Source organism: Phoca vitulina, unplaced genomic scaffold (assembly GCF_004348235.1).
Source record: "Phoca vitulina isolate PV1807 unplaced genomic scaffold, GSC_HSeal_1.0 scaffold67, whole genome shotgun sequence".
NCBI classification, from domain to species: domain Eukaryota; kingdom Metazoa; phylum Chordata; class Mammalia; order Carnivora; family Phocidae; genus Phoca; species Phoca vitulina.
In genome coordinates, this window is record NW_022589770.1 from 1,550,627 (window position 1) to 1,621,822 (window position 71,196).

The following is a 71,196-nucleotide window of genomic DNA, read 5'->3' on the forward strand; positions in this document are numbered from 1 at the left end:
CTGAGATTGTGTGCCCCCCCCCCCTTGCCCCCAGGCCTTTCCCCCTCCACATGCTCCTAGGCTCCCCCCTCCACATGCTCCTAGGCTTCCCCCTCCACATGCTCCTAGGCTTCCCCCACCCCCTGCACCTGCCTTAAAGGAAAAGAACCTCTGTGAGGTCCTGTGGCCAGTGGGGACAGGGCATCCACAGGCATCCTAGGTGGGGACTGTAGAAAACTGCAGGCTTAATCATCAGATGGGTACAAGTACCATAGCCACCTCCGGTTGTGATGAGGACTTGATAAACCGGCTAGAAAAAGACTAAAAAGGCAACCATGTCTGGATGCTTGGTGCACGCACACACGGATATTTGCTATTGCTAAGGAAACGATCTGATCTGACCATATAAAACTTTGAAACGTTTGTGTGTTAAAGAATAGCAGTAACCATTATATTCCAAGGGCTCACTTCCTTGCTCAGAGCCTTCTCAATAAGAAAAACACTGAAGAAACTGGAGAAAGTTAGTTGCTGACCTAGTCTCTGAATGTTTGTGGATTACCTCCTCCCACCCTCACGTAACCGGACCGAGTATATGCTGACTTGCCCCATTGATGAACAGTGACCACAGCGACAGGCTGGAGAGGTTTGCGTTCTACAGCAGCATGTTCATTTCCTGCAGTCTAGAGCCCAATTTTCAAGTGAAGGATTTAGGTCTTGGCCCCCATTTCTTGATCTGTGGCATAACTCCTTCACCTGTGGCTTAAGTGGGTAGAAAGGGCTGACCTTTTCCATCCTGCAGCCCCAGCAACATGAAATTTCACATGTTCCCGTTTTTGATAACACTGACCAAGTTCTGGCTCATCCGATGTAACATGTAGCCTAGAACTGCAAAGGGGAAATCTTCCTGGGGTGACCTGGTGATGAATTCATGTGCTTTCCTGCATCGGCTGCAGCATCAGCACATCTAAAGCCAGAGTCCTCAGGGAACCCAGGACCAGGAGGGGCGTGCCATTCCCCTTTCCCCCGATGATGGCGCATTCTAGAGAGCCTAGAATGAGCTCCGCATCTTAGGGTCACACTGCTGCTCCCAGACACAACCTGGGGAATCCATCGGTTCTGTGTTGGTCAAATAGTGTTCCTAGATACCTCAGGACTGCCCCCCCCCCCCGCACTCCCAGGACAGTTCAGGGCCAGAACCGAAAGAATTGGGTGGATTACAAGTTCCACTGTTTTCATATATTGGTTCCCATCTGCAGCTGAGAACAGACTGAAAATTCTAGTGCTAGTCCAGCTTTTCTTCATGGAAGAAAATTAAATGGAGCTCGAGAGAGAAGAGCTGAAAATATGACCTTGGTGCTCTTTGTCCACCATCCTTGTGATGGCATGTGGTTGACCACTCTGACCCCACCTTTGGAAAAACTCACCACTGTGCTGAGCACCGGCTGCCTACCAGGTATTTGCTGAGGTGTAATGAGGTAAACCTTCAGTTTGGTTACATGAGCCAGAAAACCTAAATAACAGTTACCCAAATAAAAAGTTGATTTCTGTATCACAACGCAGTCCAGGATTGGTCTGGCAGCTCCACAAAACTTCTCAAACCCCAGGGTTCTGTCCTCTCAAGGGTGTGCTGCTTTATTCCTGTTTCAAGATGGCAACCAGAGCTCCAGCCACCACCTCCACATTCTAGGAAGAATAAAGGAAGGGCAACCAAGAAAAAGAATAAGTGGAGATACAAGTTGCTTTTAAGGGGAGTGTACTAGTAAGAGTTCTCCAGAGAAATAGGAAAAAAATATGATAGAGATTTATGAGGGCCTCACTCCTGCAATCATCTGCCATCTACAAGATGGAGGCCAAGGAATGCCAATGATGTAATTCCAGTCTAAGCCTGGAGACCTGCAAACCAGGGGAGCCAAGCGTGTAAGTCCCAGTCCAAATCTGAAAGCCAGAGAACAGAACATCAATGTTCAAGTGTTCCTTGTCGTACCTTTTTGTTCTGGAGTGGCCCTCCATGGATAGGATGAGGTTTACCCACCCTGGTAAGGGATCATCTTCACTCACTCTGATTCAAATGCTAATCTCTGAAACAGCCTCACAGACACATGCAGAAATGTTTTACCAGCTCTTGGGTCGTCTCCGAACCAGTCAAGTTGACAAATAAAATTAACCCTCAGTGGCAGATTCCTGAAAGCTACCACTATACCATTTCTACTTTACTTCAAAGAGAAGTGATGGGGGGGTGGGGGGTTTGCAGAAATGCAGACTTCTATTCTGGATGGCCACCTTCACAGCTAAAAATTGGAACTTCTATTACAAAGAAAAGGGGAACTGATCTTCAGGTAGGCAATGAACAGTCTCTGCCACTCAAAGATTATTTCATTAATCCTCCCAACAAACTTACGAAGTAACCTCTATCATTTTACAGATGAGGAAACTAAGGCTTAGAATTCTTGACAAGATCTCTTATTCAAAATTCCTGGCCATCATCTGACTGAAACTCCTAAGCACTGCTCAGCCAGAACTGCCCAGCCAAGCCACTCCTTAATTCCTGACCTCAGACACTGAGGCAGTAAATGTTTACTCTTGCTTGAAGCCACTTGCTTTTGGGGTAACTTGGTACGCAATCACTCCTATAGGTTATGGTGTAGGTCTTCCAAGAACACTGCATTTTCCCGGGGGACTCTTGGGGGCACCTGGCTCAGTAGAGAGCGTGTGACTCTTGATCTTGGGGTTGTAAGTTCAAGTCCCTTGTTGGGTGTACAGATTACTTTAAAAAAAATCCCGGGGCGCCTGGGTGGCTCAGTCCGTTAAGCGTCTGCCTTTGGCTCAGGTCATAATCCCAGGGTCGTGGGATTGAGCCCCGCATCGGGCTCCCTGCCCAGCGGGAGTCTGCTTCTCCCTCTGCCCGCCATTTCCCCTGCTTTTGCACTCTCTGACAAATAAAATCTTAAAAAAAAAAAAAAAAAATCGGAGACTCTTGGAGAGATTCCCTATATAGCAGGAAAAAAGTCCTGGGCTCAAAGTCCGAAGACCTGGATGTGGTCCTTCTTCTACCTCATAACCATGCAACTCTGGAAGGGGCCCTTCCAGGCCCTGGACCCCAGAATTCTCGTAAGCACTTCTTTAAAGGGAAGGGGCAGGTGTTGGGCTACATGGCCTCTCCAGCCCCTTCCAGCTTTTACTGTTGTCCCTGCCGGAGGACTGAGGCCTATGGGAGGGGAGTGTGGCTCCTCAGGCCAGGTCAGCAGCTGCTTTTTCCACAGCTCTTGGGGCTGTAGCCTGTGGCCCCTCACCAGGCTCTCCACCTCCTGTGTCCAGCCTACTGAGCCCCCCTGCCCCTGCCTGGGACCAGGGCTTTAACTGAACTCATGGAAGGTGTGGAACCTCCAACCTCTGTAGGTGGAAATTTCTAGAAAGAGGGCCTAGAAGGGACCAACATTCAGCCTCTCTGGAAAAGACTTGAGGCTCAACCATGACACATACTGGAAAAGGAACGCTGAAATTGTCTGGCCTCCTGGCCAGTGAAATATCTCCAAGTGGGTGGTTTTCAATGAGGGGCAATTTTATCCCCCTGGGGGACATTTGACAATGTCTGGAGACACTGGGTTGTCACAGCTAGGGAGGGAGGGGTGTCACTTAGGTGGGTGGAGGTCAGGGATGCTGCTGCAGAGCCTATAATTTACAGGACAATCCCCCACAAGGAGACTTCTCCTAATGGGAATACCAGTAGAGCTGAGGATTGAGAACCTCTAAATGAGGGTATCCGAGACCGCAAAGAACAGAGGCCCGCAACATTAAGGATTTCCTCCAAAAATGTCACCGAGCAGAGGGGACTAAGGGGTGAGCATTCTGGAACTAGATTTGGGGTTAGGCTACACGGATGAGCGTGCGCCCTTCTCCCCCGCCCCCCCCCCCCCCCCAGACCTCAGCCTCTGGCTCTGCTCTGAGCATGCACTTGAGCTGGTTGCCAGGCGGCTGCTGGTGCATCTTCTGAGTTGGGACTGAGATCCTCAAGGAAGGAACCACCCAGAGGCAGAGCCTGAGTTTGTGCCGCCTGAAACTTTATATACCTTGGGGGTATCACTTTTAAAAATTCACGAGGCGTTTGGGTGGACCCCTGCAAGCGAGGAGCCCTGAAGCATGTGATCAGCTTTGGGGTGAATCCACTCCAGAAGCCCAGGTGTGAGGATTCCCCCCCACAGAACCCAAACCTTGCCCCTTGAGGCGCGTGCCTGCAGCCGGGAGTCAGCCACCGCATCTCGACTGCAAACCTCCCAACGGAGGGGAGCAGCACGCACAGGAGAACCTCCCCTGCCCGCAAGGGAAGCCAGTTCCCTGGGTGCCTGGCACCTGCCTGCTGGGCGCCCCGCGCACCAGCCCCAAGCGAAGCAGCACGTCGTGCCCCGCTGCACTGCCCCCTGGTGGACGTCTGCCCGGGCGCGGGCCAATGGCTCCGGAGCCGGTGCTCACCCCGCTCCCCCACCCTCCCACCGCACCCCCACGCCAGCTCAGCACCCAGGCTCAAGTGCATCCCTGCCTTAGTCCAGTCCCCACCGGCAGGCGGCCTCTCTCCAACGTGACCGAGAAGCACAATCACAACGGGTCTTGCAGGTCCTAGTCCCTGCTTCTGATATTTTTAACTCCCAGGCGTAGCTCCTGCTGATCTGTCTGATGGCTGGCAACCACTAGAAGCCAGGCGAGCATCGTGGAACCAATTCTCCCTCCAAGCCCCCAGGAGGAACCAACCCTGCGAACACCTTGATTTCCAGACTTCGGGCCTCCTGAACTGCAACAGCTACATTCCTCTTGTTTTAAGCTACCTGGTTTATGGTAGTTTGCTACTGTAACCACAGGAAACTCCAATCTGAAAGACGTACGCACACCCACATACACATAGTGGGTGTGAGAGCAGAAGTTGCGATTTCCAGACCCTGTCTCTGTCACTCACCAGCTCCGCGTCCTCAGGCAGGTGATGGTGCCTCTGTGCAATCATGTTTCCATGTCAGGATGCTAGCTTCCAAGGCCTTGTGACCAATGACCTGGAACAGAAGAAGGACTCGGCACACCTAGAAGGTGCCCAGTACCTACTAATTACGGCCCACTCACCCTTCACTCTCCCCCTTCAGCCAAGTGGCCACAGTCCCTCCTTGTCTGATGCCAAACAAAGGAAAGCACCCAGGTTTGGGGGTGAGGGAGAGTTGAGCTACTTTCCAGCTCTGTGATCTTGGACTCCAGAGTCAGCTCTGTGGGGCCTCAGGACTTCATCCAGAAAACAAAGAATAAAAACCTCCCTCATGTAGTTTGTTAGGGACTCTGTTGCCCAAAATTCACCTGTTGAAGCCCTAACCCCCAATAGGATGGTATTTGGAGCTGGGGCCTTTAGGAGGGAATTCAGTTTAGAGGAGGTCATGAGGGTAGAACCTCATGATAAGATTAGGGAGAAGGACTAGATCTCCGAGCACTCTGCCTCCCCACCATGGGAGGAGGCGGCCATCTGTAAGCCGGAGGCCAGCCGCACCAGGAACCGGATATGTGGGCACCTTGGTCCTGGGCTTCACAGCCTCCAGAAGTGGGAGAAGTCAATGCCCATTGATTAAACTTTCCTCCTATGGTATTCTGTTATGGAAGCCTGAGCAAAGACACAGTGAATTGTCCACTCATTCAACAAATGTTGACTGAGCTCCTACAGTACATCAGGTTCTAGTTGCCCAGTAGACAGCTAGGCCAAGTCCCCGCCCTCCTGGAGCTCCCACTGGTGGGAAAGACCACAAAGATATACTACCCTGTCCACTACTAGTGTAGAAGGACAAAGTTGTGGGATAAAATGAACCTGTATAGTAAAGTATGGGACATACAACAAGCATTCACTAAGACTGCACTATCTTCTCATAATTTCCTCTTCTGACATCTCCGGTTTGACTCCTGGCACCATTATTCTCCCACCACACAAACTTGACACATGGGGACAGGCTGGGTATGTTAGGTTACAAGGCAAAAGGGAATTAAGGTTGCAGATGGAATTGCGGTTTCTAATAACCGACCTTGAGCTGGGAGGTTCTCCTGAATTACCTGGGTAGGCCCTGGGTCATCACAAGGTCCTTATAAGTAAAGGAGGGGGCGGGGCAGAAAAGAACCGGAAAGATGGTGGCCCGAGAAGGACCTGGGCCAGCAATGCAAGTGGTGCAGATTGAAGAGGCCCATGAACCACGAACGGTAGGCAGTCTCTAAAAGCTGAGAGAGGAAGGGCACCAAAGTCTCCTCTAGAGCCTCCAGAATGCAGCCCTGAGGACACCTTGATTTTAACCCAGTGAAACCCATTTGGGACGTCTGACCTCCAGAACTACAAGATGATGTTTGGATTGTTCTGAGCCACTAAGCTGTTGCAGAAATAGCAAACACAAGCTGGGGTCATTCTGGACTATTCTCCCATGCCCTCCACTCTGACTCACTGGAAAAGTGGCTGGTTCTGCCCTCATCAAGTCTTCAGCAATCCCTCCTCACCGCACAACCAGTGCCCCACTTTAGTCCTCGGTTCCCTGAATCGAGTTCCGCAAGTTTCTACTTTGTGCCAGATTTTGAAGGCAATGGACATTTTTAAAGACCTAACCCCTGCCCTTATTACATCACAGTGTGAAAAGTGCTGCAATAAAAGGGGGGGGAGGAGCCAAAGGAGGGAAGTAATAGGAAAAGCTTCCTGAAAGGAAGCGAAGTCTTGTGAGGTGAGGAGCATGTGCTATGGGGCATTCTAGCAGAGGGAATCTTTTCTGCAAAGGCCCTATGTTTACCAGCCTCCAGGATGGCCCCCAGTGATCCCTAACTCATGGTACCTTTGTGTAGTCCCTTCCCACACTGAACAGGGTTGACTTACATAACAGGATGTTACGGAAATGACTGTGGTTCCTGAGGCTGGGTCATAAAAGATCTTGTAGCTTCCCATCTGTTCTGTCGAGTCACTCAGTCTAGAAGTCATCTGCCCTATTGTGGAGGAGCCCTACGGAGCCCTCTACCCAGCGAGGAGCTGAGGCCTTCAGCCAGCAGCCCTGTGAGTGAGCTACCTGGGAGGTGAATCCTACCTCTCTAGTCAAGCCTTCAGATGACTACAGCCCCAGCTGATCAGTTCTTCATGAGTTGGTGGTCAAGCTGAGGCAGAACCACCTAGCTAAGCTGCTCCCAAATTTATGACCTAAGGGAGTAAATCTGTTGCTGCAAGCCCACTGAGTTTGGAGTGACTTGTCATACAGCACTGTGTAACTAAGGCCCGCAGGCCATGTGAAAGACCATGTAGAGCTACGCCAATGTCTTCACTCAAGTGAAGGGTCCAAGAGGAGAGCAGCTCAGAACAAGGCTGGAAAAGAAGGCAAGGACCAGATGGTGAAGGACATTCTGTATCATGTTAAGGCCCTCAAAGAAAGTATGCTTTGGGGCACACCTGGGTAGCTCAGTCAGTGTCCAACTCTTGATTTTGGCTCAGGTCACGATCTCAGGGTTGTGGGGTCAAGCCCCACATCAGGCTCTGCACTCAGCGCAGAGTCTGCTTGGGTTTCTCTCTCTCTCCCTCTCCCTCCCTCTGCCCCCCCCCCCCAAATTTTTTTAAAGATTAAGTTTGCTTTGCTTTCAGAGTGATGGAGAAGAATTGGTGGGCTTTGAGCAGTGAATTGACCTGGTCAGATTTTTCTTCAGAAAGATGACTGGGGTGGGGAGAGGGGGGCCTGGGTGGTACATTTGGTTAAGTGGCCAACTCTTGGCTTTGGCTCAGATCATGATCTCAGGGTCTTAAGATCGAGCCCTGCATCGGGCTCAGCACTCAGCGAACTGTCTCCTAGAGATTCACTCCCCTTCTCTCTGCCCCTTCCTCCACTCGTCTCCCCTGCCCCCCCCCCCCCCCTCTTAAAAAAAAAAAAAAAAAAAGGCTGTGGCTCCAGATGGAGGATGGATTGGCGAGAGATAGTAGCTGCTTCACTGGGATGGAGAGAAATGGATGGATTTTAAGACACTGGGGAAGTGGAATGCAGAGGCTTCTCTTACTGTTAGGTTAGATATGGACAACAGTGGGAAGGCAGGGATTTCCCTGGCAAATGAATGGAAAGTACATGGCGTACTGAGAAAGTGTGCAAGGCACAAGTTTGAGAGGCATGAGTTAAGGCAAATGTGAAGTGCCTAGTGGATGTCCAGAGATGGCCAGGAAAGACTTGGATTTGCAGATCTGTCACTATGGAAAGAGACAGCTTGGACTGTGGAACCAGGATTAGGAGGATTCCCATGTGTACACATTCCCATGTGTCACCCCTGCGAAGTGTGGGGGATGGGGTGCAGCTCTTCACTATGGCCTCACTGACTTCCATGACTGTCTGGTGGGAGGTCATCTTACCAGCTGCCACTCACTAAGCACCTCCTCTCTGCCCCCTGCTACTTTGTATTTTATCTAATCCTGTGGATTAACAGGACAGTTTTGAACCTGATATTCCCAACTTGGTGCCCACCCATATGAAAATCTTTGACCTCTTTTGCCATTTTGAAAATAAATCCTTTGTAGTTGAAAGACCTAAATGTGAGACAGGAATCCATCAAAATCCTTGAGGAGAACACAGGCAGCAACCTCTTGGACCTCAGCCACAGCAACTTCTGGCTAGACACGTCTCCAAAGGCAAGGGACACAAAGGCAACATGAACTACTGGGATTTTATCACGATAAAAAGGTTTTGCACAGCAAAGGAAACAGTCAACAAAACCGACAGAATGGGAAAAGATATTTGCAAATGACATTACCAGATAAAGGGCTGGTATCCAAAGTCTATAAAGAACTTATCAAACTCAACACCCAAAGAACAAATAATCCAATCAAGAAATGGGCAGAAGACATGACAGACATTTCTCCAAAGACATACAAATGGTCAACAGACACATGAAAATATGTTCAACACCACTCAGCATCAGGGAAATATAAATCAAAACCACAATGAGATACCACCTCACACCAGTCAGAATGGCTAAAATTAACAAGTCAGGAAACGACAGATGTTGGCAAGGATGCAGAGAAAGGGGAACCCTCCTACACTGTTGGTGGGAACGCAAGCTGGTGCAGCCACTCTGGAAAACAGTATGGAGGTTCCTCAAGACATTAAAAATAGAGCTACCCTAAGACCCAGCAATTGCACTACTGGGTAGATACAAAGGTAGGGATCCGAAGGGGCACCTGCACCCCAGTGTTTATAGCAGCAGTGTCCACAATAGCCAAACTATGGAAAGAGCCCAGATGTCCATCGATAGATGAAAGGATAAAGAAGATGTGATGTATATATACAATGGAATACTACGCAGCCATTTAAAAAAATGAAATCTTGCCATTTGCAATGACGTGGATGGAACTATTCTAAGAAAATAATCAGAGAAAGACAATTATATGATCTCACTGATATGTGTAATTTAAGAAACAAAACAGGATCATAGGGGAAGAGAGGAAAAAATAAAACAAGATGAAATCAGAGCAGGAGACAAACCATAAGAGACTCTTATCAAAGGAAACAAATTGAGGGTTGTTGGAGGGGAGGGAGGTGGGGGGCTGGGGTAACTGCGTGATGGACATTAAGGAGGGCATGTGATGTAATGAGCACTGGGTGTTATATAGGACTGATGAATCCCTGAACTCTACCTCTGAAACTAATAATACATTGTATGTTAATCAATTGAATTTAAAAATAATAAAAATTTTAAAATCCTTTGTAGAAACAGAAGAGTTGAAAGTCTTGCGTCTAAATCTTGACTCTGCCACCTAATGGCTGTGATCAAAATACCTTTCTGAGCCTCGGTTTTATCGTCATCAAACCTGGAATAATAGTAATACTGGCTTCACAAAAAGTCGTGAGGACTAAACAAGACCATTTTGTGTGAAAGCTAACTTACATGCTGAGCTCTCAAATAGGGTTTACTTTAAGAAAACACTACTCCTAGGCAATATACACATTCTTTCATTGGTCTGAGATTATATATTATTAAATATGGCTCACGGTCCATCAGTTAAAGCTTAGAAGTCAAAGCAACGCCCCACGGGTCCGATGTTACCACTCCTGCCTGCCTTCCCAGCACTGTTGATGCGGCTTGCATGCGTGGATTTCAGCAATTGGTGGTTTCTCCCCTCCTGCACAAGGCACATTGCGTTGTTCATCATAGAGCCCTCTCCAGCTAGCACGTGTAATACAAAGCCGGCATTTATTTGCCAAGTTGGTTCAAACTGGATTCAGTCTTAAAGATTTTTGGGGTTGTACTGGCATTTGACTTGTGTAAACGGAACGATTAATTCCAAAATTTAAACTTCAGTGGATTAAAAAAAACTTCCTCTAGATCACAACTATGTTAACTCAGTTTTATGTGCAGGAAAACATTTGCTTTATGGTATCCGGCCGATTTTTAGAATTCTGAGATCAAACACCTAGAGGGTGAAGAAGGAGTTGCTGGGGGAAGCGAGGAGGGGGGGAAAAAGCAGAGTGATGCTTGGGGGCAAAAAAGCAGGAACACCTACTTGGACACAGAAGTTGTGTGACTTGTGGGAGTTTTGAGATAATTATATTGAGTTCTGTAGTGATTTGCAATTGGGAACGTCTCCAAGTGCACCACTGAGAGGAATACCTGAAAGGGCCACAAGATGGCGATATCACTCCATGAGTCGCTCCCGGTCCTTCCCACCCAGTAGCTATGGCTTTCTTTGTTCAGACCTCCTTCCCTAGCAAATGTCACCAATACCACCGTCCATTTTGTGTCTCTTCATGCTCCTGGCCTTCCCATAAGCCACTTTCTTGTGACTAGCCTTAATGCAAAAACTACTGATTTTTATTGCTATTTGTTTATTTTTATTTTTATTTTTTTGCTATTTGTTAAATTTTTAAGATAGTGATATGGTCTCCACTCTGTTGTAAAAGCAGCTGAATCAAATGTTTTGTTTTAATAAGAAATATAAAATAAACCAACCAAAAACACTTCAGGTTGATCTTTCCCTTTTTGTGAGTTACCATCCAGAAAGACTTCCCAGGTAAGTGGGGTGTCACCCACCAGGGCTGGAGATAGAAACGAAAGTGCTCACTTAAGGCTAAGACAAATCCTTAGCTGGGGAGAGGCTGCCAGTGCCCTTAAGTTGGGGCAGGAAGGAGGCTGAGCCCCACCCCAGAGAATGAAGGACAAAAACCCCAAATGTTCTACCTCTTCAATTTTTTATTATGGAAAAATTCAGTACAAAAGCTAGAATAATAGGACAGACCCTGATACAATCATATGGAGGGTCTGATACTATAAACCAGGAAAGAGGCTTAAGGCAAATGTAAGCTCCCAGTTTGTTGAGGACACTTAAATTTTGCATTCCCAGCATCCTGGGTCTCCCCCTCCAGCCCCTCATAATGGGAAGTCCTGACTTAGAGGAGGGGCAGACCAAAGTTTTAGAGGCCAGTTGGGAAAGCAGACCTGTGGAGGTGACCAATTTCAGCCCCAAGGAGGATTTGAATCCTGGTCTAGTGACCTGTCCTGCAGGAGCTCTTTATTTGGGTGGCTTCTAGGGACACCTGAATTCCCAGAAAATTATAGGGTTAGTCATTTTCCTAGGAAGAAGACTCCTATTCCCAGCAGATTGTCAAAAGTCTATGTGGCCACTCCTTATCCCCTTATCCCTTCACCCAGGCCAGAAAAAAAATCTAAAAAACCCACTGTAATGATGCTGATAATGCTGACCCAGTCTCTCTTCTGATGGTCACACTGTTCTTTTAAATATGGCCCATGAAATCTTTCATAATAAAAAAATGGTGATAGGGAATTAAAAACAGGTACATACAGAATTTTCCTGCTAAAGAAATTCACTATGCATTTGGGCACTTCACACCGGAAATACTAGGCATGTTAATTTCAAAGCTCTGAGAAGAAACAACTACGCTAATCCAAAGTACGTTTAGTAATAACGATACCCAAATTCATTAACTAATTTGGGAAAATGTGCTTTGCTTGACAATCCATTAACTGCATTTTTCATTTTCAGATATTTCAGAAATCATTTTGGAAATAAACACAAACATTACATATTCACAGAAAATGCCACTTACGGCTTTAATATCGAATATAACCGTCATAGCTCACAAAAATAGCATAAAGTGCAAAAGCTCCATTTCAAAAGGCTTCAAATCACTCCCAAAGCAATGGAGACTAAATGCTACCACAACCAGTGGGCACAACACCCTTATACCGCACAACTCTATAAAGTACAAAACAAGAGATATATCTGAAAATATTATATATGCTCTGATTACATACTGTGATTATAAAATAGTCTTCAATCTGGTTTAACAGAGAAAGAAACCATTCAAACAATGTCCTTTTTTTTTTAATCTGTAGGAGAATGTCCTTAAAATCCATTGAGAACCCCAATCTGGCCTGCCAATTCTCTTTAGCCAGCTGGAATGGTAGCACCCAGGCAAAGAGCTGGCAATGAAAGGTTCCAAGCTCATTTGGGGAAAAGGAGCTAGGAGAGGGGGGCTCATTGGACAAGCTTCAGCCCTCCCCCGCCCCCCAGAGATGGTTGCGTGTCAGCCCCCAGGGATGAAGAGCCAAGGAGCCTCCATCCCATTCTCAGAGCCTCCAACATTGCGCCGGCTCACATAAGCGTGACGAACTGGTGAGAAGTTTTAAAACACCTGAGAAATCCAATAAAAAGAACAAGTTACAGTATTTTTCAGAAAGTCTTTGCTTGATGACCATCAAGCTTAGATCCCCCAACGGGACATCTTGGGTCCAGAAATAACATTTTAGGCACTCATCCGAGGGACAGGTCTAGTTTCCCCCAAAATGTAGCCTGTTACCAAATAGAGTCAGTTATCTTTTCCCCATACACCTTAAATATATTCACTGAAGTGCTAACAATATAATCATAATCATAAAGAGAAAAGATTTTTTTCTAAAAATCAAGATTCAATCAAACACTGTAAAATAAGAATCACTGACTTAAATGATTGCTTGGTAACTAGGATAATAATGTTTAATATCTTAGATCCAATTCCTGCCGATTCTCGATCTTGCAAATTCTATCTAAGCAGAACAAAACTGTGATAGGTCATGGCAGCCACTCACTGTGACTAACTCCCAAACATCAAATCTCCATGTCCCTGCATTATTAGGGGGAAAAACAAAAAGATTCTTGATTGCACATCAACTAATAAGCTATTCACTTTTTTAAAATCTGAAAACCTGTGGAGACCTATTTTTAACAGCGGTTTCCCGTGACCTGTCAATCCAAGAGCAGAGGCCTCTCGAAAAGTAGAATTCAGTTCATTATTTCTTAGGACCCATTCATGTCAGGCTCAATTTAAAAAGAAGACTCAGCAGTGAAGTCAGAATCCAGTGATGAGCTCTCAAGTGTATAGCTAACCGGTGTGTATCCCAAAAGCTGCTCCTCATGAAAAATACACAACTGACATTTAAATTCCATTCAAGCTATTGGATGAACTGTCCACTCTAAAAGACAGGTATTTACAACTCTACAGTGGGAGAAACGGGGAAGATGAGAAGGAAATACACCAAAATACCAAAATATTAACAATGATCGTCCTTGGACAATAGAAATACAGACTTTTTTTGTCTTCAACTTTCCTGTAGTTTTCCAATTTTCTTTCAAGAGTGTTTAGTGCTAGAAAAGCATCATAAATATAAATGTAAATATAAATATGCTATAAGTCTAACTTCAAATAAGACTGTTCAACTCCTACTTTCTCGATTTACCATCTTCACGCTATCAAGCTAGAGTGATTTTTGTTCAAGAGTTCTGTTTTTGTCCTCAAATATACCCATTCCATACTTCTTTATCAGCCCTCAGCTCATTAAAACCAATCTCTAGAAGGGCCTTCTGTTTTTGGGGGGGGTTTGTTTTTTGGGTTTTTTTTTAACAGCAAAAACATCCCTTCTGACATCTGAACTAAGTCATTTGTCTTGTAGAAAATGGATGGAAACAGCTGAGTTGGGGCACTGATTTCCTTATTTCCAGCAGTCATGTTGTATCCCGATTTCCAAAGGACACTCAGAAACTTCCAGAAGAGCAAGGTCAGAGAGTTGAGAGCTGGAGGTGATATTCCTCAGGGACCCACCCCTTTACCTGATAGGGAGACACAGTCCCTCCTTAACTGTAATGTTCCCATCACTGAGGAACTCTCAAGACAGAAGTTAAACCTCACATATAACACAAACACTTCCCACACCCCTGCCTCTCCTCATCCACGCTTCCACACTAAGACAGCTGGGCCTGAAGTACATCAAAGCTTCCCCCTACTTTGGAGCATTTTTATACTGCAGAATGGATGAGCCCAGAATCCATGCCTGGTAAAACTAATCTGAAGCGAGGACTGCTATTTCCCTTTAAAAAATTCTAGAGACCACAGTTTTAAAACTCTCGGATGGAACCACCTAGGTCTCAGAAGTGTGTCAGAACCCCACAAATACATAAATACCTTCTTTCAAAGTATATTTTTAAACCATAATAAACAGGTACACTTCTTCAACACCAAATTTTTTACCATGGAAACCACAATTTACCTTGCATTTTCACTGCATGATATTAGCGAAATAGGTAAGTTTAACCTTCAAATAAACGGATAGAACACATTTCTCACATTTGGGTTCCATCAAGATTTCTTAGTGTAAATAGGGTTCTGCTAAAAATAACTTGAAAACCACAGAAGGAGAACAATGTCATTCATTTTTAAACTCTTGGTTCATTGCTCCTTATTGGACTTTTCACCTTAGATCCTGTACAAAATTCTAATTAAAGCAAGAGTTCCCAGACATGCCAGGGACTGGTACTGCCCAACTCCTCGGTCCTTGGTGACACGACTCCTGTCCTCACAAGGACACCTCCGTCCTGCTCTCTTTCACAATGGAATGCTCCAAGGCAGGAGATGTCGGAGCTTCAGTGAGTATCCCTGAGGCCCTGTATTCCCCCACACACACCGTGGACCATTCTGGAGTCTTCATTCAGCCTAGTGAAGAGGTTAGTGGTAGCCAGTGTCATGTGAGCTGAGGAAGAACTCCGAAGGCAACAGACTTGCCCGCTGCACCAGCAACCCCAAGAGCCAGCATGTAGTCCCCTCGGTCCTCGAAAGAAGCAGTCGTTAGATGCTCGGACAAACTGCAGGAAGCACCTTGTACTGTGAGACTACAGAGTACGACTCCCGCAGGAAATACTGGACTTCCAGAATAGAAGGCTTCCCATCAGCAGAAGTTTCCAGAACTTCGTGTTGGCTCCAGATGTTAAGCTAGGATCCCCACCGTGACCATCCCAAGGCCTTGACCTTACAGAGCTCAGCAGTAAGGAGCAGGGGTCTGTGTGCAGAGGGCTCAGCCACACCTATTCTTCTCGGTGTGTTGGAGGCCACTGGGCTGGGGGGGGGGGGGCAACAATGTCAACACTTAGGAATTGTGCTCATCTTCAAGAATGGCTTAAAGTGGAGTGTAGCTTTTGGCACAGAGGGTTTTTCCGTCAGCTTCACCCTCCTCTGAAGTCCCCGTCTCTCAGCAGAGGTAGTAGAGAAAGGATTCACAAGCACATGTAAAATCCAGTTACTGAGAGTCTCCGAGTGGACCAGCAGCCTCCTCAGCCACAAGCCCTGTGTGGGTTTCACTGGCTTGCTTTTATTTTAGGACTGTTTTCCCAAATGAAAATCCCTGGCATCTTCCATCAGTCAGCCTGTCTTGCCTGTCAGAGTCTGTCTGTCAGCAGGAGCGTCCGCTCTGAGAGCCCATGGGAACGGTGGGGTGTGCAGCAAACTCCTGGGAAATGAGGCTCCCCCAAGGGACTGCTCTGCCATCCCAAAGGACACAGCCCAACCAGTCACTGCATCTGGAAGGGACACTGAGAAGATCCACCTGGTGGCCCTCAGCTCTGCACTTTCCATCTTCGGGAACGGGGCAGACCCTCCTCCTCACGCACGCTGGAGTCCTGGTGGGCCACAGACACGCTAGTCAGAGCTCAAGGGAACAGAATACTAAGAAGACAGACCCTACCCCCAACTCTACAAACCACCGGCTGTCTCTGCCGGCAAGCGAAGCCCGGTGCAGGAGGGAAAACAAGCAGAGAACCAGCCACTGCCTTGCCATCACGTGATCTTGACCGGCGATTTCTTGCTGGCACACAGGAGGGACACGTAGGGGACGCCGATGAAGGCCCATTTCTCGCTGGGCCAGAACTTGATGACAGGGCCCTGCTCGGGGATCTCGGAGGCAGCATCAAAGTAGGCAAAGCACACACAGCCCAGGTAGGCAGCAAGGCAGATGAGGATGTGCCTGCAGAAGGACACAGGAGGTGAGCACGCAGCAGGGGCAAACAAAGATGGCCGCCTTCCGGCGAGCCTGCCCCTCCCCCCTCCCCACTCACGCCCCGCCCCTCCCCACTCACGCCCCGCCCCGCGCTCCCTGAAGGGAAGGACTGCACAGCGCCCCTTCCAACCAGGAAGGGGCAAGGTAACCAACAAGCCCCGGAATAGCAGGAGAACGATAAATCTGGAGCAAACACGGCCTGTTTTAGAAAGTTCTGAAATATTCCACGTGGTAACAGGAGCAAACATGCAAATGCCTTTGGGGCTCAACCCTGAAGACCGAGGCCCAAGGATTTAAAATAGGTGCTAAGAAGATGGAACCAACTGAGAACATCTGATAAGATCCGCCTTCTTCCTCCAACAGTTTTTATACATAGCTTATGCCTTTTATTATGAATCCTTTTATACTGACTAAATTGCTTTTACAGTTTAGTAGGGAAACTTTTTTACTTTACCGTATCTGTAAAAAGTTTTAACATGAATTTTTTATCAAGCAAGGGACCATTTTAAAGCAGGTAACCCTTCCCTCTACTCTAGACTGAAACTGAATTCCAGATAAGCTAAAGATCAAAAACCTATTTTTAAAATATTTTCTTTGACTATATTTTTATGAACTGTGGTGGGGGAGGCCTTTCTGATACTGAAAAGTCCAGAAACCCTTTAGGAAGAGACTGACAATGGGAGAACATGACTGTTGAAAACCAATAGGGCACAAAAATACCATCATATACTGAAAGACAAATGGGAAACGGGGTGGGGGGGTGAGATATTTGTACCATATGACCAAAGAGTTAAAATCCCTATATTCTGGGGCACCTGGGTGGCTCAGTCCGTTAAGCAGCCAACTCTTGATTTCGGCTCAGGTCATGATCTGAGGATCCTGAGATCCAGCCCTTTGTTGGGCTCTGCACTGAGCATGGACCCCGCTTAGGATTCTCTCTCTCTCTCTCTCTGCCCACCCCCCTCACACACATGTGCTCTCTCTCAAAAAAATAAAATAAAATAAAATCCCTACATTCCAGAGAACTCTCAAAAACGAATCATTTCACGGAATGCCCTTTAAAACAATCAGGGTGGGGGCAGGCCGTGGGTAAAGATGGCATGACTGACATTGGCCTCAGGCTGATAAATACTGAAGCTGGATGTTGCCTCCATGAGGGCTCAATGTAGTATTCTCCATACTCTTGAAAATGATGCAAATTTGCATAATACATACAGTTATTGGACAGTAATGACTGGTTACTCTGTGCCAGACACCAGGTGCTAGATATAAATTTTTAAAAATGGAAACACTGCACAGGGAAGACAAATGAAAAGGAACCTTTCAACCGAAGAAATGTGCACAGTGAACTTACACTGGAAAAGATGCTCAACAATACTAATTTTTTACAAAAACATAAAAATATTTTTAATCAGGTTAACAAGATTTAAGAGTTAATATCTAGTATATATGAAAGTATGGGTAAAAGGCATCTTACAGACTTTAATAAAAAGTGTGCATTAATACTTTGGAGATATAGATCGATATATGTACCTGTATCTATAGATACAGCTATACTCTATAGATATATAAAATTTAACCTAAGGAAATGTTCAGGCATGGGAACAAATAACCTAATTATCTATTAATAGAGAGGTTGGCTAAATGAATTCTAAAGCATCCATAATGTGAAATATTAACTGGACACAAAAAAATGGAAGATAATATGTATGCATTGGTAAGGAAAGTGGTCCACAATCTAGTATTCCCTATATTAAGAAAAAGCAAAACAAAACACATTGTATCACATATAGAATGATGCTATGTTTGTTTTTAAAAAGTAGCATTAGAGAAATAGACATGAAAAATCTGGAAGGTGGGGTGCATGGGTGGAGTAGTCAGTTAGGCGGCCAACTCTTGTTTTTGGCTCAGGTCATGATCTCAGGGTTGTGAGATTGAGCCCCATGTTGGGCTCTGCACTGAGCGTGGAGTCAGCTTAAGTTTCTCTCTCCCTCTCCCTCTGCCCTCCCCTCCCATGCTCACTCACCCGTGCTCGCTTGTGCATCTCTAATAATCTTTTTTAAAAAATCTGGAAGGAGGGGCACCTGGCTGGCTGAGTCAGTGGAATGTGTGACTCTTGATCTCGGGGTTGTGAGTTCAAACACCACGTTAGGTACAGTAATTACTTAAAAATCTTAAAATCCGGAAGGATTAACCTCAGGCTGTTAACAATTGTTATCACTCTTTGGCGGACAGAATTATGAGAGCCCCTCTATACTTCTGTTTAAATTTGTTCTTAAAATGCCATAACTGGGACAAAAATACGGTTCAACTTTGAAAAAGCAGGAAGTATACCAAACCTAGAAACAAATTCAAGTCTGAGCCAAAGTTATTACAATCTAATTTTTGAATTTTGCTTAAATAGCTAACGTTACCAAGATACTTGGATTGATAAAAAGATGTACTTTACCTTGAATGAGGTCATATTTACACATGTGTATACATTTATCAAAACTCATCAGTGTACACTTAAAATCTGCATTTTATTATCTCCATTATAACTCAAATTTACAGTGCATAAATCCACTAGTGTGAGTCGAGGTTGAACCTAAAAAAATACCAGGAAAAGGACCCTCAGACTGGAATCTCCAGTTTGTGTTTTTCTTTGTTCTGTCTTTTGCAAACAGTCTTGGGGAGGAGTCCCCAGGCCTTAAACTGAGAGCAAGTCGGGTCTCATGCGAGACCTATACAAGTTCCCATGTTCAAGGAAATTCACACGAGTTCTTTCAAACCCTAGAGTTTTAGGCATCTCCTGATAGAAGTCAAACTTCTGAATCTTGGATCTAATAAAGTTTTCCCAGCTCCTTACCACTAGAATTCTCCCTGGGGGCTCTCAATTTACAAGGGACATTCTAAAGCAGACTTCCCTAGGTCCCTGTTCTCTTTTGCAATCAGAAGTTCTGGGGGACAGGGAAACAGGGCTCTGGGTTGGGTGCTGAAGCAGTTCATAGGAAAAAACCACTCGACTTCCTCCTCAGCGTTCTGACTATAGGAGTCGGCATGCTGTTTAATAAACTGCTGCTTTTTTTTTTCTTTAACCGCGTATCCTGAGCATGCCAACGCATAGCTGCTCCAGTTCCCAATGACTCAACTCCCAGGGGAGTGATCCTGAACAATGAATTCCCTTCTCTGGGCATCTGTCCCTACCTGTAAAGTGAATGGGTGAGACTGTCCCCAGTTGGCCTGTGACGCCTTCACCTGGTCACTTGGGCATCCCAGTCCCCACATCACCTCTGTCCCAAGCTTTCCCCACCCCCACCCGACCCCGGGCGATCTAGCTAGAGCTCAGGTTACGGACTCGGTTTTCAAACTCCTTTATGCTTTAGTAATGGAGCTAGAGGTAAGAGACCGCAGACTCGAGGCACACACAACGGGTCTTTTTGTTCCGGCTGAGCCTGCTCCCTGGAGCCTATGCTGTGTTGGACAGTACCCTCCGTTGCTTCCGGAAGGTCTGACCATCTCTGTGAGGAGAGAGGTGCACCCAGGCCGTGCCCCGTCCTCTTGCACACCCGCCGCACCGCGCAGGGAGGAGAACGGCGGGTGCGGACCCCTGTCCGGTGGCCGGGCCTTACCATACACAGTGCAGGTAGGGAAAGTGGAAGGACGAAAGCAGCTCACAGAAGGCTCGGTCACTGATCCAGCAGAAGAGCGCCAGGGTCCACCAGAGGCCCGAGAAGAGGCCCAGCTTGAAGACACGCACGTTGTCACATCTGCACAGGGATCCAGAAAGCAGGTCACCCTCAGTCTGGGTGGTCACCCACCGTGCTGGCCCCTTTCTTCTGGCTCCTCACACCGCCCCACCCCAGCCCCTCGGCCCTGGAGGTCCCACCCAACATCCTGTCACCCCACAAGCCTGTGGATGTAGATACCATACGTACACACACAGATGACCCCCAAAGCCGTGTTCTCACCCAGGCCTCTCCCGACTCGAGACTCACATACGCAGCTACCTTCTGGACATGTCCACCCATGTGTAACACAGACCTAAACTTAACATGTCCATAATGAACTCCTGTTCTCCGACGGACTCTGCCCCTCGCTGCCTCTGCTCATCAACTCCCCGCCCCCCAAGGATCCCTGCGCTCCTCAAACAGCCCCATCAAGTTCCCCAGACCTTAGCACTGGCTATTCCTGCCACCTGGAATGCTCTTCCTCACATAACCACCTGGTTCACTGACTCCCGAGTCTCTGCTCAAATGTCCCTCAGTAAACCCTTTCCTGACCACTGTTAACAATTGCACCATGGGTCTCCACCCCCTAAGTGACGCTCCCCCCACCATTTCCTTCTTCTCTGCTCTAATTTCTCTGTAGGGATTATAACCCCTCTAGCATCCTCCATGTTTTCCTTGTTGATGGTTGGTCTTCCCCTGGAGCAGCAGGGGACATACAGAAGGCTCCCACTACGTGCTGAATGAAAGAAAGAGCTCCCACATATGCCGGGACAAAATGTTTTTCAGTTAACAGCCCAGAGAAATTTCCATTGCCATCTCCTTTCCTTGTTCCTGAATCATTCATAAAGGGGGGAGGGGGTGACTTCCAGTCCTGGGGGGGGAAGGCCCAGAGGCAGCTGGTGGCTGAGGGTCCTTCCCGGCCCTCCCTCAGGGTCTCCTTCCCTCCACGGACCGCTCCCAGGTCAGTCAAGCTCTCTCTCGGGACCCAGAGTCCAACGTAACATCTGCCCCCGAGAAGGGGCCACAGCTATTTGTTCATATTTGTTGTACAAGTGTCAGAAACCTGACTGGTTGGTACCTTTCCCAGCCGCCTGAGGAAGCATCAGCAAAACCAGGATGGGCAGAAGGTTCAGAAAGGCCTACTCAAAAAAACAAATACCCTTTTGGAGGAGAGCTAAATGTATTCCTTGAAAAAAATTTTTTGAAACAACAGAGGCCCAGGACTGGAGACACTAAATTCCTACTTAGCTCTGTTGAACGGCTCGCCCTCACAGAGGCTCCTCCTCTCTCTCGGCTCAGCTTTCTCTGCCTCCTCAGGTCTCAGCTTCCGGGGCGCCTTCTCAAATAGACTTTCTCTGACAGCCCCCACCCCTACTACGTCGTCCGCACCGTGAGTGCCTGCCATTTTCCTTCATAACACTCAACACAAACTGACACTGTCTTCACTGGTGTAATTATTTGTTGAAGGTCTAATATCCGAGTAGACGGTAAGCTCAGCGAGAGTAAGAACTCTACCTGCTTTTCACCAAGTATATACAGTGTATGACCCAGAAGAGGCATGAAATAAATGCTAGCTGAATGAATAACAAGGAAGTAAAGGAAAATGTCAACTGGATGCCAGTGATCTAAGGAGCACATTTTTTCCCAGATTTTTTTTTTTTAAAAAAACAGTACCCACGTTGATTGGGTACCAAATTCTCTGAATGCATGCTAGGCACTGTGAAAGGCAAAATGAAAAGGGCTCTTGCCTTGCTATTTTAAAAGATAAAATGAAAACAGACAAAAACAAGTGTCAACAACTATAGACAATTTGGTACAAGAGAACCCATGTACACTCAATCCAATTAAACCTAGAAACCTTGGCTTAAGGAACACCCCAGAACACAGCATGCTGGGGAGGCAGAGCCTGTGTCGAGCGACAGTCTGTCTCTCCTGCCAGGGATGAGTCACGTGGGGGGAAAGCCCTGCAAAGTCAGGGTCTCAGGGTGGCCTGGTACTGTCCCTCCTCTGTTGCTAGAGGGACAGGGCCTGCTACCTGCTGCTGACCAGGCCCGTCTGCACTTGGGTCTTGCCCATACCTGGGCTCCTTTGGGTTTTATTCACACTTTTTAGGGCTCCTACCAAAATATCAACGTGAGATTAAATGAAAAAAGCAGATCAAAAGTGATCTATACAACAGGACCCTATTATAGGATAAAAAAAATCTGAGCTGCTATCTGTTCTCCTCTTCTTAACCCTTTGTTGTATTCTCAAAGTTGTCCTTAACAGACTCACTCCTATAATCGGGGAAAAAAAAAAAAAGCACCTACTTTAAAATATATTAAATGCAGCTGAGTCACTTCATAAGATGACAACACAAATTTCAGTAAATGTCCGCTCATAACCCCAAATAAAATGTTGTTGCCACATGGTCTGAGAGAAAGTTCAGAAAGGACAATGAAAATAAAAAACTAGAAACAAGCTCTAGCAACAAGGCTAATGAGAAACAGAAAGCTTCCCTAGCTCCTTTGAGCAGAGGGAGGATGGACGAGAAATATTTAGCTGCTACATTACAGATTATCGCTAATGTCAGCAGGGAAGGTCCTGGAAGGAAATGCAAAGAGCAGTAAGGGCATCCCCTGTCTGGGAACTTTATCAAGGCAGGCCAACAACCATCTTCTCTCTCCTTGTTGGGACTCGGGGGGAACTGGGACACAGCAGTGAACATAGGGGCCTTGTTCCTGTCCATGGAGTCTACATCAAGAAAAGGGACAGACACTAAACAAAAAACCAGCACGAATAATTTTTTAATTACATTTGGGAAGGGTGCCAGAAAGAAGTTGGTGGTGCTATGAGCAATTGAGCCAAACAGGTGAGTCAACAATGAGCCAGAAGTAAGCCAAGCAGGAGAGTCAGAGGAAGGGAAAGCATGAACAAGGACCTGGGGGATAGGGAAGGTCAGAACAGCTAGAGGACAGAATGTAAGGGGGGAGCTTCGTGCAGGCCAGATCAGTAGGTGGGGGCCATGTTAGGATTTTGAACTTCATCCTAATTGCAAGGTCAGCTAGAAAAAGAGACTATTAGAGCCACATAGGGGCCATATTGAGGATATTGAACTTGATGTCAATTTTAATGTCAACTAATGGAAAAATGAAAGTGATGAGATGGGATGTTCAGGGAAGAAAGAGGGAGCAGGCTTCTGCTTTGAGCAAACGGGTAAATGGTGCTCCCATTTGCTGGAAATACTAAGAGAACCAGAACTGGAAAAGTCAGATCAGGAATCTTGTTGAATTCGAGACGGCTGTGACAGGTGGAGTCAGAGGCTAGATGCACCGTGATGGAGGTAGAAGGAAGGACAGAGTCACACACACACCTGGGAGTCATTTGCACGTGTTCAGTAACGAACGCCACAGCTGTTGATGAGATCTTCCGGGGCCAAGTGTAGAGGGAGGAAAGCCGAAGTGAGAGGTCCCCCTTAAGGGACTCTTACATGCAAAGGTGCGTAGCAAACAAGGAGCTCACGTGAGAGACTGAAGAGAAGCTGCCGCAGAGTGAGCGGAATCCCGGGCGGGTGTGGCGTCCTGGGAGGCATGGGGAAGAACGTGTCAAGGATGAGGGGGGGTGAACTGTGCAAGCAGCTGAGAGAAGAGCACATAAGATACAGGAAGAACCGTCACTGGGCATACAACCCAGGAGGGCTTAGGTATCGAAGTGGGGCAGAAGCTAGATGGGAGTGGGCTGAAGAAGACAGGAGAGCTGAGGGACGAAGACAACTTTTACAGACGCTGGGCTGTGGTGCCTGGCTGGCTCAGCTGGTAGAGCGTGCGGCTCTTGATCTTGGGGTCTTGAGTTTGAGCCCCATGTTGGGCATAGAGATCACTTACATATAACAGTAGGCACTTCTAAGACGTTGGGCTATGAGAGATGAGAGAGAGAAAGCTGGTGGTTGGAGACAGACCTGGACTGAGCCCAGGCGGAGAGCTAGGTAAGATGGGAGAGGCTCAAGTGTTTTTACAAGCCAATGGGAAGGACGGTTTAAGGAGGGGTGAGGACCCAGTAGACTAGTTACAGGAAGGAGTAAAGTATGTATAGGAGAATGGAGGGAATGATCCATAGGCAGAAAGACAGACCCCGGCAGGAAGGAGGGATACTTCCCATGATGCTGCCACTTGTAAATGTAATGATGGAGACCAATGAGCTGCAGTGGGGGCTAGCTTTTCAGGGACAAAGATTTTTTTTTTTTAAGATTTTATTTATTTATTTGACAGAGAGACACAGCGAGAGAGGGAACACAAGCTGGGGGAGTGGGAGAGGGAGAAGCAGGCTTCCCGCCGAGCAGGGAGCCCGATGCGGGGCTCGATCCCAGGACCCTGGGATCATGACCCGAGCCGAAGGCAGACGCTTAACGGCTGAGCCACCCAGGTGCCCCAGGGGCAAAGATTTTTAAGTATGAAACATGATTTCCTTTGTAATCATGTACAAAGATCAAGAGTATTAAAGGAAAATGTGGGTGCCTGGCTGGCTCAGTCAGTTAAGCATCTGCCTTCGGCTCAGGTCATGATCCCAGGGTGCTGGGCTCAAGTCCTGCACTGGGCTCCCAGCTCAGTGGGGAGTCTGCTTCTCCCTCTGCCCCTCCCCGCTGCTTGTGTGCTTTCGCTCTCTTAAATAAATAAAATCTTAAAAAATAAAAAAAAAAAGGAAAATGTTTCCCTGCTTAAAGGTCATACTCTTGAAGCAGAATTTATTTAAACCGCAATCTGCCCTAACCACTGTCTTCCTTCATTTGTTCTTGTTTAAATATGAGTTAAAAATATTTTCCCTTTCCTTAAGCTACTTTCTAACAAAATTTTCGGCTAAAACATAGTATCAAGAGTTAAAATGAACTAAACTGCAATGAATTCTCAAGAAACATACCTAGGTTCTGCACATTCTGTTCAATTCCGGCCGAATATAAGCCAGTACCGCTGGACTATTACAAATTCATTTCAGATCTCTTTATTGGCAATTTGTGTGTTTTCCAAAGAGCTTCAAAATCCTATTAGCGTTCTGAAACCAGTCTCTTATTTTTCCACTCCTTCAAGGCTACTGAGGAAAGCCAACAAGACAAGACCGGACAGCATCCTTCATCTGCCAACCAGTATTTTTAAACACTTCTTCAATCACCTTTGACCCTGCCTGGTCTGGCCGACATTCTAAGCAGCCCCCAGAGGCAAAGCAGTGGGAAGAACCATGTATCTCCTCTCAAAACAAAGACTGAGAGAAAGCTGTCCACACACTACACAGAGCAGCAACTCCCACACAAAGGAAGAGAGATCTGAGACTTCAGTTAAACCATGTCCGTAACAATGAGAAAGTCATGAATTAAAATGCACTGCTAAAGATGGGTACAAAGAAAAAGCATTTTCTGAATACTACAATAAGGGCGGTGGTCTGATGTATTTTGGGGTTAAAGAAGAAGTCATGTACACACAAGGCTAAACTGTTTCTAGATATCAACCTGAACCTGAGTATACAACTTTCCAAAGGAAAATCCTTATGCAAATAGCAAAGGCTTTACCGGATAGGTTGCAAATAAGAAACTAAGTGTCCGAGAGACTAGCACAGTCAACAGTATTATGCCTAGAGTCAATGTTGCCTTGTATAAAGACGTTTGTTTTTCCTTCTGTGTGTGAATGCAATAGCTTCATTAGGACTTTTCTTCTTATTCTTCTCATATGAACAAATCTATTCTTTGTACAGAATTAAGTCTCCCAGGCTGGTCTAGGCACTCACCAGGTCCCTGAGATGTTCCTGCTAAGCTAGCTTCGGATCATTGGGATGCACTGCATCCACTAACCAGCCGCTCCCCTCTTTCTGGAAGTGAGATCATTAACATTTTGAGCCAAACCATCAAACGTGCTTCCAATCCAACAGTCAGGAACTAACTCTACGTGAAGAGTCAAACTCCGCTTCCACACTTGAGGGCAGTAAAAAAAAACAGAAGCTGGGAGCCTGGGTGGCTCAGTCGGTTAAGCAACCGACTCTTGGTTTCAGCTCAGGTCATGATCTCAGGATCGTGGGATTGAGCCCCGTTGTTGGGCTCTGCACTCAGCGGGGATTCGGCCTGAGATTCTCCCTCTCTCTTTGCCCCTCTCCCTGTTCGTGCTCTCTCTCTCAAATAAATCTAAAAAAAAAAAAAAAAAAAAAAACAGAAGCTGGTGTGTTCCCAACCCAGGGACAGCCTAAGGGGCAGGCGGGAAAAACAAAGGCACCCACCTTCTTAGCTCTGCAATGAGCAGCACAGTGCAAGGAACCCCGAGGGTCATCAGAGAGATGTTGTTGATGGCGGGCTTGACAAACGCCAGGCATGTCGTGACGGCAGAAAGGACGCAGACCACCGCCTTGAACCTGCCCCTGAATCAATGAAAGCAAACCGAACTGTTAGCCAAGGAGCTCTTGTTTGTTTGGTGAATGCCGGCAAAGTACAGGAACTGCAGACGAGTGTGCGAGCTGAGGAGTTGTGCATCGAGTACCAGGAGTCTCAAACCCACTCACGCTCACGGGCTCAGGAATTCTACTTCTAGCAATTTATGCTTAGGCAATAACCAGAAATTTGACAAACATTTAGCCAGGAGAATGGTAAAATGAGAATCCATCTCAGTCCCCGAGGGTCAGATATGGATAACTGTTTTCTTAGTGTTACTTTTTTCTATACTTTTTTCAGATGTTTTACAGCAGGGTCTAGCAAACTTTTTCTGTAAAGGGTGAGAGTGCAAATGCTTTGGGTTTTGCAGGTCCTAGGACCTCCGCAGCTCCCTAAGTCTGCCCCTGTAGACAAGCGGTAAGGGAATGGGCGTGGCTGTACACCAATAAAACTTGATTTGCAAAAACAGGCAGCGGACCCATCTGGCTCACAGGACTCAGCTTGCCAACCCCTGTTCTACAAGGTGAGCGTGGAAGACTTTTATAAGAAAAACAGGGACCATTTATAAACCACAAAGCTCCCTAGCTTAAAAGAAAAAATCTGGGGTGCCTGGGTGGCTCAGTCAGTTAAGCGTCTGCCTTTGGCTCAGGTCATCATCCCAGGGTCCTGGGATAGAGTCCCATGTCTTGCTCGCTGCTCAGCAGGGAGCCTGCTTCTCCTTCTCCCTCTACCTGCCACCTCCCTTGCTTGTGCTCTCTCTCTCTGTCAAATAAATAAAATCTTAAAAAAAAAAAAATCTGTGTCTAGCACATACAGCTAAAAGTCTTAAGAATAAATTCTAAGACTGTCTATTTACCAGCAACTCACAGACTAGCGTGCATTGGAATTTTGTGTTGACAAGTTTTTGACATGACCCATCTTAGAAAAATACCATCCTCAGGGCACCTGGGTGGCTCAATCAGTTAAGCAGCCAACTCTTGATTTCAGCTCAGGTCATGATCTCAGGTCATGAGATGGAGCCCCACATCAGGCTCCGTGCTCAGTAGGGAGCCTGCTTGTCCCCTCTCCCTCCTCCTCTGCCCTTCCCCCCACTCGTGCCACGCACACATGTGTGCGCTCTCGCCTTCTCTCTCTCTCTCAAATAAATAAAATCTGTAGAAAAAAGAAACAAGAAAAATACCATCCTCACACCCTTCAGTGGATGTACTTTCAGGAGAAAGAGTCAGAAGTGGCGACGTGATCCTGGACATGCTCCTTCTTCTCTCCCTGGGACTCCATTTCCTTATCTATAAAGTGAAAAGGCTGGTCTAGATGATCCCCAAGGCCTCATCCATGACTGAAATTTAGGAGCACATGATTTTCCTGAAGTTTCTTTTATTCCTCATTAGCACAATTTACCTTGGCCAAAATCCCCGGAACAGGTCACAGTTGGGAAACTCATCTGAATGAAATTCCATTATAGAGAAATCAAAGTACACTGAAATCTCCAAAATACAAATTTATCTCTTAAAGAGGAAAACCATTTATCATCAAGGTGCAGGAAATCATTGATCGAGCTGCCAACTTTCTGACTGGAATGAACAGGAAGTGTAGCCCTGAACTTCAACCAGAGAAAAAATACGTATGCGGGAAAGGGTCCAGGCAGCAAATCCTCAGGAGAATTGTTTTCCTCCTGGCCTTGGCTGGCAACCCTCGCCACTGGAGGAAAGACAGCCTGCTCCAGCCCGAGGTGGATGGCCCGCAGCTCCCCTCCCCCACCCCCATCATGCAAATGGCCCTTGGGGACCCACAATAACTCCTTTACTGGGTTTTGAGATGCTATGACCTGTACCAAGGCTTTTCAGCCTTTTTAGATTGGATAAACAGTTAAAAAAAAAAAAAAAAAAAAACTTGCAAATTGCATTACTTCTCTAAATCAATGGTTCGGGAGTTAGTGAGGGCAACAGTGATGTAAGCACAGGTTTTCCAGGTAACAGATGTGTGCTCACTTGCTGCTTCCATCACTCAGCAGCTGTGGGACCTTTTGTCAAGTCCCGAAACCCTCCAAGCCTCACGTTTCCCATATGAAAATGAAGACCCCCTACCCCATGGTGTTCCTATAAGCATTAAAGCACTTAACATGGTGCCTGGTACATGGTTCTGTGCTAATAAAAATCCACTATTACTGTTATCATTCCCTTTGTGTGAGAATAAGTGCTATTTTAAATAATGTTATTGTGAATAATAGCTGCTCTCAGGGAAAACCTGACAGGGCTGGTGTGGCAATCCCCAAAGGCTCCGGAGGGCATTACCAAACAGTTCAAAGGCAGCAAGCCTGAAGAAACTCGCTTTAAGGAGAGCAGAGGCAGACGCCGCCCATGTCGGTCCAGAGGGTGTGGAGGAATGCGCTTCAGGAAGGTGGCTGAGCAGACAAAACCTCAGCCCGAAGAAGTCCACACAAGTCACAGAGCCAGACCGGCCGACCCCAGGGTCACCAGAGGTCCTGGGGACAAGAGAGCTGGCCATGTCCAGGAGCACAGCGTTCTGACAGAGTGTTGTCTTATCCATGACACCAGGCAACCCCTGGTCTCTGGTCGTGTTCTCCACTTTCCAGCCCATTATGGCCTCAAACTGGAACACGAGGTCAGGGAACCCCGATCACCCCGTCCTCCTCAATTCCCCCAAATCAAAACAGCCCAACACCATCAACATAACGTAACAAAGCTGCTACTGCTGTTAGCATTAGCCACCCATTAGAGCAGAGGTTTGAACCCTGCCAGACCCTGTACTCCTTTTCTATAGCAAATACCTGGTAACGCCCCCTTTACTCTTCCAAAGTGAAATGGATTTTATGGATGATAAAACCTCCTTCATGATAACCATCAAAAACCTGTCCACAAACTTCCCTCAAGGGACACCCTGGTTAGGATCCACTGCTTTAAACCACCCTTTAGGACTAAAACATAACCTGTGTAGAACAACTAGCCCATGATAGTCACAGGATTACAGCATCTGGTCCCGGAAGGTCCACCCATGTCCTTTTCTAAGTAAGGAACTGATAAGGCCCAGAGAGTCTAAGGCCCTGGCCCCCAGTCATCCAGCTAGAGCAGGATGGCCAGACCCCAGCCTGGTAACTCAGGATTCAAAACCTGAATTGGATTATAAAGTGAGGGCAAAATCATAAAAATCACAGCAGGATAAATCTTTAAGAAATGGAAATAATGAGTCCATCATAGTTCTTTGTTCTTGGGGTTTTTTTTTCTCAAAACAAAAAGGTCTAAAAATTATTAATAACCATGAACAACTGAGTGTATGATGATTCTTAGGACATTCTAGGCAAGATAAAAAAATGCTTTTTTTTTTTTGACTTGCCAATTATTCCTATTTATACGGTAAAATTTAATAATTTCCCTACTGTTCTAGACATTCTTCAAAACACTTATCCATATTAGCCATTCTTAACAACTGCTAGCCCTTACTGAGTCCTTACTCCGCACAAGACGCTGTACACCTTCTAGGATTTCCCCCTATATTTCCAACCCCGTAAGGTACCCTTAATATCTGCAGTTTACACATGAGCTAAATGAGGTTTCAGAGCTTTTAAAAAAACAAACAAACAAACCCTATCACCCAAAGCCATGTCCGTCTGATACACTTAGCCACCATGCTCTGTTGCCCCTTCTCCAGAAATCTCACACTGGAACTACTTTTAATGTGTTTTTAGAAATATTCCAGCAAAGTCTAGATCACAAAAAGAGACGTTAACTTGGATAGGTAAACCACATGATCCCTGGTCTAGAGAAATCCCTGTTTTGACATGAAGTTTTTGTTCTGGCTGCCACTTGGACTCAGAGCTGCACCTGTCCCCGTCCTGGGCAGTGAGGCCCACAAAAAGGGGTTTTGTCTTCTTGTTCTCCCTGTCACTGGCAAGTTGAAGGCGGACGAATAGAGTTGAAATCCTTATTTATAGTGTGCTACTTTCCCGTAACATATGCCTTATCTTCATTCGCATCTCCCATTCCCATTCTCTCCTTCAGTGCGCGTGTGTGTGTGTGTGTGTGTGTGCGCGTGCACGCGCGTCTCAGAAACGCCAGGCAGAAATCTCCATGTGTCATCGGCAGTACTGGAAGCTAACTCTGAGCACTCGCCATGTTTCTAATACTCTACAGTGTGCTGCAGGGTCCTCTCAAGAGAGGATTATTTACCTAATTTGACAAATGACGAAACAGAAAATGAAAGAGTCAAGACGAGTCACACCGTTTGTAAGCAGGGAACCTAGGATTCAAACCCAGGGAGTCTCCAAAACCAGGGACATGGACATCTGTGGTGCTCAGGGCTCCAAAGGACTCTCTCCAAGCTGAAGACAGTGTGGTCACGTCTTCCCAGAGAAATGGTGCCGGCAATAAAAAAAAGTCCCAAGTGGTCACCTCTCTGTCCCACGGTACGGTTTCATTATTAAAGTTGGTAAGCTTTATAACTACATCCATTGCCCCATTTTCTTTTCTCCTGCTCATAACATTCCCTCACCCCTCCCGTCAAGAAATCAAAAAGACAGGGGCGGCCTGTGTGGCTCAGTTTGTGGTTAAGCATCCAACTCTTGATCTCAGCTCAGGTCTGGATCTCGGGGTCATGAGTTCGAGCCCTTTGTTGGGCTCCACACTGGGTGCGGAGCCTACTTAAAAAAAAAAAGAAGAAGAAGAGAGAAAGAAATGAAAAAGAAAAAGATTCTCTACTATGAACACACACAAAACTGTCGCTTGGAATTTCAAGTGGCACCTCCAGAGTGCCATGAACAAAACCATTCCTCTGTGTGAGGCTTCTCACTCAGCTCCCAGGACTTGAAAGATCAGATCTAAGAGCAAAGAGATTCCTCAGCTCTCCACCTACCACCCACCAGGCTCGGGCAGGGATGGAGGTGACTGGTGGCCACCCTCTGAGTCGACAGGAAAGGCAAAGGTAAACGATGTTTCTCAGCCAGAGCCCGAAAGCCCCTCCTGCAAAGGCCCTCCTGACCCTGCCTGGCGCTGCCCCCCTTCTCCACCTCACGAGGCTTTCTAAGCACCCCCAGTCATTCTCCCGAAGCCGGACAAGCAAGCACAAGACTAGACACCAAACCGCCCCAGCCAACCTGCCACACGCTGAAGTCTCCTTCCTCCACTGAGAAGGCCACAGCCAACGGAGACCGTATTTCTCCTGAAGCCGGGAATGCCCTTTTTGTCACCTCTTGTCAACTGCTGGCTCTCTCACTCTCATTTTTTGGATAAGTAACCTTGAGGATCCTTTATCTGCTCGATGATAGTCAAAGAAAACACCATTTAATTCAAATCCTGCTCTGTACAATGAAGATAGTACAGCTAGTTCATCTGAAGTATGTTTTCTCCCTACTTCATTGAAAAATGCGTTTTTAGTATTAAAAAGTAACATGTGCTCTTTGTTTAAAAAAAAACTGCACAACAGTATAAATTAAAAAGTGAAAGTTCTCTCTCCCACTCCCTTCCCCATTCCTTTTTTTTTAAGAAATTTTTTTTTTCATATGCTCAGCCATCTTTATTCAGTTCTGGGGGGGGGGGGGATGCCTCCTTTCCCATGCTCCTGTCCCTCCTCCTCCCCCCACCCCAGGGCTCTGTGGGAGTCAGTGTCCTCCCCTGTTGAGAGTAGGTCCTGGGGCCCAGAGGCCTGGTCTGGAGAATATTCAGGACAGCTGGTCCCTTAGTGGGGATGCTGGTCTTCTCTGTTGTGGGGAAGAAGGAAGGTGGGCAGAACTACTGCCCACCAGCACTCAGAGCTCCATTATCTCCCCAGCTTGGGTTGCAGGGTAGTGGGGGGTGGGGGTGTCCCCTAGCCTCAGCAGCCGGAGGGCCTCAGGGATCAGGTTCCCAGGGTAGTGCGAGAGAAGCAGCTCAGAGCAAAGGCTCCTGAGTGGGGGCTGCGGTAAGAATGGTCATTGTGCAGGCTGAGTGGAGAGAAGTGCGTGGCCACGTTCTCTTCAGAAAGGAACTGTTTTCGAAAGGGCTCCTGCTCTTCCTCCAGGCGCCGCTTGGTGCTCATGGGCACAGCTCCTCGGAGAGGGGAGCTCACGTCCTAGGCTCGGGGCGTCCCCGACGCGGCCCGTGGGTCACGCTGGGCCCAACCTGCGAGGCCTCGTTCCAGGGGCTGCTGCAGGATCATTTGGGTTCAGGGTCTTGCAGCTAAGAATTTTTTATTTATTCGTTTGAGACAGATACAGAAAGAGAGAGAGAGTAGAAGCAGTGGGGAGAGCAGAGGAAGAGGGAGAAGCAGACTCCCTGCTGAGCAGGGAGCCCACGACGTGGGGCTCCATCCCAGGACCTGGAGATCGTGACCTGAGCCAAAGGCAGACGCTTAACCCTCTAAGCCACCCAGGCGCCCCCCTTCCTCCTTCCTAAGAATAGCCAATGATAGTGGCTGTTTATCCTCCTCCTCTAGTTATTTCTATGCGCACACAAAGACCTAGACGCCAAAAGAGATTAGTTAATTCATTCTAAAGTTATGCTATCCCACACACAGTTCTACCATGTGCTCTTTGCAGCCAGCATGTTTTATGGACACTTCCCCACCTCCATCCATAGAGAACAGCCTTTGTCTTTAATAGCTCCAAAATTCCTATTCCTATTCACAGTACCAGGAACACTAGGGAATTCTTTATTTTCCTAGTACAGCTCTTCCCTGGGTACTCACAGCTTGCTTGATTGAAGACATGTTTTTAGACTATTTATCCATATATATATATATATATGGATCCATATAAAACACAGTGTCCTACAGAGAAATATGTGTGGGTCATATGTTCTAGGAGCATTTCTCATCTTTATGAGGTTGACTCTCTTCGGTTCCTTCAGATATTAACAAACCTCATACAGCTCCTCAGAAAGGCTTTCCCTGACCAAACTCCAAATGAGCACCCTATGTCACCTCTACCTCCTTTCCAGCTTCATTTTTTTATCAGAGCACTTATCCTAACATCGTATTGTTTGTTTGTTCACTGATTTGTAGCCTCCCCAACTTCAGTATGAGCTCACTGAAGGCAGAGGCTCTATTGTTTTGTTTAGTGCTATATCCCAGTGTCTGGAAAAAATGCATGGGAAGTGTTCAAAAAAATATTTACTGGATGAATAACCATATAAGCATCCCTTCCTGAAATTCTGGATTTCTAGCTTGGAGGGTGTGTGTGTGTCTGTGTGTGTGTGTGTGTGTGTGTGTGTGTAGATCTCAGCAGAGGTAAAACCAATACCATTTGACAATCATGGGATCTACAGCTACAAGAACCAATTCCTTAATGGAATTCTACTATAAACTTATCAAATGGTAGAATTGGATTGGACTCAAGGAAATGTTCTAGCAGAAAATCAAGGGTCTCTGAACTGCCATTCAGTAATTTCTCCCCCACTGAAAATCTTTCCACTTTTGTTCATATCCTATAAGGGAGACATTTGACCGTTTACCCCTAATATCCTATAAATTCTTCGCCAAGCATATTAAAATTCCCTCTTTCGTCAGCTTACGGTCTAAAAGAATAAACAATCAGTGGATATTAAACAAGTATCTGATAAGCTCATCATAAGGGGAGGCTCCATTGTGTGCTGTTTTCCTGATACATACATGGAGATGCTGGGTGCTGCACTCAGCAGTAAATACAAAACTGTTTAACACAAGCTTACCTGTCATTCCGAAAGACCTTTGGTAGATACCTTCTGGGGAACCACATGGCCAGAGCACACATCAGAACCCAAAGGATTGCAAGTTCATCGAGCATCTGACCCAAGAAACTTAGGGTTGCATGGAAGTAGACGGATCCAATTCCTAGAATCAATTACAACCAATTAAAAAAAGGTCACCACAGAAGAACAGACCCACAAATCCAACACACTGCTGAAGGCCAGCCATTCGACCAACCACGGTCACAATCACCAGATCACACTCTCACTGAAAGAAGAAGCTGAAGGAAGAAACACACACCACCTAGACAGGCAGCCTTGAAGCCTAGAAAGAGGATTGCAGGCAGGGCCCCAAGATCAGCACATCAGAGCTTGAATAATGCCAGTTAAACACTCTGTCCTCCTCCAGGAGGCTTCGGGGGAAGAGGCTTTCAATAAAAGTCAACATTCTCTCACTGTTAAGAATTCCCAATCTGCCTGTGGAAGGAAATGGAAATTATACAAGCATTTCCCAGAACAAGGAAGGATCAAACATCTAAAAAATTTTTTTTCTCGTTTTGATCCACTAGACTAAAGTCTCATCAGAGCTCAATCGCTTTTGTGTGATTTTCTTCAGAAGTCCTCAGAAAACAGCGCTGGCACAGCCCCAACAGCTGTTAGAGAAATAAGCCCTCACGTGCCATTAAGTGATCGCTGGCGTCACCCCGGGTGTCCAGCCCGTGTCCAGAGGCGACCTCCTTCTGGCATCAAAGCAAAAATAAAAGTTCGCTAAGACGTCAGAGTGACTTTGGTTTACAAAACATAATGTTCAAATAGGACAGGAAGTGTGCAGCATTCCATTTCCTCCCTCTCAGCCCCTGCTCGAACACGAATCCACTTACCCACTACAACTAAGAGCGTCCATATTAGGTAGATCCCACTGTTGAAGCATGTTGCGTACTGGCGAAATAAGCACATGCAGATGGGCGGTAAAACGAAAAATAAGACGTTGCTGATCTGGGGGGAGGGAGGGAGGGTGGAAAATGAAAAGATGAATATTAAGGGGCAAAAAAATAAAGCAGCATGTTCCAAATATGAGCTTTGCAAACTGGGATGAATGTGGCCACACGTCTTGTTTAAGCTCTTACATCTCTTTTTTTTTTTCTTTTTTTTTTTTAACTGCAGATACAGGGAAATTTAAGCCTTCTTTATGGCCATTTGGGGGATTCTTCCCATCTCTCTACAGCATTTTAATAGCTGCTCCCATGATCAATCTATGAAAGCTGCCCAACCCCCTCTCTGGATTCCAAGAATCTTCTTTTTCTGCACAAGACTAACTGAAGCATTTTGATCTACTTGCACATACATTTTTAAAGGTAAGGCCCGCACTAAGTAATGGTAAAAAATAAAGCTTAATATGGAGGTGAGTACTAGACATCCCAGCTCCCCAAAATTTTCTGCTAGCAAGGCCAGCTTTTTTCTCCAGCGCCCACACGAAGGCAGGATGCTTCCAGGGTCTGCCTTTGTCAATTTCTTCCCCTAATCAAATCTATTTTTAGGTAAAGATCAAACTTTCAGATTTTAGTGTGGATTTAAGCCTGTTATCGGGCGGGGGAGGGGGGCAGTTGGCTTTTCAAAAAACTGTATCTTCTCTAATATATTCAAATTACTGTCATTTCAACACCTAATCACTATTTAAATATCATTAACGAGGTATTTTCCATTCTGTTGTTCACATAAAGCTGAGTGAACTTCATACTTAACAGCCTGTCTCCATCTGAACCAGCCGTATTCCACATGCTTAACCACTACAGGTGCCTAGTGATGACCATACTGGTCCACGTAACTCTGGAACCTCCCCTCTAGTTTTTGTTTTTAATTTTTTTTTTTTTTGTCTTTTTGTTTTTAGGAGGTCACAGCCAGCTCCCCTTTTTGTTTTCCCAATTTTTTTTAAATCAAGGGAAAATTCACACAAAATTAACCATTTTAGAGTATACAATTCCATGTCATTAAATGCCCTCAGAATATGCAACCATCACCTCTGTCTAGTTTTTTTTTTTTTTTAAAGATTTTATTTATTTATTTGACAGAGAAAGACAGCGAAAGAGGGAACACAAGCAGGGAGAGTGGGAGAGGAAGAAGCAGGCTTCCCGTGGAGCAGGGAGCCCGATGTGGGGCTCGATCCCAGGACCCTGGGATCATGACCGGAGCGGAAGCCAGATGCTTGACGACTGAGCCACCCAGGCGCCCCACCTCTGTCTAGTTCTAAAACCTTTTTATCACCCTCAAAAAGAAATCCTATACCCATTAAGCAGGTACTTTCCGCTCCCCCTCCCCCACCCCCCACACCCCCCACCCTCAGCCCCTGGCAACTGCTAATCTGCTTTCTGTGTCTATGAGTTTACCTATTCTGGGTATGTCATGAAAATGGAATCACACACTCTAGGACTTTGTGTCTGGCTTCTTTCACTTAGCACAATGGGTCTGCAGTTCATCCACATTGTGGCACATACAGTACTTCCTGCCTTTTTGTGGCCAAATAATATTCTATCGTCTGAAGACCACATTGTTCATCCGTTCACTCATCGACGGATTGTTGTGAACAGGGCTGCTATGAACATTCACATACACGTTTTTGAGGATTTGTTTTCTTCTGGGCGTATGCCCAAGCTGGTATTGCTGGATCCAATGGTAACTCCATGTTTAACTCGGTGAGGAACCACCAAGCTGTTTCCCACAGCGGCTGGACCATGTTACCTCCCCACCAGTCATGTACAGGGATTCTAGTATCTCTACCACTCTGCCAACGCGTGTGCCTTGTCAGCAGTAAGCTGTCGGTCGTTATTACTATCACAGCCTTTAACCTTCCAAGGAATCACTTAAAGGACGAGAGATCTTCAGGGGTAAAAATGAGAGCATTTCAAGACCATTCCTTGTTTGACAAGGGGCAATGCGTGAGCACCCAGAAGGGCTCCCCAGGCTGGCCGAGGTCAGAGGCAATCACCCACAGAGCAGTGACCCGCACTGAGCTGTTTCCCCTGCCCAGAGCTGATTTTCCCCTCCAAGCCTCCCCAGCCACACTCTGACCTCCTTGGCTTAACTCCTCACTGGTTCTCTAAAAATTCTGACTTATCCTGCATTGCACACCTGTGATGTGATTTAAATGTGGCTCCTTTTGTTAAGCAGAGAAGGAAGGAAAGGGAGAAGGGAAAATGGAATTATTATACCAGAGGTAACTCAAAACCTGATCTTTCTCCTTTCTTAGACATAAATGTGTTCTCCTGTTTCATTCTGTAATTTTTTTTTTAAAGTCTCCTTGCCATCCTCCTCTCGAGGGATAATGGTTATCCTCAGATTCACAGCCTTCGAGTCATCTTCCTTGCATTTATGTGAATACATATATATCACATATAATAACATTATCGCTCTGCCTTCAACAATAGGCTACGCAAACCTTTCCCCCCTAGTTCAGATAGATTGACCTCATTTGCTGTAAGTGCCACACATGCGAGCGGTTTATCTAGTCCCTCCCCAGGGGAAGGAGCCCCAATGTACAGCCCCCCCTACAAAGTTAGGGGGGTAGGACTGGGTTTGCTTCTTACCCCGTCTTCATTGCCTCAAGTCCTTGCAATCTCCCTTACAAGTGCAACCATCTCCTGCCAAGCCGACTCCCAACAAGCTCTGTCAACTTGTGTTCTTCACTTTTTTTTTCCTTTTTTTTTCTTTTCAAATTTCTATTTAAATTCTAGGTAACATACGGTGCAATGCTGGTTTCTGTGTTAATCACGTTTAAATGTTTACACACTACTCACAAAGGCATGAAGTCGTTCATTACACTGCGGGAAAGTCATGGGACTTCAAACATTTTTTTCTTAATGCACATATTAAGGAGTTCAACTTAGAAGCACCATTTGAACATCTCCCAGATAACAGGGAAATCACCTTATTGCCTCTCCGTAGCCCTGCCACCAATGACGGCCGGCCTCTACCATGCCTTTTATTTATTTATTTATTTTAAAGTATGTTATGTTAGTCACCATACATTACATCATGAGTTTTTGATGTAGTGTTCCATGATTCATTGTTTGTGCACAACACCCAGTGCTCCATGCAGAACGTGTCCTCTTTAATACCCATCACCAGGCTAACCCATCCCCCCACCCTCCTCCCCTCTAGAACCCTCAGTTTGTTTCTCAGAGTCCACAGTCTCTCATGGTTCGTCTCCCCCTCCGATTCCCCCCCTTCATTCTTCCCTTCCTGCTATCTTCTCCTCCTCCTTTTTTTTTTTTTTTTTAACATATAATATATTATTTGTTTCGGAGGTACAGGTCTGTGATTCAACAGTCTTACACAGTTCACAGCGCTCACCATGTCTTTTTAAAGCCCTCCATCTATGGAAAGGGAAAGACCAAATCAGAGGGAGATTCTCTCTCCCCAAGACAAAAAGAGGAAGGAACTCCGAAAGAAATACAGATAAGCAAACAAGTCCTGGTTAAAACACACATTCAGTGGCTCCATCTCTTCTGAGAAATGAAACTTCCCCTAACAATTGTGTGGGTCACTCAAGCTGAATAGTTCAGCCAAGGGTATTTTTTTAAAGCCTATTGCTTTGGAGAACTAATTTGCTTAATGTCTGCAGAGCAGATTTTTTTTTAATTAAAAGGAAACCGCAATTTTAAAATGTATTAATTATTTCCTTAGAAAGTTCCTCATTCCACGAATTCCTCCATAACATGGCACCAAAATAATCTCAGGAACAGACAGCAATCTCCTCCCAATGCATGGGAGTGTGCACTTTCCCAGGCAGAGGGTAAATGCTGACAAAGCAACAGGCTCTAAGATTTTCTGAACAGGAGGTTCAGAAACAGCTAAGGGGTATTCCCCTGGCTGGGTAGGCGGTCTGTGCATCTTGACTGTATGCAGATTTCTAATCCTCCATTCCATTGCTCCCCTCCTGCCTCTGGGATGACCAACTGTCCTGGCCGGCCTGGGACTGAGGAGGGTTCCCCAGGACATGGGGCTTTCAGCTTCAAAATCGGGCAAAGCCTGGACAAACCAGGACAAGTCGGCCTCCCCACTCAGAAGACTTCTTGCGAAATTCCCCCACAGTACACCAAGCCCATGCAGAATACTAATAATACCCTTGCCAATTTGTACACCTCTCTGGTCTGGCCGTCACCACCCAGATGACTGTTTGCAGGTCTGGTCTCTGTGACAAGCACACAGTAGCTGCCCAGTAAATAGACAGATCTAGAGATGAACAGAGACAGGATATAGGTCATTCTGCCCTACAGGGACATGGGCTTTAGCATATCAGAACTACCTTCCTTATCTTGATGGGTGGCAGAGCTCCTTGGGAAAGGCGACAGATGATGGGCTGGTTTTATGCATATATTTTGCCTCAAGACTTTTTTTTTAGCACCAGTGGATTACCTCCTGAGCCCCTGAGTCCCTGCCCAGCAACAGAGTCCCCAAAAGCTAAGCCAGTGTTAAAAAGCAGACGCTACTTTTCTCTAAAGCAGTGCGTTCTAGAGTTCTTCTCTTCAGTGTGACTAGAGCCTGGAAATTTAAAACATAAAAAGGAACTCAAGTCAATAAAATTTGTATGTGGAAGAAACAGTACAAAATGTGCAGAAGCAAAAGGCGGTGGAAGAACAGGACATGTTCTTGGAAGGGAGATCTGGGCTTGGCTGAAGCAAAGGATGATGACAAGTCTCGAGGCAATAGAGATTTGCAGGGCCCCAAAGCAAAATGCTTTGTCCACCCAAACACTGTCAGTGGGTGTATAAACCAGGGTACTCTCTCTGGTGGGCCATTTAGCAATAATTATCAGACTTTAAGTAAACACTCTCCTTGTCCTAGCAATTCCCTCTAGAGGATTCGTACTTGTAGAAGTACATCCAGATGCATATATAAGGATATTCATTGCATCACTGCTCAGAAACCAAATTGAAAGCATAAAACAAACTGCCCTACGTGTCCATCAATAAGAGACTGAGTGGGTGAATAAATCAAGGTCAATCCATTCAATGGAACACTGATTAGACATTGTAAAGAGGAAGATAACTCAGAGCCAATATAGGACCATCTCTAAGATCTATTAAGTGAAAACATCAAGAGGAGTTTGTGTAGTATGATCTCAACTGGGTTAAATAAAAACTTAGATATTGTGTGTATACATTATACATACATATTTTATATACTCACACAAATGCATGTGTTTTGTACAATGCCTGAAAAAAGGTTTGAAAAGATACACAAAAACAGATTTTTCACTTTATAATTTGCATGCTCTGAATTTTTTACCATGACCATGCTACTTTGTGAAAATTAGTAAGTGGAAACCTCCCTGAAGTAGATCAGGATGCAAGAAGGGGAGGCTCCCAATTACAGACCCCTAACAGAAGATTCCCCAACAGGAACCAATGGTCTATTCCAGGCCCCAACAGGGAAAGATGTACATTGTATCTCCCATAAGAAATTCACTACCCCTGCCACTCAGCCAATGAGAAACAATCACCCTGAACTCTCCAGTTCCAAACAACCCCTCCCGACTTCCGCCTTTTCCATAAGATAACATTCCTCTCCTTTGTTCGTCTTGCCTATGGCTTTCCTATAGCTTGCTTGTCCTGAATGGCAGTTTTCTTTTTCTGAAATACACCCATGTTTGCTGGTAAAGTAACTTATTTTTAAGGTGAACATTTTAAAATACAGAACAACTATAACAAAAAACTAAACAAACTTTTTCATATCCAACATCATGAGTTTTATCCTGTAGTTCATATGGTCCCAATGCAGGAGTTTCCAGTTAAAGAATGGCTCAATCATAAACATCTGTGCTGTGCAGAATAAAGAAGTCAAAAGGAGCTACATGGCATTTGCATCTTCAGGAGGAGTATCTTTGTAGAGTCAAATGGACCGAGTTCTAACTCTAATTCTGCCATTTTCTTGACCTCAGCAAATTGCATCATCTCTCCAGACCCTGGTTTCTTCCTTTTATCCAGTGGATCTAATAATGAGTGCCCACCACTGAGGGTACTGTACACTGTGCAGCAGAGTTCAACACCTAGCAAACAATTCATGGTAGCCAGTAGTGACTGAAGTTGTAGTAGTGATGTGCTAGCCCCAAGACCCGTTAAGAAGGTTCTAGATCCTGCTCCCAGTTCTCCCCTGATTTTATATCTTCAGTTCCTTAACCTTTTCCTCAAAATTAGTAATGATGTTTCTAAAATGGGTAATTAGATCTGCGGCCTTCCTATGAGGATTTAATGAGCTGTTTATCACCATGTAATAGTTCACTGTCTTCCTCAATACGAGAGAGATAAGCACGGGTCTGTCCTGTGATAAGCTTCAGAAATAAGTAGGGCTTGGAAACAGAGAGAAGGAAACAGTTTTTGCTAAGCTCTTTGGACCCAGACTCAACAAAGTTAGGTGACCAACTACTACTCTGAGGTTTAAAGCTCTCTGCACGGCTAAAGCAAATTTTGTGGTTTGTAGGAGTATTCCAAAGAATAAGGCCTGTCAGGAGGACCAACCAGGCTCATCACCCACAGACACTGCAGCTGAAGAGCGACAGTTCGTTTCTAAAAAAGACTTTGGCACTCACTCCACAACAGCTCCAAAGGGACTAGATTAAAAGTAAAAACAACATAAAGTGTCCCCCCCCTCATCCAGCACTCTGGGGCTTTTCAAGACAGGCACAGAACAGCTCTAAATGAACTTCTGGCCAAGGAACCAGGCCTGACTCTCAGCTGGCCTCGGTCTCCACAGGTCATTATCTTGCTGGGTGTGTGAGAACTTGTCCCCAGCCTGTCATTTGTTCCTTAACTCTCTGGTGAAATCCTTAATAGTACTCTCCACCTTATAAAAGGAGAAAGTATGGCTACGGAAAGTACCCAGCCATCCCCAGCCCATCCTGTGTGCCCCCCGCCCCGGTCTACCCCTAAGAGTAAACTCTGAAAGAAGGGGTTCAACAGGTGAGCTGTAGCCACCTCCACTAGTCTTTCACAGGATCTATAGACAGCAGAGGGCCAGGTTTTCTTGAAGAACTAACCTGGTCCTAATTAAGAAGCAGGAGTGTTTGTGAGGGCAGAAGGAGGGAGAGTGCAGACTTCTGGATTGTGCTGGAAACATGAGTATGACCGCTCCCTTCTCTACAGTTCAGTTTCATCATCAATGAATGAAAGGGCTGGGACAAGCTCATCGGAGATCCCTCCAGACGGACTCATGCCAAGTATACTCTCTCCAGCAAATCCAAGGAGAAAATCCGAAAGAACAACCTCAAATTCACAGTGACTTGTAAACCAGGAGTTCCTGTTTTTGTGTGTGTGTTTGGGCAGCCGCAGAAATGACCACGCAGAGTCTTCCATTCGGTCTGAGAACCCGGAGCCACCGCACAGCGAGAAGAAGAGGCATTTCCTGCCAGCATCAAGCTTTCCCTCCCATAAATACGAACAGCACACAGGCTACTGCAGTGGGGAAGTCTCAGCCTGCCCGTAGCAAGGACCGAGGCAAGCCCACGAAACACGCACACAAGCACTCCCAAACTTCCCGCTCACTTAATCACTGGAGAGGGCACAGGCCTGGGGGAGTTGACTTGGGGGCTGGACTGAGCCTGGGAACCAAAGGCAAAGAACTAGGAACTAGTAGCAATTAATGTGATTCTGGCCAAAGGTAACTCGACCTATTATTGGTGTATTAGTGGGGCGGGGCCAGTCAGCACTGCAGCAGCGGGCCCTGCTCCTGAGACCTGCCGGCGGACTCTCTCCTCCCGCCCCCCTCCCCCAGCAGGTATTCAGGGAGAAACCGCACAATGCGACCCAAGTGCGTCACGCCACAGAGATCCTAGGGGAGGAAGGGAATTGTCCCGGCGGGTTCACCAGTCCCTGAGTCACCCACCTGGGCGAAGGGCTGACACGGACCACGGGCTTCGGGACAGGTGCCGGTCCAGCAAGACAATAGAGCCATCAGACGGAAATGACAAGGGGAGGATGAGCCCAGATGTCGGGATAGGGACAGAAAAGGACAGATGAAGAGCTGGAAGGAGCGCAGAGGAGGGGGCGCGCGGATCGACTCTGGCCCTGGATACAGCATACCCCAAATACACGTCCAGGTTCCAGGAGCAGCCACGATTAGTGGCGATCCCCTCCCTCAAGCCCGCCTGCCATCCCCGCTCCCGCTCCCGCTCCCGCACCGTGTTGTAGAACTCGGCGATGGCAGGCACGATGGTGTAGTTGTCCTCGCACCAATCCACCTCCGAGCTGCCGGCCCGCAGCTGGTCCCACCAGTGTGGGATGCTCATGGCCGCTGTGGGGCATTGGAGCAGCGGCTCCCGCAGCCGAGAAGCGCCCAGGGCTACTGCTGGACGCCGACTACAGCGGCCTCGGCTTTACACGCGACGAGTCAGCCGCCGGATGTGGCACCTCCCCAGCCGGCCCCCTAGTGCTCCGCTCCGCCTGTTGGACGTGACTCGCTCGTGGACCCCTCCCCCAGCTCCGCCCCCTGGAGGGGAAGGCGAGGGTAGGAGCAGGCCACGCCCACCCGAGGGGCGGGACGCATGTGGGAGGAGGGGCAGTCCGGAAGCGGGGACAGAGCTCCAGGCAAGTCTGGATATCCCGGCTACCGCTACGGCAGGTGGCAGAAGCCTTGACGGCCCGGCCCCGTGCCTGCCTGTGCCTGCCCACGCCCAGACTCACAGGCGCCACGACTCCCCCCCCAACCCCCACCCCGGAGGATCCAGGCCCCTGTGGACTCTCAGGGAGTTTGCACTGATCTGGCTGTGCCCTGCGTGGGACGCCCGTGCTCACACTCAAGAAAGAAAAGCCCTCAGTCCCTCTGAAGCCCGTAAGGGTTTGCTTGGCAGGACCCAGTGCCATGGGCTAGAGCAGGAAGACCTTGCAGGCTGGAGTGGCCGGCTCGATGGCTCACCCCCCCACACACACAGCCTCTGCCACCCTCTGTTCAGTAGACCACTTCTGCAATTTCCAGGACGCTCTTGGTCCCCCGGACTCCAGCCTTAGGGCTTTAATCCGGTCTTCAATTAAACATAGGGCGAAACTTTAGCCATAGCAACACTCGGAGGACGTGGTGTGGCAGGTATGACATCTCCAGGACATCCAAAGTTCAAGAGATGATATGTACAGCTTTTATGATATGCCAGGCACTGTTTGAGGAGCTTCCACGCATCACTTCCTTGCTGTTGGGGGGGGGGGAATCCTGCCAAGTGGGTTCTATTGACAATGCCGTCCCAGCCTGTAAGGCAGCGCTAGAAATCAAATTCATGCCTCATGATCTCAGACCTGCTGGTGACTACTTTGCTGCTGTAGTTTCTAAAGCTAACACTGGGGCGGGGGTTTGAGGATTACCAGGTCAGGACAGTGGCAGTGGCAGAAGGAGCTTCTGGTCAGCAATCCGTGGTGCCTGGCACTAGCCTCTGCTGGCTCGAACCCGCATGGTGTTCTGAAGGCCAGCAGCTCCCAGGCACTGCCCTCTCTAGGCCTGACTGTCCAGGGGAACCCTGGCTCGCGCCCCAGTGTCCATCAGCAGATACCCACACAGCCGTTTGCAGGCCTCCCCCAGATCTCCAGAAACTGCATGCCCCAGCTCCTCTGTTTGTCTCCAGAAAAATCCAGCTCTCTTCCCCTGGGGAGCAAGCCACACTCCTTCTTTCCTCTGTCCCAACCTCTGTCCTCCTCCTAGACAGCCAGTTCCACAGTCCTGGAACCCAGGTCCATGGGTACCTTCTCCTAAGGTCGGGATGACTCAGGCCTGCAGGACACCCAGTGTGAGCTGGCCACTTCAATGGGAGGGGGAATATTCCTCACGGCCACAGAGGACATTTAATCAGCTAATTTCTCCATGCCTCACAGCACTCCCAATTGTCCAACACCAGTTGTCCACGTTCTACTCCTTCCAGTACTTAAGGTGGAAACATGTCTGTATTAACTCTACTGGTGTAAAACACACCATTATTTTATATACCAGTGATTCTCAAAGTGGGTTCCCCTTTCGGGGGATCCACAAGGTGAAAACTCTCTTCCTGTGAACACGGCAACATGATCTGCCCCTTTGGATCTCATTCTCTCACCAGTGCACATTGGAGCTTTTCAGAGGCTAGGTGATATCATTATCTCTCTGGCAGCTAATAGAATCTGTGCTTGTGTAGTCTATGGTATTAAAAGTCTCTTTAAATTTTGAATATGAGGCGCGCCTGGGTGGCTCAGTCTGTTAAGCATCCAACTCTTGGTTTGGGCTCAGGTCGTGATCTCAGGGTGGTGAGATCAAGCCCTACATGGGGCTCAGCGCTGAGCATGGAGCCTGTTTAAGATTTCTCTCCCTCTTCGTCTGCCCCTCCCGCTCACACGAACATGTGCACTCTGTCTCAAAAAATTTTTTGAATATGATAAATATTGATTGATATTTCCACATAAAGGAAAGAATTTTAGGATCCCCAATGTCCAGTATAAAAGGAGTCCTCAGATCAAAAAGGTTGAGAGCTGCTATTGGAAAAAAAGATGTACCCAATTAAACTCTTTGTAATGGTTTTTTTTTTTTAAGATTTTATTTATTTGACAGAGAGAGACACAGCGAGAGAGGGAACACAAGCAGGGGGAGTGGGAGAGGGAAAAGTAGGCTCCCTGCTGAGCAGGGAGCCCAATGCAGGGCTTGATCCCAGGACCCTGGGATCATGACCTGAGCCGAAGGCAGACGCTTAACGACTGAGCCACCCAGGCGCCCCAAAACTTTTTGTAATGTTTTTTATCTTTTAGACTTCTTAAGTATATATTGAATGAGCGCTTTTAGACTTAGACGTGCTTATTTTATATCACTCTTGTGTGTACATAAAAAGGAAAATATAAGCACAATAAACTTATTAAGGAATTCCTATAATCACACTCAGAACCTCTATTCTTTTTCTTCGTCATTTTTCAGCTGAGTCATTGGTGTCCTCTTGTTAATTACTAGGCGCTGGTGATGCAGCATTTTTAAATCTCACTTCACTCCTGCGTTCTTCCAAACCTGGTGTACATATTTTGATGCCAGCACGTTCTTGATCTTACCTGAAGGTTGCAAGGGAAAGTTTTCAGACAACAGGCATCATGTTTCCTTTCCAGACAGTCCTTAGGTGATTTGTTGACAGAAACATGGAGATTACAGTTGCCAAGTCATTCCACCAGGATTCACCACTGAGTTTATGCACGTTCAGGCACCGCCAACACATCTTGACCCCCGCTTGGCCAACCGTGATTATAAAATGCCATCTGCCTTAAGGTGTATCTGGATTTCAGGGTGTGACAGTGCAAAGCATTGTGACTTTTAGCACCACTGAAATACAGAATCCACTGGATATAAATCCTCCTTCTGCAGGTCCTGCTAGGGAATGATGAGGAGTTTTCCTCCTACGCAGGAACTCTTATTGGCAATGACCATCCTAGTTCAAGATCAAAACCAGCCACCTGGGTTTTAATTACAATTGCACAGAGAGACAGGGCTAAGCCAAAGGCCATTGGTGAGCAGCATCAGGGACACAAAGGATGTTTCTCCAAAGACACCAGTGTTGGTCTTCTTGGGACTATGTTAAAGTTTTTTGGATGCTGTCATCAACTCTCCCCATTGTTGTCATTTTTTTCAATGAATATAACCTAATAATTTAACATTAGGACCTACCATTGGCCATTGATTTTGAAATTGATTTATATTAACAATATGCCTTAGCAACCACCTTCAGTGGTTGAATAGAAGACTCTGAAATCAGGTGTAAGCAGAGAGCTTGGGGAGAACGGGCTGGGGGATGGGACCGCCCGGAAGAGGCCACGGCTGAGTTCTGACCATGCGTTTGCTTGTGTTGCTTTTGGTCCAAATAGCAGTCAGTGGTACAGATCCATGAAGAGCGGGTTTAAGGGAACTACCCCTGCAGGGAAGGCAGGGTGCCATCATCTTCTCTTTTTACAGAGTTTTTAACTATGTTTCTTTGGTCCAAGTAAATATCTGATAATAAATATCCAGTTCAACTGGTTCTACAAGTGGAAATCATCAAGTCACAAAGTCTTCCTCGGAAAAAATTGCAGGCACCCGTGCCAGCGAAGCACGAAGTGCATGATCATGGATGAGATTTTCTGCATTTTCCTGTCTGGCCAGAGTTTCTCCTCATAGTCTTGCTTGAGGCTCATTGTTCAGGCCAGTGATTCTCAAAGGGCCGTCCCCCAGCCCAGCAGCAGCACCTAGGAACTTCTTAGAAATGCACATTTCTAGGTCCATACCCCAGACCTATTGACTCAGAAACTCTGTAAGTGCAGTCCAACAGTCTTAACAAATCCTCCAGGAGATTCCAAGCCACGTTCACCTTGGAGAACCACTATTTTAGCCGATGTACAGCAGGGCAAAACTCCCCTATGGACAGGATGCTTTGCTTCCCTGAAAAATCAAACCCAAGCCAAGACTGTCGCCACCAGCAAAAGGAGGATGAAGACAGGAGCCCAAGAGAGACCATCCTCTTTTTCCCCTGGTCATTACCAGGAAACCAGGGGCTCAGAGTCTGCTCGCCCTCTTCAGTTAGGAGGGAAACAAGAAAAGTAAGCAAGGATTTTTTTTTTTTTTTGGATCTAAGACAAAGTCTCCAGGCTCAGAATTGTGGCTGCAGGAAGCAGGGACACCCAGGCCCCCCCCGACAGTTTTTATTGGATGTCTAATAGTCCCTTAGGGGGCGCCTGGGTGGTTCAGTCGGGTTAAGCGTCTGCCTTCGCCTGGGGTCACGGTCCCGGGGTCCTGGGATCGAGCCCGCATCCGGCTCCCTGCTCCGCGGCAAGCCTGCTTCTCCCTCTCCCTCTCCTGCTCCCCCTGCTTCTGCGCGCTGGTGCGCTCTCTCTCTCTCTGTCAAACAAATAAAATCTTAGGGGGAAAAAAGGTAGTAGCCTTCTGAAGACTCACGTTTTAAAACATAATCATCATACCATTATCAACATCTCTCCCAACCAACAATAATTCCCAATATCAGCAAATATCCAGTGTTTCCTGTTCCACATTTGTCCTAAAAAGTATTTGCCTTCTGAAGTGGGATTTAAACAAAGGCTACACATTGCAACTGATTGTTAGGTTTCAATAGGAAATCCGTACGTTTCTTCTCCAGCTTTTGCTTAAGACATTGGGTGGCCATGAAGAGTTTCCTTTAATCTGAATCTTACTGATTGCACCTGCATGTTATCTCCTCTGTTCCCCACAGCCTCGCTACTAAAACGTGGAGGAGCAAGTATCTGCGTCACTTAAGAGTTCCTCAGAAATGTAGAATCTTGGACTCCACTCCAGACCTACTAAATCAGAATGTGCATTTTTAACATTTTTACAAGATGCCCAGGTGACTCAGCTCCTGTGAATTGGTAGTGAGAGCCAGAGTTTTGGTTTAGGTTCTGTTTTTCCCCCCTTTAGGGAGGCAACAGCGCTTATTATTTCTTAACCGGGCACACCTGCTCCTCTCTCGCCCGGTGGGACTGCTCAAGTCTGCGGGGACTGGCGCGTCCCTGTCCCTCAGGCCTCCGGAAAGGTGGCCACGCCCGAGGCTCCGCCTCCTGCCCGCCCCATTTTCTGGTCCCGCCGCGTCCGGTGAGCACACCTACCCACAGGGCTCTCAGGGCTCTCTCTGCTCATCGTGTTCGAACGTCTTTTTGTCTAATCCTGACCTGCCCTTGGTCTTTCAACTTGCCTTCTCAGCTGCAAAGAGAACAGATCTTTCGCGGAGGTTCAGCCTGCACCTTTAACTCAACAAGTCCAAGCCTCAGTCACAATTTTCCCTCCTAGCTTCCCTTTTGGGTCAGTAACCTGGCCATCTTCTGATCGCTCAGGCTAGACTATTTGAAGTGGTCTTCTGTTTCCCCCCTCTTTCATGTCCTACCTCTTATTAGTAAACTCTTAATTCTCCTGTATTTGTCAGCCTTCATTAGGTTATGCTGGAGTAAAAAACAGTCCCCCAAAAATCTCAGTGACAAGACTGTTCTATTTGTTTGCTGACATTCTAAGTTGGGGTGACTGCAGTTCTGCTCTGCTCCACGTGTCTTCTTCATTCCAGGAGCCCAGGTTGAAGAAGCAGTCCCGATCTGGCATATGGCAGAGGGCACCGAGGAATGGCAGAACTAGGGATCGATTTCAAAGGCTCTGGCGGTCACGGAACACACCCATTCCACCACATTCTATTGGTCACAGCCAATGACAAAGTCAAGTCCCCTGACTGGGTTAGGGAAGTGTGTTCAAGTATCTGGAATCAATAGTACAATCTATCACAACTCCTTTTTTATATCTGAATTGCATCCCTTATTTCAATTCCCTTTCCCCTGGCCTTAAACTTCCCTTCTCTCAGCATAAAATCCACCTGCTCTGGGAAGCCTTTCCTGACACCCTCAGACAAGGTCAGAGCCACTGCTGTCTGTTGTCGTGGAACCTGCACTTTTTTGCGGCACACTTGTAATGAATTATTTATGCAATCTTCAATGTCTGACTTTCCCTCTAGACTGCCAGCTCCATGAGGGCAAAGACAGCACCTGTTTTGCTCACCACTTTATCCTTGGCCCCTAGAAAAGTGTCTGGGCATGGAACAAGAGCTCGATAATCACATGTAGATGAGTGAATGTCTGCTTTAGCGAGCCCCTGTTCCCTTGCAGGCTAGTTCTCTAACAGAGTAACACCTTCTCTGTCAAGAAGCCGCGGTCAAAACCCACATTAACAAATTCCATGCACTGCAGTCATAGGCAAAAGCCTCAGACTTCCAATCAGAATTGACTGACTTGTACTATATATACATCCAGTCCTAACAAATTGTTTGTGGCTTTCCAGTGTAGATTAGAGAAAGGAGAGGGGCCCAGGGACGAGGGCAGGAAGTGGCCTCTGACAGTCCGTCCATAAACTACAGCAAATATGGCCATGTTCCTGATGTGGCCGCAAGAACGTGTGGTCCTGGGGAGTCCCTGCTTCCTGCAGCCACGATTCTGAGCCTGGAGACTTTGTCTTAGATCAAAAAACAAACAAATAAATAAATTATAAATGACGATAATAAATACATAATAAATAAAATCTTAAAAAAAAAAAGAATGAATGGGGAGGAAGTTGGTTTGAGGGTACAGGTGGAAAACACTGGCCTTAAATGGATAAGTGCTGAAACTGGGTGGTAGACATAATAGTCTCTCTACTTTGTATGTGTTGAGAACTTTCCATAAGTTTAGGGGCACCTGGGTGGCTCAGTTGGTTAAGTGTCTGCCTTCGGCTCAGGTCATGATCCCAGGGTTCTGGGATCGAGCCCCGCAGCGGGCTCCCTGCTCAGTGGGGAGCCTGCCTCTCCTCCCACTCCCCCTGCTTGTGTTCCCTCTCTCGCTGTGTCTGTCTCTGTGTGTCAAATGAATAAAGTCTTAAAAAAAAAAAAAAAACTTTCCATAATTTTAAAAGCTAAAGAAGCAATGGACTTCACTAAACAGGGGGGTCCCCCACAAGCACCCATGTAGCCAAGAGCACCAGAAAGGCAGTGTGAGTGAGGGCGAAGGGCTCAGCCTTTAGCAACGGCTACCATTAAAGCAGCATTTCTGGTTGAACCTGTGGTTGTTACCTGTCCCCTTCATTCCAAGGGCACAGGATGGCAGGGAGTTACCCTCCCCTGAGGAAGCAAATGGCAAACGGCCTGAGAGGGAAATCCTCTCGGGCCTGTGCATGAGAAGGCCCTTTAACCAGGGAGCCTTTGGTAAACGAGCTCTTGGCAGACTGGGTGGGGTCCAGGTGGTGCCGTGGCCACAGACTCTCTGGAACCAAGAAGCTAGAAAGGTCAGGGACTGGTCAGTGCCATGCCTCCCAATCCTCCCCAACCCTTGAGGCTAGGCTCTCTGATTCCTGAGTTGTACCTTGAGGGAGTTGACCCTGGCACATCAGACATTCTACCCATTGGAAGGGATGCATCACAACAGCCTATAAACTCCATGCTTCCTTCACTCTGCCTTGTCTTCAGCCTTTCAAAGACCAAGAAAACTTGGGGAAATGAAGGTGGAGTAAGTCAAGATGGAAGAAGTCAGGTGGGATAAAATGTGAGTACCCAGGTGACCTATTTTTGGTGAAAAAGAAAGGTCCATAGATCAGCCAGGATCTTGAAGGACAGTTATGGGACTTTCCTTTAGTATAGGAGAATCTTGAGCAAATTTCAGCCTAAGAGAAAGGCACCCAGGTAGAGGAACAGATTTAAAATGTAAAGGAAAAATAAAAGGGTAATTCATGAAACTAGTTCCTGAAGGAGATGGAAAAAGGTAGAATTGAAAACTTAAGAGCTTGCAGTTTACCTGGAGAGGAGAAAAGGCGTGGAGTAGACACATGTTGTTTTATCTGTCCCAGCGTCTCTTCCTTTTCTGGGACTTTCCATGGCTTCTTTGATGGGGACTGCCCACCTCCCACCTTCCCCTGCCCCTACACCATTCAGGTGGCTGCCATAGGAACAGTCATGGTAACACACTGTGACCCCAACTCTGTGCTAGAGTTTGTTGGTCCAGCAGTGGGTTTTGACCTAAGCGGGCTGATCAGAATGCATCAGGGGGAATCTGGGATCAGAATTGAGCTCTTGCAGCTCTGACTGCCTAATGGGATAGAGATTTGAACCTGGGCACTATTGATGACCTGTCCCACCAGACGGATGGACAAGGTGGCAGAACTGGTCAGCAGTGCAAAGAAATAATGAAGCAGTTCCAAAAAGAACTGTCTAGACAAATGGTAGTCCAAATGGAAAAAAGAAGTCCCTAGCTCCCACTATGCCCAGGGACCTAGCCACATACAAGTGTTCCCAAGACACCCCAGGACTTTTATAGGGAAGTCACATTTTTTCTGAAGCTAGTTTGAGTTGGGTTTCTGTGACTTGAAACCAAGTATCCTAACAGAATTCTATGCCAAGGAAGGGGGGAATGTAGAGTATATAGGAACACCTGGAAACATGTTGAGAATGCTGAAAAATTGGGGCAGTTCGTACTTCTGAGAGAAGTGGGAGAAAAAGTTGTCTAAAAATAAGAGGTCCAGGGGCACCTGGGTGGCTCAGTCCCTTAAGCGTCTGCCTTCAGCTCAGGTTATGATCCCAGGGTCCTGGGATCGAGCCCTGCATCAGACTCCTTACTCTGCGGGAAGCCTGCTTCTCCTCTCCCACTCCCCCTGCTGTGTTCCTTCTCTTGCTCTGTCTCTCTCTGTCAAATAAATAAATAAAATCTTAAAAAAAAAAAAAAGAGGTCCAGATATGAGGTCAGAGGCCTTGAAGAAAGTGAAAAAGATTGAAACCAGTGAGAAGATCATCCTTTTTCATTAATTCTCTAATCATTTTAACAACTGGAAGCAAAGATCTAGTATATTCTATGGATGGGGACAGTCATTGCCAGGAAAGTTCCAGATGAGACACCAAGAAGAACCAAGATCTTTCACCTTTCTCATTAGCAATGAAGCCTGGGGAACACATGATCTAGAAGTTTGAGGATCCTTGACTCTCAAGTGTGAAAATTGGAAGAGATTTAATCCTAGAAATATTTGACAGTTCCCAAAATGAATGGACACATTACAATTTCTTTTCACATGAAAAGTTGCCAACATCTTTTAGGATGAGCATTTTGAAGAAAACTTTGACAGGATTTGTAGTAACAAGCTTAGAGAATAACTTGGGCATCTCCTCGCATATAACAACTCATGACAACAACTCAAGTGGCCCCCGTTCTGGCGTCAATCAAGAACAAGAAGCAATCGGAGCCACGGTTCTCCTCCCTGCTCTCTCTGCTGCTCCAGGGGTCCATGTGATTTCCTACTGGATAAGGGGCTCAACCAGATTCAATCCCACTCTCAATTTCCAACCATGGAAGAAACTGCTGGAACCCTAGGGACAATTGTTGCCAGAATTGCCATATGAGCTTATCAGGCGAGAGGGTTATCTTCTAGCCTCTAGCTAGACACAGCCTCCGCTCACCTAAGGGGATCAGAACCTGAATTCCAGGGACACCTGCGTGGCTCATTTGGTTAAGCATCTGCCTTTGGCTCGGGTCATGATCCCTGGGTCCTGGGATCAAGTCCCCGCATCAGGCTCCTTGCTCAGCAGGGAGCCTGCTTCTCCCTCTCCCTCTGTTCCTCCCGTTCATGCCCGCCCTCTCTCTCTCTCTGACAAATAAAAAGAACCTGAATTCCATTTGCATGAATAATAGTGACCAGGAAAGCTCTGCCCTCAGCAATTCCTTGAAAAAAGTTTTTTGCCACAGTGCATAATAAATATTTTTTATTAATCATTATTATGTATATTGATCTTTTATACAACATATAGTGTATATTATATAATACATGTAAATAAATATACATAATACATGTAAATAAATAACTGAAACAAAGTTACATTTAATGGAATTATTGATATGTTAGGGTTTAATTATGTCCTTCCATTTTTTGTTTTGTTTTGTACTTGTTCACCAGTTTTCTTTTTCCTGTCTTGTAGGTTACTTGAACTTTTTCTAGAATTCCATTTGGATCTGTCTGCAGTGTTTATAAGTGTATCTCTTTGTGTAGTTGTCTCCGTAGTTGCTCTGGGTGTTATATAAGTTAGCACAGGCTCCTAGTGTCATTTTACCTATTCAAGTGAAGTACAGAAAACTTACCTCCTTTTACATCCTTCTATTCTCCCCATTTATAATATAATCGCATTAAATATTTTCTCTACATCCATTTAGAACCACACCAAACAGTGCTATAAATTTTGCTTTAACCATCAAACATTTGGGCGCCCGGGTGGCTCAGTCAGTTAAGCATCTGCCGTCAGCTCAGGTCATGATCCCAGGGTCCTGGGATCGAGACCCGTATCAGGCTCCCCGCTCAGCAGGGAGTCTACTTCTCCCTCTCCCTCTGCCCCTCCTCCCTGCTTGTGTGCTGTGTCCCTCTTGCAAAAATAAATAAATAAAATCTTTAAAAAAAAATAACCATCAAACATTATTTTGAACACTCAAGAGGAAGAGGCAAGTCTGTTGTATTTACCCATATTTTTGCTCTGTTCTTTTTCCCTAATGTTCTAAGCTTCATTCTTTTATCGTATACATTCTGTTTAAAAAATGTTCTTTAGGGGCGCCTGGGTGGCTTAGTCGATTAAGTGTCTGCCTTCGGCTCAGGTCATGATCCTAGGGTCCTGGAATCAAGCCCCACACAAGGCTCCCCACTCAGCAGGGAATCTGCTTCTCCCTCTCCCTCTGAAATAAATAAGATCTTTAAAAGGATGACTACAGGACATTTTTTTTTTTTTAGAGTGGGTGTGCTAGCAACAATTCTTTAAACTTTCTTTCCTCTGAGAATGTCTTGTTTTCCCCCCTCATCCAAGAAAGATACTTTTTCTGGGTATAGAATTCTGTGTTGAGTTTTTCCCCACCTCCCTCCCATCCAGTGCTTAAAAGAAATATTACACCACTTCTTTCTAGCCTCCATGGTTTCTGATGAAAAATCCACTGTCTTGCAAACTGTTTCTCCTAATAAGTAAGATGTTGTGTTTCTCTGGCTGTTTTTAAGATTTTTTTCTTTGAGGTGCCTGGGTGGCTCAGTCATTAAGCGTCTTCCTTCGGCTCGGGTCATGACCCCAGGGTCTTGAGATCGAGCCCTACATCAGGCTCCCTGCTCAGCGGGAAGCCTGCTTCTCTCTCTCCCATTCCCCCTGCTTGCGTTCCCTCTCTCGCTGTCTCTCTCTCTCTGTCAAAAAATAAATAAAATCTTAAAAAATAAAAAGATTTTTTTTCTTTGTCTTTAGTTTTCAGAACCTTAATTATGTTGTGTCTTGATGTGAATTTCTTGGGGTTCAGTCCATTTGGAGTTTGCTCAGCTTCTTAAATCTGTAGGTTTATGTTTCTTACCACATTTGAGAACTTTCCAGCCATTATTTCTTCAAGTACTGTTTCAGTCTTGAGTTCTCTTTCCTTTCCTTCCAGGACTCCAGTGACATGAATATTAGATTTTGGGCTTTTTTGTTTTTGTTCTTTGTTTTTATTTTTTAAAATTATTTTTTAATTTTTTAAAATTTAAATTCAATTAACTAACATATAATGTATTATTTGTTTCAGGGGTACGGGTCTGTGATTCATCAGTCTTATATAATACCCAGTGCTCATTACAACACATACCCTCCCAATGTCCATCACCCAGTTACCCCATCCCCCCACCTCTACCACCTTTTTTTTTTTTTTTTGGTAGATCCCAGTTCCCTTAGGTTCTGTTCATTTTTTTAAAATCTATTTCATCTGTTGTTCACATTAGGTAATTTCTATCTTTCTTTCTTTCTTTTTTTTTTTAAAATATTTTGTTTATGTATTTGACAGAGAGAGACACAGTGAGAGAGGGAACACAAGCAGGGGGGAGTGGGAGAGGGAGAAGCAGGCTTCCTGCGGAACAGGGAGCCCACTGTGGGGCTCGATCCCAGGACCCTGGGATCATGACCTGAGCCGAAGGCAGATGCTTAACGACTGAGCCACCCAGGCGCCACTAGGTAATTTCTATCTTTCTATCTTCTAGTTCATTGGTTCATTTATCCCCTCCATTCTACCATCCAGCCCACCCACTGAGCTTTTTATTTTGGTTATTGTATTTTTCAGTTCTAAGATTCCCATTTAGTTCTTCTTTATAGCTTGCATTACTTTGCTGAGACTTTCCGTTTTCTTGCTAAGTCCTATTTTTTCATTTATTTCAAGCATAGTCTTAATTGCTCACTGAAGTATTTGTATCTTGGCTGTTTTAAAATCCTTGTCAGGCAGAGAGGGGTCCGGCTGGCTCAGTTGGTGGAGCATGCCACTCCTGATCTCAGGGTTGTAAGTTTGAGCCCCATGTTGGGTGTAGAGATTACTTTAAATAAATAAATAAATAAAATCTTAAAAAAAAAAATCATTGTCCAGTAATGTTAACCTCTCCATCATCTCTGCTTTTACATTTTTTTTTCTCACTTTGAGATCTTCTTCATTCTTGGTATGTTGAGTGATTTTTTTTTTTATCAAAGCCTCAATATTTTTGTATTATGCAAAGTTATGCATAATACAAATTATGGATCGGGCGCCTGGGTGGCTCAGTTGGTTAAGCGACTGCCTTCGGCTCAGGTCATGATCCTGGAGTCCCTGGATCGAGTCCCGCATCGGGCTCCCTGCTCGGCAGGGAGTCTGCTTCTCCCTCTGACCCTCCCCCCTCTCATGTGCTTGCTCTCTCTCATTCTCTCTCTCTCAAATAAATAAATTAAAAAAACAAAAAACAAATTATGGATCTAATCTAAACCTTCTGTCTTCGCTGGCTTCCTCTGAAGGGGAAGGGGAGGTCCTACCAGGTGGAGATAGATACCCAGATCATCCAACTGACACCAGAGAGGGGAATCTTCTTTACCGATGGTGGGGGTGGATGTCCAAGTTCTGCATATAGTCTCCATGGACTTCACAGGGGGCAGGGGAGGCTCTTGACTGGCCAGCTGGGCTGAAAGTTCAACTCCCTACTGAGCTTTCTCTGACACCCCCTCCCCCATCAGGATTGTTGGAAAACCTCAGAAGAGCCTGATAAGAGTGGAAGTCTAGGTGTCCACTCAGCCTTTGCTTGTATGGTTGGGGTTGGGCCATGGTTTGTTTGTTTGTTTTTCCTGTGGTGTTTGGCTGGAGCAGAATGTTATTCTCTAAATGTTTCTGCCCTGCTAGACTTCCCCTGTCTTGTCCTCTGACAAGAGTAAACAAGCTTTTGTTGTGGAATTTTTGGTCTATGCCTATTGGCATTTTGAGTGGCTGGCTTCTTCACTTCCAAGTTGGGGATGTGTGAGGCAAGAAGAAAATGCAGAGAAGTCCCCACCATACCATTCCTTGGGTCCTGACGTCTCTAGTCAGCCTGTCTTCTCTCCACCTTTCAAATACTTGTTTCATATACAGTGTCCAGAGTTTTTAGTTGTATTTAGCAGGAGGAATAGGGAATGTAGGTCTATTCCATATTCCTGGAACCAGAATTCTAGGGGAACAGATTTTTAGAGCAAGCTAGTGGTCTCCCCAGACGAGCGGCTGCGAGGGGGTGGAGATAGAAGAGAGAAGACAAGCAAGGACTGAGTCCTGAGGACTCCCATGTCCAGAGGGAAGAGGAGGAGGAGCTTGAAAGGCAGCAAGAAGGGACAGCTAGGGAGGTAGGAGGACAAGCAGAAACATGTAAGATAACTATAGTTAACCACCTTTTATTTTTAAAAAATTTTATTTATTTATTTGACAGAGAGAGACACAGCGAGAGAGGGAACACAAGCAGGGGGAGTGGGAGAGGGAGAAGCAGCCTCCCGCGGAGCAGGGAGCCCGATGCTGGGCTCGATCCCAGGACCCTGACCTGAGCCGAAGGCAGACACATAACGACTGAGCCACCCAGGCGCCCCTTATTTTATTTTTAAGATTTTATTTATTTGAGAACAAGAGCAGGAGCAAGAGGGGGAGGGACAGGGAGAGCCGTATGGGGGTGGGAGGGAGGGAGAAGTAGAGTTCCTGCTGAGGGGGACGTGGGACTCGATCCCAGGACCCTGAGCCGAAGTCAGGCACTTAAGGGATTGAGCCACCCAGGCATCCCTAGTTAACTACCTTTTAAAGGATAGCATAAGTGAACACAAAATCCAGACTGGAGCAGGTTTGAGAAAGAATAGAAGCAAAGTGAAAGAAGAAAGTTACCCAAGCCACCTATTGTGTGATTCCATTTACACGAAATGTCAGAATTGGCCAATGTATAGTGACAGAAATAGATTAGTGGTTGTCTAGGGCTTGGGTGGTGGGGTAGTTTGGGAAAAATAGAGATGGGAAATGACCGCTATGTGGTATGGGGTTTCCTTTTGGGGTGAGAAAAATACTTCACAATTAGATTTTGGTGATAGTTGCACAACTCTGGGATATATATTTTTTTAAATATTGAATTGCATACCTTAAATGGATGAACTGTACAGTATGTGAATTATATTTCAATAAAGCTGCTTAAAAAAAGGGAAAGGGGAGAGGGAGAAAAAAAGAAATGATACACATTGGGAAAACATGTAGAACTTTTATGCAGGGCCAATTTCCCTTACATAAACAGCTAATAATCCAATAGGGAAAAAATGGTAAAGGATGGAATAGAAGAATACATTAAAAGATGCTTGATTCATAGTAATAGAGCTATAAATTATAACTACGTTAAAATAACAGCTATTTCATCTATCAGACTGACAAAATCCCAAAGTGTGGTAACACCTGCCAAGACTTTATTTTTTATTTTTTCAGGAGCATGTTTATTGTGTCTGAGATGATCCATCAGGTGCTGTCTGAGCTAGAAAGGGTAAAAGGAAAGCCTCTCGTTACAAACTGACAAAGTGAAAGCTAAAACATTTTTCACAATAGCATGAACCATACACTCAAATAGATCTGGGTTTTATAGAAATGACCTAATTCCTAGTCCTCTCTGGCTACTTTTATAACTTTATATAGATAATGAATTAGGCACTGTGATATTTGGTGGACTTCAGGATCAGTATCCCTAATACTCCACAAAATACATTCTTATATCCCAAAGAAGCAAGACTTGCAAGTAGGCGTGGCAAACCTAACTACAGCTACAAAGTTCTACTCTCGAGGCCAGCATTTATCTCTTGGGGGAGTCTTCCAGCCTCCAAAGGACAAAAACAGGGAGTGGCTAGAATCAGTACAACATACACACAGAAGGCTGTCCTGGAAAAGCTATAAAATATGCGGCACAGCCAGAAGAATCCTTGGGCTCCTTCACACCGCATACAAATTATGAATTACGCCGCCTCGCTCTTGCTCTCCTGTCTGGCTCTCCCATCGTGTTTTGCTCTGTTGGTCGAATACTGAGCGGCTATGCTTCGGACCAGAGGATCCATAGGGACGCCGTGTGTCAAATGAGAACAAAGTGACAGCAAAACCTTTGAAATAGTCCAAGCAGGACTCCAGTTGTTGTTTCTGGTGCAGAAAGTAACCACTGCTACCTTAAGTGGATAATAGGGTGAAAAGGTGATATCCAGAAAAAACACCCCACTATCATAGACAGAACCCGGTGGGCCAAGTATAGTTGGTCTCCATTCATAAATGTGCTCTCCTTTAGGCCGAGCACTGTAGTTAGAAGGAGGATCAAGGTTTCCTTCAGCCAGTTCCTGCTGAGTCCTTTCAGCACTGGTTTTGCTAGAGAGTGCGGTGTTTTTCTTCCGCAGGGTGGCAGAAAGTTTTCTTTCTTCTTCTTCTTCAGGCTTGGGAGCCGCTCGCTCTTGCTGGTCCACATCAGAACCACCACGGCCGGTGCTGGGGCTCTGGTCATCAGACCTCTGCCTGTCCCTGGACATCTGGGCGAAGTGATTTCTTAGAACATTCTACCGCCCGATCTGCCCAGCTTGCCCTTGCGTGCCACTAGGGTGTGTTGCGAAGTGGGGAACCCTCCCTTAGGGAAATGGAGGCAGCAGGGGAGGAAAGAGGGGAGGGAGAGGGAAAACGAAGCGGAGGAGGCTCTGGCCGGGAGCGTGGAACATTGGAAGTCGGAGGGGATTGTGCGGGGAGCACCGCCTCTCCGCCCCAAGCACCTTGGGGGGGGGGGGGGGGAAGGGGGTTCGGAGCTCAGCTGGGAGAAGACATGTGCTCCTAGCTCCTAGCGAGGCAGAGGGCCCAGAGAGACCCCTAGAGCCGTGTTTCCCCCGCGGCCCGCCTCCCGGCTGGGTTCGTCCCAGCCCGCAGCCCGCAAGGTGCAAGGTGCGAGGACACTGGCCAAGCCTTCAGGGGAGCAGGTATTCTCCTGATTGCTAGTGCGAGCGTGAACGGTGACAGCCCTATGGAGAACAACTTAGCCGGAGCTATCAAAATTACAACTGTTGTACCCTCAGACCAGGCATATCGACTTCTAGTCATTTACCACTTTTACTTCCAGACATGGGAAATGACTTGCCCGCAGGGTCGCTGTGTAATTGCAGCTTTCTTTGTAATAGTAATGGACTGGAAACAACTTAAATGTCAACTAGGAAATCTTAAAAAAAAAAAAAAAAAAAAAGGTATTCTTTAAAAAAAAAAAATGTCAACTAGGAGGAGACCAATAAAGGCAATGAGGAAGCTCTTTATGTGTTAAAAAAGAAAGTTCCCTATGATGTATTGTTAAGGGCAAAACAAAAAGGGCAGCATGACATATATGGTGTGTTGTCATTTATATTAAAAAGGAAGATGGGATACATTTGTACCACCAAAAAAACAACCTCTGAATGTATCAACAAACTAATACTACTAAACAACTGGATGGTGTGAGGTGGAACTGGAAGATGGGGTGAGAAAGCTGCATACTTTTCCATAATTTTTAAAATTTTAAGCATTTTTTTATTGAAAAGAAGGAATGTGAGGTGAGAAAGTGGAAATAAGAAGTGTAGCAATTTATCTGTAGAGTCTGTTTGAACTGCTATGCCAAAAATCCATAGACTGAGATGCTTAGAAATGAGAGAAAGTTCTTTCCTACAGTTCTAGAGGCCAGGAGGTCCAAGATCAAGGCTCAGGCAGATTCAGAGCCTCTCCAGACTATCCTCATAGACTTCTTGCTGTGTTCTCGCTAGCCAAAGGGGCAAGGGAGCTTTCTTGGGGATTCTTTTATGAGAACACTGATCCTTGGGCACCTGGGTGGTTCAGTAGGTTGTCTACCTTTGGCTCAGGTTGTGAACCCCAGGGGTCCTGGGATCGAGTCCTACATCGGGCTCCCTGCTCAGCCAGGAGTCTTCTCCCTCTGCCTTTGCCCCCCACCCCTGGCTCTTTCTCTCTCTCTCTCAAATAAATAAATACAATCTTAAAAAAAACAAAAAACAAAAAAACTCCACTGATCTTATTCATGAGAGTTCCACCCTAATCACCTCCCAAAGGCCCCACCTCTCAATATCATCACACTGGGGGGGGGGGGTAGGATTTCAACATATGAATTTTAGGAGGACACAAACAGTTAACTGATAGCACCATTATTTACAGCTTTTCAGTAAGGGGTTGGGACTCTGCAAAGAACTGGCAGCCAGAGGAGGCTGTGGGTCAAAACGAGACTTTTTAGAGCTAGGAGATATTCAGCCTGTTTTTAGGCTGATGGGAATGATCCAGACACTTAGATTGTATCCTGCCTTTTGCTATATTATTGAACCTGTTAAATAGCTCCGTTACAACTTTGTCTGCTTGTGTATTTTTTTAAAAAAGATTTTTAAAAAAGATTTATTTATTTGAGAGAAGGCAAGAGCGAGAGAGAGAGAGCACACAAGTGGAGTAAAGGGCCAAGGGAGAAGCAGACTCCCCGCTGAGCAGGGAGTTGATGATGGGGGGGGATCGATGTGGGGGCTCCATGCCGGGACTTGATCCCAGGACCCTGGGGCCCTGAAAAGGATGCCCATCCTTTCCCATCTCTGTATCTCCTGCGCCTAGCTTGGTTCTGGCGTAAAATAGGTGCTCAGCATGTGTTTGTTAAATGATGTTATTGAAGACTCTCCCCATGGCTGTCCACCATCTGAATCAATCCATTCATTACACCTCAGCCCCCAGTTCAGACTTCCATTTTCCCCTTGTAGTGAGGTCACCATGGGTCCACATGCTCCGGGAAAGACTCCCAAAGCAGCACAACTTAAAGCAGACGGAGAGGAGAAAGGAAGGCTTTGCCGGCAGCAGGAAGGACACAAACAGACTTAGAGGGACCTGGCTGTTGGCCATGATGATGATGTGGTGTAGGGATGAGGAGGATTGCTAACCTCCATTGAGAGTCCACTGTGCGCCAAGAACTGTTTAACTCTTTCACTTGTGAGTTCATTTATCCCTGACAAGACTCTAGAAGAAAGGTATTACCACCATTTTACAGATGGGGAAACAGAGCAAGCAAGACACAGAGCAAGTAAGTTGTCCAAGGTCACACAGCTATGAAGGAATGAAAACACATGGGACAAAAAGATTGCCCTGATATAGTGACTTGATTTGATTAAAACAAACAAATAAACAAAAAGCCAGCTTTATTCTTGTACCTTTCCTGTCATTCCTGTTCCTTCCTTCCCACCACCAAATATTTCATAAATATATGCCCGAGCTTATTTGCCACAACTCTGCAAAAACATCCCTTAGTCCCTGACCCAAGGGGTGAGAAATCCATTGTAATTCTTGCTCCTGGATATAGTTACAGAAATAATGCCAAGGAGCTTTTCTAACTTCATTTCTTTGATTTCACTTCCTTTCCCAAACACAGTGGGGCATGTTTAAAATTAGTTTCTTCCTACAAGTAGAAATTGCCCTTGCAATTTAATTTTTTGTGCCTAAAATGATCTTTTTTTCCTGCTTCGTTGAGTTGGGCCAGATAGGAGACAGCTTACCGAAATGCACAAATTCATTTCCTCCCTTACTACTTCTCTTCCTTTCTCTATTTATGCCTCCCTTTGGAAAATATCCCTTTTCCCAAGCACCACTTGAAAAACTCATTTACCAGTGAATTAGGGGAAATTTTACCTTTACTGATTGTTCTTGGGGATTACTTTAACTTAACACTACTGAATATAAGAAAATATTCTGTTTGGTCAGGTTTCTCCTGGTCACGAGACTACCTTCAGGCCCTGTTATAGGATGAATTGTGCCCCCGACCCCCATTCTTTTTTTTTTTTAAAGATTTTATTTATTTGACAGAGAGAGACACAGCGAGAGAGGGAACACAAGCAGGGGGAGCGGGAGAGGGAGAAGCAGGCTTCCCACTGAGCAGGGAGCCCGATGTGGGGCTCGATCCCAGGACCCTGGGCCAAAGGCAGACGCTTAACCAACTGAGCCACCCAGGCGCCCCCCGACCCCCATTCTTAAGTTGAAGTACTAACCCCAGTACTTCAGAATGTGACTAGTTTGAGATAGGGTCTTTAATGAGTTAATTCAGATTAAATGAGGTCTTTAAGATGGGCCCTAATTTAATATGACAGGAGAAGAGATTAGGACGCAGACCTGCATGGAGGAAAGACCATTGAAGACATAGAGAGAAGGCCATCTACAAGCCAGGGAGCGAGGCCTTAGAAGAAACCAATCCTGCCAACACGTTGGTTCTCAGACTTCTAGCCCCAGAATTGTAAGAAAATAAATTTCTGCTGTTTAACCACCTAGTCTGTGGTATCTTGTTATGGCAGCTCCAGCAGATTAACAGAAGCCCCTAACTCAAAGCTCACCATTTTTACTGTGTCACTCAGCCTCCAAACCTGTATGCCCAACAGCCTGTTGGATGTTTCCACCTGTGTATCCCACAGACACTTCACACTCGGTGTGTCCAAAGCAGAAGTCTTGTCACTCTCTGTATGTCTGCCCTTCTTTCAAAGCCCCCCATCTCAGTGATGACACCCCTGTGACAAGCTAGAAATCTAGGTGCCATTCCTGATTCAGCTGTCCCTCTGCTCCCACTTCTATTAGATATAAAGTTCTGTGCATTCTACCCCTTGAATCTCTTCATTTCTTAACTTTTTGTTTGCATTGAAAAATGTCAAAACCAAAGAAAATTTGAAAGAATGAAGTGAAAATTAACCATTTTTAAAAAAGATTTATTTGTTTTAGGGAAAGAGAGAGAGAATGTGCACACATGTGCATGCATGGGCTGGGGGAGGGGCAGAGGGAGAGGGAGAAAGAGAATCCAAGTAGATCCCCACCCCCACCCCATTGAGCAAGGAGCCTGACCCTTGACCCTGAGATCACAACCTAAGCTGAAATCAAGAGTCAGATGCTTAACTGATTTGAGCCACCCAGGCGCGCCCCCCCATTTAATATTTTTTATATTTGCTTCCACTTCCCCCATATATATACTCTTTGGTGTATATATATTATATATATTATTTATGTATATATTTTTCCTGAGCCATTTGAAAGGAAATTACAAACACCATGATATTTCATCTCTGAATACTCCAGCATGCACTTCCTAAGAATAAGGCTATTCTGCCACATAGCCTCAATATCACACCATCCCTAAAACTTAACGTTATTTAAGTAATACATTCTAATACACTATCCATATTTAAATTTTATCAGTTGTTTCCAAATATCTTTTCTTTCCCCTTCCTTTTCCCTTCCCCATTCCCCCATTCACACACACTATGTGTGTGTGTGTATGTGTGTGTGTGTGTGTGTGTGTATATGAGTGCATACTGATACCTCCAATTCAAATCTAACTCCACAAGATTCTATACGTTTTCTACATTTACATATCCCACAGTGAAAATCCTGGTTCCCAAGACATCAATGGATTTATTGGCTCTATATCTTACAATATATATACAAGATAGTTTCAGAATTATGAGACTAATACAACTATCATTAACAAATTTACTAAGTAAAATTTAAGATCTCCTTGCACTTCTTTTAGTCCTTAGAATATATCCCCCACCAGGAATACACAGAATACTATATTCAAAAGTTTCTTGAAATTTCTTATCTGACTATATTTCAATTTGATTGTTAATTTGTTTCTGTTTAGATTAAATTTTATGATTTAAAAAATCCTTTTATTTTTAAAAATATTTACAACATTTACACAGAAGTCAAACCTTTATAAAAGGAATATTTAAAGTACAAATGTCAGCAAGATGGCCAAATAAGATATCCCTTGCTTAGGGTTGCTTGGGAGGCTCAGTTGGTTAAGCATCTGCCTTCGGCTCAGGTCATGATCCCAGGGTCCTGGGATCGAGCCCCGCATCGGGGTCCATGCTCAACAGGAAGCCTACTTCTCCCTCTCCCTCTGCCCCTCCCCTCGCTCATGCTCTCTCTCAAATAAATAAAATCTTAAAACAACAACAAAAAAAGACATCCCTTGCTCATATCTATACCCCCGACAACAATAACTTGGCATCCAACCAGGGACAAAAATGCCTTTGTTGGAGCCTCGAGATCCAGGTAGGTTGTGGAAGCCTGATGCAGGCCGAGACCAAGGAGAGCTGTTCCGAGAAGGCAGGCCCGCACCCAGGCTGCTGGCCCGCCCACCGTGGTCATGTGCACACACGCAGAACCAGCTCTGTAACCCTGATGCCTGGGCTACAGCCCCATCTGGCTTTGGTTCCCTCAGCAGCACCGTGTGCTAAAGGACTCGGGAGGAGTCATACCTACGGGTGCATTGGGTAACAGCCATAGGGACCTCAGTCCTGGCTGCAGACCCTGAGGTGGCCTATGAACCGGCTCCAAGACACTCTTGGCTGGGATCCAGGAGCCCCTGGAAGTAAGCCTGTCAGACTTGGTCAAACTGCAGATTTTGAAACAGCCCTGGACCTGGACTCCAGCCCATCTCAGCAGCAGCCTGTGAACAGTCCTGCTGACACAAAGACCTGGCAGGAGATCTTCCCGTCTACGACCTGGAGCTCCTGAAAGGGCCCTATCCTTGGCTCCGGCCCCTCTAGCCATGGCCAGAGAGCCAGCCAGCCCACCCAGGGCCCTGGCAGGAGCCAGGCCAATCCATGCCTCCACAGCCAGGGACGTTCTGCTGTCATTGCTAATCCCTCTACCCTACTGCCCCTCGGTAAAAGTAATCACTTTAACTAGGTAATCAATTAACAAACGCATCTCTATTTTATCATTCCCTTTCCCTTTCTTATTAAAAAAAAAATAAGTAACTTTTCTCACTCAAAAACATCTGGGAAACCAGGCTATGTATTTTCTAGAGATATTCCTCATTCTTTTTTTACTGCAACGTACCATGTTTTCTTAATTCTAAGACTCACATTCCTTTCTAGTTCAGCATTTCAACATCAAAACCAGTCTTAAATCAGTGCCAAGTGAATTTACCAGCCACAAGGCTGAGAGGTGAGTTGTGACCATTCTCTCCCGGACAGTTTCCAATTCATTTGCTTCTTAATGCAACTGAAGTACTTGGAAGAGCAGTGTCACGAAGTTCAATTTTGCATACTTAGGATTGCCATTTGTTGTTGACCATATTCTTAAAATTATTGTGATGCAGTATTGAAAAAGAAGGTTGCCATGTATGCAAAAGATTGCGTGTCACACAGCAGACGGTGCAATTAAATGTAGACACAGCCAAGCCTCTTGGGAGCGATGACAAATTTCAGGGCAAAGGTTAGTGTGAGCCATTTATGCATCAGGAAGTACACAAGCGCTAGACATTTATCAGTGAAAAGCTTTCAGTTGACTTCCAAGAGAAGCTTTTATAATTCCAGCTTTACTAATGAGGAAAAAAAAAAAAGACCAAATAGAAACTAGAGTTGGAATCCCAGCTATTGTTTCTATTCCTCAAAAGTTTTCAGGTGATTCTAAAACTGACAAGACTACATACACAGGATGCCTGCTTTCAACGCTGCTAGTTGACATAGTACTGGAAGGTCTTGGCAGAGCAGTTAGGAATGAATGAATGAATAGCACTCAAACTGAACAGAAAGAGGTAAAACTATCTCTATTCACAGATGACATGATCATAAATAGAAGATCCCAAAGACTCCACAAGAAAACGAATAAATTCAGCAGTCTTAGGAAATAAGATGAATGCACAAAAATCGGTTGTGTTTCTACACACCAGCAATGAACAATCTGAAAAGGAAATCAAGAAAACAATCCCAAAGAATAAAATACCTACAAATAAAATTAATCAAGGAGGTAAAAGACTTGCAAGCTGAAAACCACAAAACATCGCTGAAATAAAGAAGACCTAAATGAATGGAAAGACATGCTGTGTTATGAATTGGAAAACTCAATGTTGTAAAGATAGTAAAACTGATCTATAGATTAAATGTAATCCCTCTCAAAATTCCAAGGGGGCATATTTTGCATAAACAGGCATAAAATTCATATGGAATTATAAGGGATCCCAAAGAGCTAAGACAATCTTGAAAAGAACCACCAAATCAAGGACTCAGACTTCCTCAATTCCGAAACTTACTACATAGCTACAAATCAAAACAGCAGGATACTAGCATAAGGATAGACATACAGACCAATGGAATAGAATTGAGAGTCCAGACTCATAAACTCATACATCTATGGCCATTTGATTTTCAACAAGGGTGCTAAGATCATTCAGTGAAGGAAAGAATAGTCTCATTAACAAATGGTGGTGGAACAGCTGGATATCTACATGTGAAAGAATAAAGTTGGATTCACTACCTCACACCATATTAACAAATTAACTCAAAATGGATCAACAACCTAAATATAAGAACTCAAGCCATACACTTCTTGAAAGAAAACACAGGGCTCCTGGGTGGCTCAGTCGGTAAAGTGTCTGCCTTTGGCTCAGGTCATAATCCCAGGGTCCTGGGATACAGCCCTATGTCAGGCTCCCTGCTCAGTGGGGAGTCTGCTTCTCCCTCTCCTTCTGCCCCTCCTCCCTACTCTTGCTCTCTCTCTCAAATAAGTAAATAAAAATCTTAAAAAAGAAAAAAAATATAGGGGTAAATCATCTTGACTTTGGATTTGGCAATGGACTTGTCTCAGGTATAACACCAAAAGCATGATCATAGAGAAAAAAAAGATAAATTGGACTTCATTAAAATTAAAAACTATTGTACATCAAAAGACATTATCAAGAAAGTGGAGACACCTACAGAATGGGAGAAAATATTTGCACATCATATATCTAATAAAGGCGTAATATTCAGAATATGCAAAGAACTCTTACAACTCAACAAGATATGGGCGCCTGGGTGGCTCAGTCGTTAAGCGTCTGCCTTCAGCTCAGGTCATGATCCCAAGGTTCTGAGATCGAGCCCCGCATCAGACTCTCTGTTCAGCGGAGAGCCTGCTTCTCCCTCTCCCACTCCCCCTGCTTGTGTTCCCTCTCTCGCTGTCTCTCTCCCTGTCAAAAAAATAAATAAAAAATCTTTAAAAAAAACAAACAACAAGACATGCTAATTCAAAATGAGTAAGCAGCCCTTGTATACTACTAATGAGATTATAAAATGGTGTGACCGTTATGAAAAATAGTACAGAGTTTCCTCAAAAAATTAAAAATAGGGGCGCCTGGGTGGCTCAGTGGTTAAGTGTCTGCCTTCAGCTCAGGTCATGATCCTGGGGTCCTGGGATCGAGCCCCACATCAGGCTCCCTGCTCAGCAGGGAGTCTGCTTCTCCCTCTGCCCCTCCCCCACCCCGATTGTGCTCTCTTGAGCTCTCTGTCTGAAATAAATAAAAATCTTTAAAAAAAAAAAATTAAAAATAGAACTGCTATATGATCTAGCAATCCCACTTCTGGGTATATATCAAAAAGAATTGAAAACAGGGGCTTAAGCAGATATATGCACATATATGTTCATAGCAGCATTATTCACACATTGGTGGTTCAGCGGTAGAATTCCCACATGCCATAGCAGCATTATTCACAACAGCTAAGCGGTGGAAGTAACCCAAATACTCATCAACAGATGAATAAACAAAATGTGGTATATAGATACAATGGAATATTCTTCAGCTTTAAAAAGGAAGGCTTCTACATGCTACAACATGAATGAATTTTGAAGACATTATTATTTTTTAAATATTTATTTATTTATCAGAGAGAGAGAGAGAAAGCACAAGCAGGGGGAGTAGCAGAGGGAGAGGGAGAAGCAGGCTCTCCGCGGAGCAGGGAGCCCGATGTGGGACTCAATCCCGGGACCCTGGGATCATGACCCAAGCCGAAGGCAGACGCTTAACCAACTAAGCCACCCAGGCGTCCCTGAAGACATTATGTTAAGTGAAATAAGCAATCACAAAAAGGTAAGTACTATATGATTCCATTTCTATGAATTTGACTACTTGAGATACTTTATATATATAAACAAAGTAGAATGGTGGTTACCAGGGGTGGGGTGGGTGGGGTGGGGAGGAGGAGGAGTTGTTTAATGGTTATAGAGTTCCAGTTTTGCAAGATGAAAAAGTTTTGAGGATCTGTTTCACAACAATGTGATTATATATATATTTTTAAAGGTTTATTTATTTGAAAGAGACAAAGAGCTCACATGAGCAAGTGGGAGAGGAAGAGAGAGAATCTTAAGTAGGCTCCACACTCAGCACAAAACCAACGTGCGAGGCTTGATCTCACAACCCTGAGATCATGACCTGAGCTGAAATCAAGAGTCAGACGCTTGAGCAACTGAGCCACCCAGGTGCCCCTGCGATTATATTTAACACTACTGAGCTGTATACTTAGAAGTGATTAAGATGGTAAATTTTGTGTTTTTTACCACAATAAAAAAAAATACATAAAAAGAAGAAAAATCTGAGGAGTAGTCCTGGATTTTACTTTGTCTCACATTAATTCACTATTACTACTACTTCAGTGAAAACAATTAGAGCTTAAAAACATAATTGGGCAAAGTACTTGAATAGTTTCCTATTTTTCCAAAGAAGATATACAAAAGGCCAACAGGTAAATGAAAAGATGCTTAACATGATTAGTGATTAGGGAAATGCAAATCAAAATCACAATGAGGTACCACTTCACACCCACTAGGATGGATATAATAAAAAATAGAAAATAACAAAATAGTAAGTATTGGCTAGGATGTGGAGAAATTGAAACACTCATATATTGCTGGTGGGAATGTAAAATGGCTCAGCAGCTGTGAAAACAGTTTGGCAGTTCTTCCAGGAGTTAAACACAGAATATGCCCAGTGATTCCACTTTTAGGTATATACCCCAAAGAATTAACCAGGTACTCAAATGTACCAGCGCTACCCACCAGTTAAAAGTTGGAAATGGCCCAAATGTCCATCAATGGATGAATGAATGGATAAACAAATTATATTCTATACATATAGTGGAATATCATTCAATCATAAAAAGGAATGAAGTATTGATAAATACTACAATGTGGATGAACTTCAAAAACATGAGAAGCCAGACACGAAGGTCACATATTGTATAATTCCATTACAGAAGATGTAAATCCATAGAGACAGAACTCAGACTGTGGTTGCCATTGGGTGCAGGAAAAGGGGAATGGGGAGCAACTGTTTAATGGGGACATGAATTTCTTTTGGAACTAGATAGAGGTGGTGGATGCACAACATTGTCAATGTACTAAATGCCAATGACTTGTTTACTTAAAAATGATTAATTTTGTTATATCAATTTCACCTCTTTACCAAAAAATTCCACAGGTTTTAAATGTATCATTTCACCAACATTCTATACATTAATACTAGATGATCAAACAGGATTTAGTAGACCATTTAAATTTTGAATGTGAAACAGGCCTAAACTCAAATCTTTGTGATACTGAAGCGGAAAATGGGATGTAATCATCTTGGAAAGTAAATTGTCGTTTACATGAAATGCAGGAGTTTTTATTTCTTGAAAAAAAATACTGAGTAAATAAGAGACAATAAACGTTCCTTCCTTCAGAATACTGATTGAGTGTGGGCTTCAGACTTAGACCACCTGGGTTCCCATTCTTGTCTTCCCAGGAATGTTCTAGAGGACTATCAGCACTTTCTCATGTCTTGTGTACTATTAAGAGTTGCATCACTGCGGATTCAAGATTTACTATAATACATTCACTTATTCTCCCTCTACTGGCTGGTTCCATACTACCACACTGTAATAGACCAATACCTATCAGAGCTGGGGTTGTGATAATTTAACAAGTATTTACTGAGTGCTTATTTTTTATGTGCCATGCACTTTGCTGTGTCCTAAGTGCTCCATAGCGAAGTTTAGACAGGATTTATCATTTATTTATCATTTAGAACAGTGCATAGACCATAAACATACCATTTACGTATCATTAAGTATGAGAAAGGAAAACAGTGCTCTACCAGAGATAAAAGGTGGGATACTATTTTATTTTAGGTAGCGTGGACAGCAAAGGATTTTTCTTGGGACATCTAATCTGAACGACCTACATGATATTAACAAAAGGTGTATTTGTGGGAAGTTTGAGGTCAGGGACAGGAGATTGGAAAGTATTTAACTGCTACGGAAAATGGTGCATTTCCAGCAAGAGCGATATAATTTTGCGTTGTAAAAAGATCCAGAGGTTGGGCGCCTGGGTGGCTCAGTTGGTTAGGCGACTGCCTTCGGCTCAGGTCATGATCCTGGAGTCCCGGGATCGAGTCCCACATCGGGCTCCCTGCTCGGCGGGGAGTCTGCTTCTCCCTCTGACCCTCCCCCCTCTCATGCTCTCTCTCTCTATCTCATTCTCTCTCTCAAATAAATAAATAAAAAATCATAAAAAAATAAAATATTATAAAAAAGATCCAGAGGCAAGACAGA

The 71,196-nt window shown here is 45.6% G+C and overlaps 2 protein-coding genes and 1 pseudogene across 3 annotated transcripts; all 3 read right to left on the reverse strand.

Moving 5' to 3' along the window:
* Positions 1–12,032: 12,032 nt before the first annotated feature.
* Positions 12,033–43,431, reverse strand: ACER2 (alkaline ceramidase 2). Of its 2 annotated transcripts, XM_032392354.1 has the most exons (6): positions 43,225–43,429; positions 34,934–35,048; positions 34,056–34,197; positions 26,253–26,390; positions 19,920–20,057; positions 12,033–16,275 (listed from the first exon to the last, which is right to left on the reverse strand). In XM_032392354.1, the coding sequence occupies exons 1-6, from the start codon at positions 43,330–43,332 to the stop codon at positions 16,089–16,091; spliced, it is 828 nt and encodes a 275-aa protein (XP_032248245.1). In that variant the 5' UTR covers positions 43,333–43,429; the 3' UTR covers positions 12,033–16,088. The 2 variants fall into 2 exon arrangements, with proteins under 2 accessions (XP_032248245.1, XP_032248246.1); XM_032392355.1 differs by lacking the exon at positions 34,934–35,048 and having other exon boundaries at positions 43,225–43,431.
* Positions 31,921–32,582, reverse strand: LOC116624452 (annotated as a pseudogene).
* A 15,360-nt stretch (positions 43,432–58,791) lies between the features above and the next one.
* On the reverse strand, positions 58,792–59,346 carry LOC116624439 (ubiquitin-conjugating enzyme E2 E3-like). The gene has a single exon (XM_032392346.1). The coding sequence runs from the start codon at positions 59,344–59,346 to the stop codon at positions 58,792–58,794; it is 555 nt and encodes a 184-aa protein (XP_032248237.1).
* Positions 59,347–71,196: the final 11,850 nt, after the last annotated feature.

What these genes read in the sequence shown, in the direction of transcription:
- LOC116624439 (XM_032392346.1), bottom strand. Translation starts at nt 59,346, where the DNA reads ATGTCCAGGGACAGGCAGAGGTCTGATGACCAGAGCCCCAGCACCGGC.
- ACER2 (XM_032392354.1), bottom strand. Translation starts at nt 43,332, where the DNA reads ATGAGCATCCCACACTGGTGGGACCAGCTGCGGGCCGGCAGCTCGGAG. An exon ending in TCGCCGAGTTCTACAACACG is followed by an intron (nt 35,049 to 43,224) that starts GTGCGGGAGCGG and finishes CCCTCCCCCCAG; the next exon opens with ATCAGCAACGTCTTATTTTT. An exon ending in CCCTACCTGCACTGTGTATG is followed by an intron (nt 16,276 to 19,919) that starts GTAAGGCCCGGC and finishes GTCCTTCTGCAG; the next exon opens with GCACATCCTCATCTGCCTTG.